Source organism: Populus nigra, chromosome 6 (genome assembly GCF_951802175.1).
Source record: "Populus nigra chromosome 6, ddPopNigr1.1, whole genome shotgun sequence".
NCBI lineage: Eukaryota > Viridiplantae > Streptophyta > Magnoliopsida > Malpighiales > Salicaceae > Populus > Populus nigra.
In genome coordinates, this window is record NC_084857.1 from 18924947 (window position 1) to 18990173 (window position 65227).

The following is a 65227-nucleotide window of genomic DNA, read 5'->3' on the forward strand; positions in this document are numbered from 1 at the left end:
CATCATGTTCCCAATTCCTACTTAAAAAAAACACTCGTTGGCTCGAGTTGGACAAATGAAAGGAGGAAAAACAGGTTTGAGAGTGCATGTCCTGTGATGCCTCTCTGCTATGTTTGGTAGTTGTTATTTGATGCTCTAATTCTGACAATTGCTTCCGTTTTGCCTGCTGCGTTTTGGTTAAAACATTTTCAAAAACTGTGTAAAAAAAACAGATCTTGGCCCCCTTTTGTTTCTAATAAAAAAAAATTATTATTTTCTTAGGGTTCTAGCGGGTGAAATTGGTTTGATAAACTTGGAATATGTTTGACCTTTTACTTTTCGTTAGCTTTTATTTATTTTTTTAATTAACACTGGTAAATGCTCAATGAGAAAGTGCCCAAACATGTTCTTGAAATTGGTTTGATAAACTTGGAATATGTTTGACCTCCACTATAGCTATTGTGTTGTGCTACGTTGCATTATAAGATTAAACACATTAAATTGTTTGGTAATGAATTATAAGTAGTTATTGGAAAAATTATTTAAAAAACATGATTCATCAGTATATTTAAAGCTAAATTAAAAATAAAATTCAGTTACTTTAGGGTTAAAACTTTCTTTAACATAATTAAAATAATTTGTGAATGAATAAGAAAGTTTTCTCAAATAACCTTCGTTTATATATTTTTGAGAAACTCAAAAGCTCTTTAAAACTTTATTCCAAATAAGAAAGAAACAAGTTTTTTTTTTAAGTTATTTAATGGGAATGTGAATAGTTAAAATTGATTACAAGAAGTACCTAAACTATTAAATAAGAAAAATACCTAAGCAAAGTGAGTTTATGGTCTTGAATCACACATGCTTGCTGCCTAGCTAGAGTCTAAGTTTATATTTGAGTTTAGTGTAAAATGATTTGTTTGGGCTACAAAAGACTTTTTTTGTTTCTAAACTTTTTTTAGATTTGGACTTGGATTTATAATTCTTTAATCCATAAAAAATTATATTTTTATTAGTTTATTAGTATATCCAGATCATGAACAAAGTCACACATGCATTGCTCAAGCTTAGTTTGGGCTTGAGTTTATTGTAGCATAATATTTTGGGTTATAAAATATTTTTTTTTCTTGTCATCTCTTTCTCTAGGCTTAGGTTTGGGTTTATAATTTTTTGGCCCATGAAGAGCTATTTTTTGCCAACCCATTAGTATGTCTAATTTATGATCAAAATCTCATCATTTTTTTAATAACCCGACTAGTTTTTTTATTTTTAAAAAATCTTGATTTAAAGTAAAAAATGTCATGTTTAATTCTTGTTTTATGAAGAGTACTCAAAGTATATAATGGAATAAATTTAGGTTTCATCCATTGTAAAAAGAGGTTGAAGGAAGAGCTTTTTGCACCATTTTTGTATATTATTCAAACTCTTCTCCATCATTACATTGTTGTAGAAAGACACTTGAGTCAAATTTTGTTTGATATGTGGATCTTGTTTAGAAGTGTATATAAACAAGGTATTATTGTTAAAATCTTAAGAGACTTATTGCATACATTCTATTTATATCAAGTGAGGAGCAATAAAACTTTAAAAATAAAAGATTAATCCTCGACAACAATATAACTTAATTATATTTTAAGTATTTCAATAAGTAAGTACCCTATATAATTTTAATTTTAATTTAATATATTATATGTTTAGTATACATGCTAGAATGGTGTTTGGGGTGATAATTTGTGGCTCGGTTTGGTTTTTACCTATAAAAACAACCAAACTGAAATTTTATAAAATATATAAAAAAATCGAAACCGAACTGAAACCGGTCAGTTTTGGTTCGATTTGGTTATTTTATATTAAAAACTGAAAATTATATTGTTTTTGGGGGTTTTTTTTGGACTTTCTAATGGGTTTTTTCCGGTTTGGTTTATTTCTTAACTGAACCAGTTCGGTTGAATTCAGTTTTTTTATTTTAGACTTATGAAACCGAAACCGAACCGAACTGAATTTTTTTAAAATATTATAATCGATTTTCTTTCATGGTTTTGTTTTTTTGGTTTTTTTTCTGGTTTTCTTGATTTAATTGATTTGTTGATTTTTTTGCTCACCCCTAGGAGTTTTAATTTTTTTTATATAAGTTTGGATATATGCTTAGTTTCTATAGAATGTTTATATGATATTTAATTTGATTTCAACTTCCACTTTTCTCGCTTTTACCACTTTGTTTTTAAGCAAAGTAATTAAAAATGTCAAAAAGTATTTAATAAAGATTTTAAAAATAGTTTTTTAACTTTTAAAAATGAAAGGTGATTTTTTATAAAAGTAGGCTAAAAGTGTATTAGATTCTACTTCAAAAGATGTTTTCTATGATGAAAGACTGCATATTATATTTTATTCAAACATAAAATAATCTGAACTATTATAAAATTATAAAAACATTTATAGTGCATTTTATCCTAATATATATATATATATATATATATCATCATCATCATCATCATCATATTAGAAAATATATCAAGAAAACTTATAAACAAGACTTGATTAGCCATCAAGATTTTTAGGGCTAATGATGTCAATAAAATTATATTGATATCAAGATAATCTTATGAAAAGAAAGAAAGATATGTTAAGTAAAAACTAGATTAGCTTACCGGGACTTGGAGGGTAATAATATCAACATGGATGATGTTGATATCAACATTACTTAGTGTGTTGTGTTTTCTTCTAAATCATGAAAGTTAATGATATTAATAAGGTTATATTGATATTGGTATTAATGAGAACTTGACTAGCCTACCGGAATTTAGAGGCTAATGATAACAACATGGATTATGTTGATATCGACATTACTTGGTGTTTGTGTTTTCTTACAGATCATGGAAGTTAATGATATCAACAAAGATTCTATTGATATTGGTACTAATGGGAACTTGATTAGCCTTCTAGAACTTGTAGGCTAATGATATCAACATGGATTCTATTGATATTGACATTACTTAGTGTTTGTGTTTTATTCTAGATCATAGAAGTTAATGGTATCAACGTGGTTATGTTGATATCGATATTAATGAAAACTTTATTAGCCTACTGGAACTTGGAGGCTAATGATATCAATATGGATTATGTTGATATCAACATTACTTGATGTTTATGTTTTCTTTCAAAAAAATAAAAAATGAAAGTTAATGGTATCAACAGGGTTGTGTTGATATTGGTATTAATGATAATTTGTTTAGCCTACCGAAACTTGAAGGCTAATGATATCAAAATGGATTATGTTGATATAAGCATTACTTGATGTTTATGTTTTCTTCTGGATTATGGAAGTTAATAGTATCAACATGGTTATATTGATATCAATCATAATGAGAACTTGATTATCCCACTATAACTTGAAAGCTAATAATATCAACATGAATTATCAACATGAATTATGTTGATATCGACAATAATAATGTTGATATCAACATTACTTGATGATTGTTTTTACTTCTGGATCATGGAAGTTAGTGATATCAATATGGTTATGTAGATAACAATATTATTAAGAACTTGATTAGCTTGCTAGAACTTTTAAGCTAATGATATTAATATGGATTATATTGATATCGACAGTACGTGGTGTCATGTTTTTTTTCTCGACTTATAGATGCTAAAAATATCAATAGGGTTATTTTGATATTAATATTTTCAACTTTATATTTTTAAGAAATTAAATGTATGTCAGTGAGATTCGCCTAAAAAAGATAAAATAATGAAATGAAAAGGTAAAGTATTGTATTTTAATTATTTAGATTAAGAATCATCATTTGAGATGTAATTTTAATTTATATGTTTGATTTACAGGTATATCTTAATCATGACAAGAACCAAACATTTTAGCTTGAGATATATTTATTTTGTTATAAATATTTTAATATCTCAACTCAATATTTCATTGAAATTAATAAATTTATTATTATTTATAAATTCATTTACAAACTTTTTAGTTTATAGCTAATTTTTTTTGTATGATAAAAAAACATTAAAAATAACATCCATACTTTTTTAAGTGTGGAGAAAAAAAAGAAGCTCCATTCCGCAGACCAGGGGAATCAAACTAGTGTTATATTACATGGTTGAAGTCACAGTCAAACCCCATGTGTGAACTTGTAACCAGAACCAATAGTTTGTACTGCAAATTGAAATAATTTATTTATTTATTTATTTTTAAAGGAATACCACAAGAAGTAAAGCTAGAATGATGAAGAAGATGGAATAAGGTTGGGGTTGCTTTACAAGACGGTACAACATGAGCTAATTATATTGGTGCAAAAAAGACTCAAAATAGAACACAAGCATTATTAGCACAAATCCAGAGAGGAAGGGATTAAAAACGTTTACTCACCTGATAGCCAAAAAGCAAACAAAAATCTTTCCATTTCTACTTTAGAATTCACTAAATCCCTTTCAAGCTTTCCGTTTCCATACCATTTATACTATTTCTATTACCCACTTTTATTGTGCAATAACTCCCACAAGATCTGTAAATTTAAGCCACAAAGCTGTGTTGAGTTGTCGTAGCTTAAGAAAGCACTGTGTTTTTCTTTCTTTCTTTTTGTCCGAGAGTTTTAGAGGATGGAGGTTGTTCAGATGCAGAGAGCATGGGTTGAATATACCAAATCCTTGTTTAGAGAGGTAGTGCAAAAAAAAAATAAAAAAATAAAATTGTGGACTTTCTATAGTTCTTATCTCTGTTGTTTTGTATTCTGTGTTTTTTGTTTTGCTTTTCAGTTTTCTTATTCTTTTTTTGGGTGGATGAAGGGGTTTCTGGATGCCCAGTTTCAACAGCTTCAGCTTCTGCAAGACGAGAGCAACCCAGATTTTGTTGCTGAAGTGGTATCTCTCTTCTTTGAAGATTCTGAGAGGCTTCTGAGTGATCTCACCTTTGCCTTGTAAGGAGACTCTCTCTCAAACATCTGAACTGCTTGATGTTGATTAAAAGTTCTGAGCTTTCCTTTTTGGTTATGGTTGATTCTTGCTAGCTGACTGTATTTTTATATTGCTACCATTTTTTTTTCGAAATGGGTTTTGTTTTACCTCTTCTTTTATAGAGAACAGCAAAGTGTAGACTTCAAAAAGGTTGATGCTCATGTTCACCAGTTGAAGGGTAGCAGCTCCAGGTATACGTTTGCTTCCTATAGAACTAAAACAAGCAATCGTTGATTTAAGTATCATGTCCTCTTTAAAACCATATGAAGAGCATTGAACCTCACAGAAAACAGTTCAGATCTAAGACACGACCTGGAAAATTAGACGCAGAATGCTAACAATTATTTTCCCCCCCTTCTTCTTAGCTCATTTTTGTTTGATTGAGAAAAGAGGGATTCTTTAGCTCACTTTGGGTGAAAAAAATGGATCTTGTGTTATACAGCATAGGTGCACAGAGAGTTAAAAATGACTGCATCGCTTTCCGCAGCTTCTGTGAGGAACAGAACATTGAAGGGTGAGTTATTTCCCTCTAACTCATTCTCCAGATTGTTTTATTTTTTAGCATCAATGTATTTTCCAATTCTTTTTTTCTCAGTTAGCTATTGAATCCCAGGATTTGTATTTTAAGTGATGCGATATTTAATGCTTCAATTATATGTATGTGGTTACTTGGATTGCAGGTGCCAGAGATGCCTGCAGCAAGTGAAACAGGATTACTGTCTCGTGAAGAGCAAGCTTGAAGCTCTAATCAGGGTGCGTACAGTCACTGTACTCTTGCTCAATGAAATGTTCATTTATTTAAAGAAATATAGTTGCTGAACTTCTTTTATAATCGTGTTCTTGTTTTTCAAATGCAATGTTGTGTCTGTTGCAGCTGGAGCAACAGATTGTGGCAGCTGGTGGGTCAATTCCTATGGAAGAATTGAGTTCTTAAGCCTGTCAATGCAATGCAATGCAAGACGAGGAAAGCTGCTAGTAAAAATGGGAGGATTACTGTATGTTAATTCCTATGGGAGGTTCTGTTTAACTAATCATGTTGTGCTTGTATGGATTCTTATGAAGATACAGTCCCATCAACTTCCACTTATCATTATGTGCTCTTCATGCCCTTCATGCATTTCCTTTATATTTTATTCTTCTTCAAGCCAGACAATCTACCAGTGAATAGTTTTGTCTGCTCATTAATGTAATTCAAGAGCCACATCCGATGTGATTTCATGGCATGGATTCTTGCCCATACAAATTTCCAGATGTTAATATCGACGTTGTAACTATCGCAAGATCATTTGCTTGACAAGATACTAAACATTTTGTAATCTTTTTATCCAAGTATCTTGATTTTTTTTTATTCCTTGAATATCTCAAAATTACAAGTTTTTTTCAAACAAATTATTTTTTATTCCTATAACATTTGAACAATTTCAATGACAGATCATTATAAGATTTTTGAAAATATTAGTTTTTTATTTTTTTTTTAAAAAAATTAATGTCTTCTATATCTTAAGCATTCCCAAAATTCTAATTAGTTGTAATTTTACAATTTAATCTAAATGGGTTACATAGACTAAAGCATGGGGTAAATTTGAACCAATTTTTTTTTTTTATTAAGTATTCATTTTTCAAATTGGTTGAGAAAATAATTTTTACTCTAGCACAAAAACAATGATTGTGCAAGTAGCATAAGTGCATGAGGTCGTGTTTGAACTGCTGCTGCAACTCTCTAACCCTCGCATATTAAGTGAAGAACGACATGATGAGAACAAAGTATTGAAAAAGTACTGAAAGCGTCACGCACAACATTATTGATAGCATCATGAACTGCGGCTGTAGCTCTTTGACCCTCGTGTATTAGAAAATTCACCCATTAGAAAATTCACCTAATATATTAGAAAGTATTATCACGTATAAGATATAAATAAGAATTTTATTACATGTTAAAAAAACTAATCCATGCATACTAATCTATTGTATCTTGGTGCACGAGGATCATAATTATTCGGATTATGTGCCGACTAATGCATAGTGTCACGTAATCGTAACACGTTTCATGGTGATATTATGAATCATCTTGTTATATTCATATACTAAGTCATGCAGAGATCTAACTCAATAAAAAGATACTACTCTGTAAATAAGCTATCTCTCCTCATATGCCACAAATTGACATATTATAAATGATCTACCGACCAATCATCTTTCTCTGTACCTCAACGATTAGAAAGTATGAAAGTCATCAAGTGTGTCAACATCATTAGGTATGTGATGATGTAATCCAAATTAACTCATTACCTAATTAGGGCAATGCACCTCAACTATGACAAAATAGTGCACAAAGACCACTAACAATAAATCACTTCCCTTTAAGGTATAATGAAGATGCTCTTCCACGAATTGACATCAAATAGAGGGATACTACTATGTAAATAAGAGATCTTTCCTTGCATGCCACAAATTGACATATTATATATGAATCACTGATCAATCATCTTCCTATTTACCTCAACTATTAACAACATGAAAGTCATCAAGTGTGTCAACATCATCAGGTATGTGTGATGCAATCCAAACTGATGCATTCCCAATCAGGGCAATGCACCTCAAAATGCATATGAACTACTAACCATAAATCACTTCCCTTCATGTATAAAGAAGATGCTCTTCCAATCAAATCATCGTTGTATGATGTCTTTATCACCTATGAAACCATAAAACATATATATTAAAAACACTTACACCAAAAAATAAAGTTAAATAAAAAAAAATGAATAATTGAGTTCATAGATATATAGTGAGGCTCATGTGAATCCAACTTGTACTGATAGAACTTGTGAACATGAGTGAGATTTTGTGTAAAATGCCTAGACCTTTGTAACAGCCCGGCTGTACGACTTGATCAATGTTAAAAGATCCCAACATATTCTTTTAATTTGAGGGTAATTTTTTTTCAAATCTACCAAAAAATCATCAAAGTTTCATTTGTATTTAGGACATCCCAAGTTATCGACTACTATCAATTTACTCAATCAACCCATTATCATAACGCCTCATAATTCCAGACCTTATATCAATCATCATAATTCAATACCTCATACAATCCACACACAACATATATATATATATATATATATATATATATATATATATATATATATATATATATATATATCCTACAAGTAAGTTCAATATCAACATAGCCTATAGCCCACATATCATATCATAAAATTTAAAAGAAAAAGGAATACTAACATGAAAAAAAAGCATTACAACATAATAAGTGTTCTTAAACATTTCAAAAAGGTTAATTACAAGATAACTAAAGTACTACATGCTAAGCTGAACTTTAAAAATACATTAATGTTTACACAAAAGCATACTTCATAAACGCGTTAATTCCCTTTTGTTTAAGTTAAATCTTTGTAGCACCTTTTGGTGGTGTCTTAAAACTCTCATTCAACCATCTCAACCTAATATAATCCCCTTTATATCTCTCATGAGATGGCATTTTTCCTAATAGACAAAGACATAAATAATCTTTGTTGAAAGCTGTGAGGCTTATAACAGGAGTTCCATCTATTAGAAGGTTGGCTGGTATGACAACATCTTGTAATATTGGTGTCAATGTTGTCAAAATTGAGAGTTGACTCGTAAAATCATACGATAATCATACATCGTATGATTTTACTAGTCAACATATATATAATGTGTAAAATTGGGTTAAAAACTCGAAAACGGTCAAACTCGACCAAACTTTGTCAACTTGGTAAAAACAAACCGAGTTAACGAGTTTGACAAAGAGTGAAAAAAATAATTAACCGTCTCTGTCTCCCCTCCCCATCACACTGTCACTCTCCCCTTTCCCTTTTCTCAAATATCAAGGGTTCTTCAAGCATGCTCTACTGCTCTCCCTTCATAACTCACTGAGTCTTGTTTCTGCATAGGCAAAACTCAAACAACAATAGATTTGTGTACAATAATAAGTTGTTGAAATAGGTTGTTCAATAAGATCGGTTGAATCAAGGAAGACAGTCCCACATAATAGATAGGAAAGAGCTTCTAGCCATATCGAGAAGAACCAACAAATCATAGAACTAGCCGTTGGCTGCACCATCTGATAGGGAAAGAGCAGAGACTCATACTAGAAAGCAGTCGGGCTTCCTTTCCAACTCAATGATATGCTCTTGCAAAGATGAGTGGGCGGTCTTCAGATCCTTGCGTACATTGTGACATCTCTTATTTCAACCGTAGTTCATGCCAAGCAAGCTTCATGCTGAAACTATCTTCCTAAGAATGTCCTGCTTCTTCCCCTCTACTGTGCGGGTGCTAAGACTAGTTTTTTTCATTTTGAGCCTGGTCATAGGTTTCCAGTTTTTGGAGCTCACTTTGCAGGTCAGAACTATCATTTTTTAACATATTTGAAAAAATGATGGGTTCTTTTCAAGTTTTGATTTTTGTTCTTTTTTTTTTCTTGTCCATTTGTTTGTGGAAGTCTGGAAGATAATGGTGAAACCGTGTAAGAATACTATCACTTTGTCCTCATGTATGTTAAGCTTAGCTTTAGCTTGCTTGCTGGAAAGCAAAAACCCTAAAGACAACACTGATTATAGATTGAAACCCCAAATCAGAAGAATATTTCAGCTGTTTGTTTATCTTTTATCAATTTCTTGAATATTCTCATAGCTGGAGGTCGGTCTATATAATTGGTTAGGCTGTTAGAATGTTTGAACTCTTGTTGAAGCAAATTGTAGTAGATTATTATTGCTAGGTTAGGTGTCATTATAGTAAAAGCAAAGTTTGGTAATCGAACTTGTGAAATAAGACCATTTTTTCTTATGATAATTTCTTTCACAAAATCAGTATATAGGCCGATTTGAGGTGAATTTAGATTTTCTTAATAAGTGTGGTTTGTGGGTTTTGATACGATTTTTTTCCTTTGCAGGTTTTTTTAACTATTTGGTGATTGAACATGATGAATTTTACAACGGTGTTGTGCAAACGTTTGAGTGTGAAGGAACTGGTCACCAATGTCCTTATCCATGAAAGCATTACTGGTAATGCCTGTTTCCTTCTAGAACATTGTTTTGTTTGTATTGACTTTCTTTGAATTTGTGTGGGATGGTGTTATGGTGTCTTTATGATTATGAAAGCATTACTAGTAATGTCTGTTCATTTCCATAACATGGTTTGTTTGTATCATCTTCTTGAATTTGGGACAATAGGCTTCTCTTGAAAAAATTCCTTACGATTTTACAATTTCACAATCCATTTTTACGATCCGAGTTTATTTTGTATTTTTCGTGTCATGTCAAAAATGCGTTTTTGACAACCTTGATTGATGTCATCTCTCCAACATGAAAATAAAATGTGTGGGTCTCTCGCCTCCACCTCTCTTCTAATGCTGAAATCAAATCGTGACATAAGAACAAACATGGTTATCTAGGTCTATTAGGGCATAATGATGAGGTTTAACCGACCACCCTGAGATTTTCATTAAAAAAATATAAACGTAAGTATTAACAACATTTACAATTTATCATATAACCATCTTATATAAAAAAATTAATTTACTCGTTGAGCCTAAATATCCTCGGATTGATGCTTGTACTGCAATTGCAAAATTGAAAAATCATCAAGACCAGTACATAATGAGAACTTGTCCTCTCGTATGGCGCCATGACATCTTGAAATAAATCCACCTCTCCTAATTCGCACCATAATATATAGTTGTGTAAAAACGTTAAAGGATATAAATAAAAGAAAAAAAAAACAACTTAATATAGAGATATGAAATGAAAATCTCAATTAAAACAAAAATTTTCTTTTACGATGTCTATTTTGAATTGTTTTTCTATTATGACTAGTATAATTAGGTAGACGAGTAGATCTATGTTGACCCTTTTCAACTCTTCATTTAGTTGGACACCCTTCAACTCGTGACCTAGTATAATCAAACCATAATAAAATATAAGGTAACGATTTCAAATAAAAATCATATGAATTTTTGTAATTGTTGATAGAAAATAAAGTGTCAATAAATTTTTCAAAGTCAACATGTTACACTGTACAACATACAATAAAGTGTGAATATGGTCGATAATACAACTACCATTTACCACACGTACATATTCTTTGATTAAACTGAACTTTTCATTGAGCCTCTCTTCGACTACCAACTACTAGAGGATCTTAACTTGAAAAACACCATTTGAGATATTAAATATACTCGCAACATGTTATCTTGATTTTGATGCATCAACAATAAGTTCAGCAAGCACTTGCGAGGGCCACAGTACACCATGACTAATGCAATTATCAATTGCAGCTATTCGATCAACAAAATATTTATTAGTCCTAAAAAAGGTAATTTGCACTAGTCATTATAGACAAACCATGAAGAGTTTTAAAGACATTGTTGAAAATCTTTGACAAATTAGTGATCATATTTTCATAACGATGATCACCATCATATGAGAGTGCCTGTATTTCTTTTGGTTCAATCTCAAGCTATTCTTTGATTTGATCATTCCTGTCAACCATATCATTATACATAGTATCAAATTTATGTCTTGAAGGCTTTTAACACATTTTATCTAATAATTTTTTCAATGCCACATCTTTTAATCTTTTGTTGAAGTTACTAACAGAGTGGCAGGAGCAATAACGATGATACCTATCTAGCTAGGTCCACATCTATGACATAACATTCTTAATTGCCGCATGTTTATCTGAAATTATACACAATCTAGTACGTCTACCCGTGACATGTTAGCGAATCAAATCTAAAAATCATGTCTAGTTACTGTTCATTCTCAGCCAAAGTATTACCAATCAAGATTTTTGCCTCGTACTTTCCATATAAGTGAGTGTCATCAATATTTATCAATATCGTAAGAACTCTTTATGTGATCAAAATAACTTCTCCAATAATTTTTGTTTAGCTAACCAAGAATTTTTATATGATGTATCATTCAAATAATCTCACAACAGTACAATCACACACTTTCTTTCTCCTTCAGCTTTTACTACTGTGTTTCCACATTTTCCTTCCTATAAAATAAGGGTGTAGCTCAACCAGTCAGGTTCTAAATTTATTTTCTAGAAATTACTAGTTCGAGTCTCACAAACCTTAAAATCACTAGAGGCTTACATGATCGCTAACTTCAAGGCCCGTGAGATTAGTCGAGATGCACAAAAGCTGACCTGGACACTCACATTAACTAAAAAAAAAAGACCAGGGTGGATTTTCAGAATTGATTCAGGAAAAGATTTACAAGGATAAATCCAAATTTATGATTGTGATAATTTTTGTGATTGCGATTTAAAAAAATAGTTATAAGAATTTTTTTTTAATCAAGCTCTTAATTAAGAAAGAATTTTCATTAGGGTTAATGCAAAATTATAATATATTGCTTAATCAAACAATTCAATTAATTCCTCCATTTGAACATGACAAAATATTTTTTCTTTCTGAAAATGAGAGAATCCGATTTGGAGAAAATGTGCAACGCAGGAACTTGAATTGCACGCATTCTTGGCTCTCTAATTATGTCCGGCAGCTCCTTCTTGGGAATCAAAACAAAAGTTGATCTATAGAAAGAGGAAGCAAAGTTAAAGATAGGGAAAATAGTGTCAAGATATTCAATCATGCAAAAACATGAATAGTTAATTAGCAGTGATCACCTCACGTGGTAACCAAAGATAACATAATTCAACCCCATGATGTCTCTAGCTAGCTACTTGTATTGGATTTTTTACTCTCAGGCCTTCAATATATGGATACTCATAGTCTGATACTCTTTCTTTTTTCTCCCTTGTGATTTCAAAGAATCGATTCTAGTACTGGTAGTGAGACATAATTGAATCCTCCTTGTCTCTTCTTTTGCTGCTGCTCACAGATATTAGTCTTGTCACATGTGAATATTGTTACCTTTAAAACCATTTTATACACCAGTTAGCTATTACTTCAAGTCCTTGTCTATCTTCTGTATCTCCTCACTTCTTTCTTTTACTACCTTCATTATATTAAAGTAAGAGAACCATGGTTTTTGTTGTCCTGTTCTTATGTTTTTCTTCTTCTTGTTTTGTTTAAAGCATCAGATGGATGTAACAGTTTGTACTTTCTGATGTTTTTGCAGTTTTTGGAGAGAATAAACTTGAGGATTGTGATTGGAACAGTAGAAAATGTTGCAGATAAATCTTTGGGTAGTTGTAGTATTGATTCTAGGACTTGTTAGAGGTAATTGCACACTGTGGAGGGAAAGCCACGCCGGATTCTTTTGGATACAGATGTCGATACTGGTGATTTCTTTGCTCTTTTGTACCTCGAAGCTTAACAGATCAGAATTTGAATTCGAGGTGAGTCCTTTTGCTTTTGTTATATACGTATACATTCATTTTCCAGCTTTTGGAACCGTTGCATAGAAGTTACAGCTGCATATGATCAATGACAAAAAGTTGTTAGGTCAGAGTTCAGTTTTGCCATAATTCTAGAGTCATTAAGTAGTTGGATCAGAGAAATCTTTTCATTTTCTGAAATGGCATAGTCAGAGTAGATTATAATCCTTAATCTCAGAGAACCTAATCAACTAAGCTAGCTCACTTGGATGCTTAAGATATGACTTTAGGGCTTAGTTTCCTTGAATCACTGTCCCAACGGAATTTAACATAGCTAGTATTATGTAGCTTTTGGTTACATTGTAGTTTCTGATATTTCTCAACGAAAATGATGAGCCTTCGGATGACCCGATTTTTCCTTTTGTTTTAGGTTTCACTATCAACACAAATGCATGGACTGATGCGGGGCATGCCGTGAGCCAAATCTATGACATGCTTTACATGATGCGTCGCGACAATGGGAAACGGTTTAGTGGAAAGGAAAATGCAAGGTAGATCACTTTCTTTAGTGGAAACACACCAGCCAGCTTCTGTATTTAAAAGAACTACCTCTCATTTCTTTTCAGCTCACCCACCAAACGGTTTGCTTGTTTTCTTCAATCCAATTGGCTTTGGCATAGGGAAAATCATTTCCAGCTATGTTCTTAAACTTTCAGACAAGCTCAAGTCCTTTGGTTTTCATGAGATCAGTAAGGCTGGCTCGTCTATATTTGTTTTTAAAACAAAAACAACTGTTGTATACATTCTCTTAAACGTTGATGATATCTTAATAACGGGTTCAAGTTCAGATGCAATCCATACTGTAATTCATTCTTTACAGAACAAAATAGCTGTCAACAATTTGGGTACTCTAAATTACTCCATTGACGTAGAGAGGCACTTCGATGCCCAGAGGGCATTTATTTAACTCAAGGAAAGTATATTATTGATTTACTTAAACGAAGTAATATGGACACAGCCAAACCTTGCAACAGTCCCATGACTTCGAATAATTGTCATCTTAATTCTACAGATGGAAGTCCTTTCGAGGATATCAGCCTCTACCAAAATATTGTCGGAAGCATGCAATATCTTGCCTTTACACGACCTGATTTGGCCTATAATGTACACAAAGTCAACAAATTTATACATAAACCTCATGATTCCCATTGGCTTGCAGGCAAGCGCATATTGCGCTTCCTCAAACATTCAGTTTCAACAGGTTTGTTCATCACAAAAACTGGTGATTTCAGGCAACGAGCATATTCAGATTCAGACTGGGCAACTAATAGAGATGATTGGCGTTCAGTTGGTGCATATATACTACATCCGCATAAGTGCCAACTTGATCTCTTGGAGTTGCAAACAACAACCTGCAGTCGCTAGAAATAGAATACAAAGCAACCATAGCAAATGCGGCTGCTGAACTTACTTGGATCAAATCAATACTATCTGAACTCGGTCTACCTCTAACACAAACTCCGACTCTGTGGTGTGATAATATTGGAGTAACCTATCTCATCTCCAATCCTTTATTTCATGCAAGAACAAAACACATCAAAATAGATTTTCACTTTGTTTGAGATCAAGTTTGCAACAAATAACTAGTGGTTCAATTCATTTCAAACAAAAACCAGTTAGCAGATGCACTTACCAAGTCATTACCGCCAATCAGATTTAAACAAGTCCAACGCAATTTGAATGTCCATGATCTACCCTCCAGATTGAGGGGGGGTGTGGAGAGTCAAGTTGATGTTACTGAAATCCATGGAGATCATACCCAGAAGACAAGAGAAATCTTAGCAGTAAATCAAGAGTCTAATAATAAGGAAGACAAGATCTTTAGCTGTAACAAGTTCTTAAAATTGTATCCTTTAAAATAGGAATCAATTGTATTTATAGGGATACACACAAAGACACACAAGTGTACAAGTTGAAAGCATTGAGATTACTCTCAAATACCCTTTATCTAAAGCTTTTCTTATATCATTGAACCAATAATTCATGCAAAAATAACTCATCATCTTTTGTACTTAACACACATAGATAGAAAACAAAAGGTAGCATATATAGGGAACCAATGGAAATACTTTAACAAATTAAGTGCTTTTTTATGTTTGTAAACCGGTACTTTTTATTTTATCAAGATGGGATCAAAATTGGAATTTTTTCTCATATTAGCATAGTGGACGAACTTATTTTCCAAACTAGCATAGTTGGAAAAATGATCCTCACTCTAGCATAAAAACAATGGCCGTGCATATAGTATATATATATAACTTATAAGTCGTGCATTTACTATATGCGTAACAACTAGTCATGTATGTAGTAAATATATCACCTAAAGGTCACGAATGTAGTATATGCATGACCACCTGGTTAATTATTTTGAAGATAGTTTCCCATTTCTTTTCTTCTCCCCTTGCTTCTTTCTTCTCTGCTTCTCCCTCCTCTATATGACACTCTCAACTCATGCCAGATGATCTCTCTTCACCATAAAAGACTATATTTTGTTGGTAATTAAGTTGCTGAGCTGGATTTACAAATAAGCAAATGCAGAAGATTGAAGGGAAAAGTTGACAGTAAAGAAGGAGGAAAAGAAGAAGCTGAAGAAAGTTGTTATGTAATGATTAGTTAGTTGCATTTCAGTTATTTGTAACTAACTAAGAAAAGAAAAAGTAATTAAATGTTTTTCTGTAGGCCTAGCTGTTAAAGGCTGTAAAAGATCACACAATACGTGTGTTCTCCCCAAATCAGTTTATAAGGGGCAATTTGTCAAGCATGTTGTGTGTGGAAAATATATACAAGAATTACCTTTTTCTGCAACTCTCTCCATTCTTCAACCTTCTGTGCAAACCTTTTTCTCCTACTACCCAAATAAACAATCAACCTACAAATCATCAAATAAACACAATCAAACACAAGATTAAAAACTTCAACATATTTCTCCCTTTTTCCATGACAGACCTCACATTTCTCTATCTTTCAACTGTTTGTTCTTTCTCTAGCCATCCACCCGGGCAACATTGTCACTGCCACCGCCACCTACAAGCTCCCCATTTAACTAATTTAAGGTGTATTCACCTTCCCATTTATTATCTTGTTATTTTACTTACTTGGCTAATTTGTGAATTTTTTAGGATAAGGGTTTTAGGATTTAGGTTAGGGTTTTTGTTGATTTTTCCTAATTGAATTATAATTTGAGATTAATTTGATATAAAATTAGTTAAGTATATACATTTTCTTATTTAGTAAGAAAAATCGATGAATTATGTTGTGTTAATTATGTTAGTGTTAAGGTTTTAGGGTTTAATTTATGATTTTTGTTAATTTTGAATTTTTTAATGTAACTTGAATAGTTTGCTATATTGACAAATTAACATTGTATTTAGTTGTGATTTTCACATAACATATCTTATATAGTGGGAGTTTTATGTTATTATGGTGGTAAAATCATCGATAGCGATAATAGTATCTTTAGCATAGAGAAAATACCGAGTTATGTAGCTTGAGATTAGACAATTCATTTGATGGATTTAGAAATTTAGTGTTGAGGAATTAGGTGGAATCTAGTCGAATTTAATGTTTGTATTACTTGGAGGATATTGGGTGGAGGCCATCTGAATTATTATGTTGGTGTGCCAATTACAAGTGATATGAGTTTTAATGCAATGGTTGGGTTGATCATCAGAAATGAATTGCAAATATTAGAGCTCTTCTTGAGTAGAAAACCTAAAGTAAAAAATTCTTCAAATTTAGAGTTGACCTTTGAGTTATCAAAGAATTATCACATGCAATAGGTCCATGTAAGACAATTAGTGATGTATCAATTCAAGAAATGGTGCATATAGAACCTTGGTTAGGTATGGTAATGACTCCGTATTGTTATGATGAATTTGAATGGAGTGATGAGAAAGATGATTTTCATGTCAATGATATATTTGAGGATGATGAGCAAGGTGAGCCAATAAACCAAACAATAAGACCCCTTCTTCCTAAATTTAAATATGTTAGTGGGTCTACTCATATGATGATTTTTGATTGGGCTTTGAGTTATAGGAATTCATGCTTAAATACTAAGTTGAGGGTTAGACAAATATTCTGAACCAAGATTGATTTAATTAATGTAGTTAAATGGTGACATGTAAAAAATTCACTTTAATATAAAGTACAACGTTTAATCATAACTTATAAGTAGTTATAGCGTAAGCATGAACCATCATGTCAATGATATTTAAATGGGGAATATCACAAAAATTCTAATTCATTTGAGATTTTAAAATTAAAAGATTCTCACACATGACACAATCTAATGGTTATGAAAGCCTACCATCATATTGACTCTTATTTTGTTGCTACTTTGATGTTGACCTTTTTCAAATCTAAAATAAGTATTAAAATTGTCGGTTCCTTCCCAATTTTATAATTTCCTTTGATCCTCCTGGAAAATCCAGTTGCGAGTGCTCCATCTTGTCGGCCTTGAATGTGGACATGTTATGGCTTGGTGAATTGGTCAAGATTGGATCTTGTTTAACCATTCACGCTTTAAGGGAACATGTATATATATATATATATATATATATATATATATATATATATATATATATATAATCACAATTGTTTAAACTATTCAACGACTTGTAACATATGGAATGGAAAATGTGAAATATCTCAACAGTACTAGTGATCAACCCCACAAAGAGATCTTCTTGATAAAATAAAAAATACCCACAAAAATCAGACAAAGAATAGGATTAAATGATTGTTAGAGATATAAACTTACTTTTATTTGAACAAGATTCTGGAAAAAATAGGATTTGTCAAACAAGCTACAAACACTACTTTGCTTGTAGGTATTTCAAGTATCAATGGTAAATAAAAAATCAAAGAAGCTCCTAAATTAGCATTCTATACTGATTCTCAAGGTCTTGAAGCATTAAAAGAAAATGAGGGTCTTTCAGGTTAGACAATCCTGAAAAGAAAAGATTAGAATATATAGCAAAATCAAATACCATCAATTGTAAGTACATTACTCTCCATGAAAACAGATGGTGAGACTAAAATCATAATTCAAAACATTGACAAGTACATGCAAGAAGAAGAAATATTGGCTGACCCACATAATTCTAATTGATCAAAGACAATTGATGATACTTGCTTATATAAGGAACAAACCAATGAGTTGGAGAGTCTGAAACAAATCTTGAAGAACAAATATGTGGGGCTAGAGTCTAGTGGTGATCCAATTGGAAACTCAAAGGTGAAACAAATTGAAAAAGATGTTGATGATGCAAAAAGAGAACTTTCGGAGTGTTTTTCAATATGCATTTGACTAGAAATCAAAATTGTTAAGAACTTGGAATCAGAGAGTTTATTCCCCTGTGATATCAGGTTCAAGTCATATGGTTACTAATATTGATGGTCACTGGAGGCTTACATGGTCGTTAACTTTAGGGCTCGTGGGATTAGTCGAGGTGCACGCAAACTGGTCCAAATATCCATGTTAATTTTAAAAAAATTGTTATGGTTAGATTATCTATTCCTTAAAAAAAAAGAGTTTAATTTCTAACCATAAAGTTAAGGATGAGTTTTCAGTTGAGGAAAAATGAAGCTCAAGAAAAAGTTTGGATGCATCAACAAGGTTTTCTAATAGAATCAACCGCATTTGATAATAATTGACCATGATCAATCAATTGTGATCGAACATTAACTAGAATCAAGCATGATGATCATCTAGTAGAAGTTGTTTGAATTTTTTCCTAGTTATATTAGAATTTATTTTCTAGTTAAGGTACATAATCTTGTTTTGATTTTCCTAGTTAATTAGCTAGGAGTCAGAATTAACATAAAGAAATTAACAGTTTAGATTTTTCCAGATTAGAAAGGTTTGGTTTAAGTTCTTATATAAGCAGCTTCATGCATAATTTCCAACAGTAGAAATTAAAAGACTTTGTGCGCTCCTACGTATGTACATTGTTTTTTTATGCGTTTCCCACGTGGTTTATCCGTTTTGTTTTTTCAATTTCAGCTTTTGGAGTTGAGACTTGCATATCCAAACTTGTCGAATCTGATTCTCGGATTAAATCACAAAAGAGTCTAGATTATTGGTGTATTGTGCAATAGGTTATTAAAATAATCTATATCAATTATTTTTATTAAAAATACATTGTTTTTAATTGCTTGATTTTGACTATTTTAAATTTAAATAAAGTCAATTGAATTATTAAAAACTCCTTCGATTAATTTGGTTTCATTAAATCAATAATATTTTTAGTTCAACTTAAAATCCAATCTGAATTAACTCTAAATTATAATTGTTTTAGATTAGATCATGACGGATTTAATAATGTATATCAACATGCTAAGTTGTTTTCCAACAATTGAATGAATTAATGGACTTTATTGGATAAATAGAGTGTTTAAAAGGGGATAAAGAGAGAGCAAAAAGGGAGAATAGAAGATCACAGAATCATTACTAATTGTGTTTTGCAATGGTGTGTGCACTAAAAGAAGCTTTGCTTTCTACCACTTGTACTCTATCTTGGTCAAACCACACTTTATTACCTTTAAAAGTATGTTTCTTTTAAAAGTATATTTATTTTTGAGGTAGATTTTGTGATTGTGGTTTTTAAAAAATAAATTTTAAAAAAGTATAATTAGGTGTGGTTAGTTGGATTTAGATATGTGTTTGGTAGATTTATGTACAGCAAAAAACATATATTGAAATGTTTGGTAGTTATATGATTGCGGTTGCTTTTTAAAGTGTCTTTTACTTGAAAATGCATTAAAATAATGTATTTTTATTTTTTAAAAATTATTTTTGATATCAGCGCATTAAAATGATCTAAAAATACCAAAAAAATATTAATTTGAAGCAAATAAAAAAATAAAAAATATCAAATTTTTCAAAAGCACTTTTGAAATGCAAAAACAAACAGTATTTTATGAAATTCAGTTAAAAAACATATAAAATTTACATCATAAAAACTGTATTTCAAACTTAATTTTTTAGTGCACCCCATAATATAAAACACAATTTTTACAGTTACTAAACACATTGCTGTGTTTTTTACACCGCAAACATAAAAACAAGTGCAAAACAAATGCACCTTAAATGTTTCCAACACGTTTGATGAAAAATATAGTTAGAGATCATTTGTTGGTATACCAAAAAAAATAATATTTAAGCTTTGCTCTTACGATGATTTATGCTTTTTTTCTTGATCTTAGTTAGCAATGTGTTCAATTCCAGATATTAATTTGTTGACGATCGATCCAAAATCTGTGTGAGAGCAACTTTTACGTTTTTTGAGCTTCTAAATATAACAAAATCCAATGCTTCAAGGTTTGGATTTGTAAGAGATGGCCGCCCTTTCGAAGAGTAAAAGCAAGACTAATTTTCTTTTGTTGCACACACCATTGAGATTTTACGTAGAAGCAACATTCTCTCATGCTCAGCTCTGATCTAATATTCTAATCTATACAAATCCCATACGATAGATATCCCAGAACTGTCTAGCTATATATACTTGCAAAGTGTGTTTCAAGAATCACCAGCAAAAAGATTGAGCACAAAACAGCAAGCACATAGCTAGATAGACAAATGGCCACTAAAACCAAGGAAAGCTCCATCCAGGACAAGACATTTTCAGGAGTTGGAAACCTCATAAAGCTCCTCCCAACAGGAACAGTTTTTATGTTCCAATTCCTTAACCCTGTCTTGACCAACAACGGCCAATGCCACACCGTTAACAAGTACCTGAGTGGCATTCTCATGGGCCTCTGTGGCTTCTCTTGCTGTTTCTCTTGCTTCACCGACAGTTACAGGGGCAGTGATGGCTGGACTCACTATGGAATTGCAACCATGAAAGGGCTTTGGCCATCTTCAGATTCTGCTGGGTCGTCCGTGGACTTGTCAAGCTACAAGCTTCGAGTTGGTGACTTTGCTCATGCTTTTTTCTCCCTGATCGTGTTTGCTGTGTTGTCCCTGTTGGATAGCAACACAGTCAAGTGCTTTTATCCTTCTTTCGAGTCCACTGAGAAGGTGTTGCTCATGGTGTTGCCTCCTGCCATTGGTGCAGTCTCGGGTACCGTGTTCATGTTGTTCCCTAACAAGCGCCATGGAATTGGATACCCTTCAAGTGATTCTTCACAGGATTCTTAGCGATGATGAATACATCTATACTATAAACAAATAGGTTGCAAAAGTCTTGAGGAAATTGGTTCCTGATTTGCAGCTCTATACCCTGAGAATGCTTCGTCTTTGAATTTGTATGATTGTTTAAGAATATAGAAGAGGGAGGAATGGATATATCATTAATTTCCCTTCAATATGTATAATAAGTTTGTATTTTGTCACAGTAAGAGGTAATGTGAATTGTCTTAATTCCATTTGTAAATTTGAAGCTGAAGACTAGTTCAGCTCAACTTCTTCACCTATGCAGGACTAATCAATCAATCCTTCCATGTATGATTGTTTAAGATTAAGTTCGTGTTTGGTAATGAAATGTAAAGTAAAATATGTTAAAATAATATTTGTTTTTTAGTTTTATTTTTATTTTTAATATTAACATATTAAAACCATTGACGTAAAACATCTAAAAATATTAATTTAATGTTTTTTCAATTAAAAAATAATTTAAAAACCATATTTTACCACACAATAAGTAAATGAAAAGCAACTTATTATCTAGATATCACATGTTGTGTTTGCCTTGTATTCTCTTATCATGCACTAGTAATAGGGTCGCTTCATTCTCCTCTTTTATCACTAGATTTGCATTTTCCTTAACCTTCTTGGTTAGACTCCAGCAATCCCTAGTATAATGATCTCTCTTTGGAAAATTATAGCATTTAACTTTTGATTTGTCAGACCCGAATTTTAAATTGTCATTGTCAGTGTAATCGATCGATCGGTTTCCTTCATGTGGTCAATTGGTTGACTTGTTGAGGCTGTCATGACCTCATCTTCCAAATCTATCTCTTCCTTCTCTTTTGCTTTGTCCAAATCCTCTACCCCTTTAAAAATATCTAGAACCATCTTACTTTGAAAAAAAGTGTTTGTGCACCCATATCCTTTTGAATCTCACTAACTCTTTCCTTATGGATCTGTAATTTTCTTATGAGACCTTGGATTGAAAGAACATACATATTTTGCGACTTCTTTATCGCAACTACCACATAATGGAACTTCTTTTACAGCGAGTGTAGTATCTTCTCTACCACACGTGTCTCTTTCATCTTCTCCTCATATCTCTTCATTTGATTGTATATAACAAATACTCTTGCAAAGTATTCTAAAATATTCTCTTATTCAAGCATATGTAACTTTTTAAGACATCACATAGCTTTTGTAAATGTATTTTTCTCACATTATCAGTTCATTGGTTTGATTCTTACAAAACTTTCCATGCTTGTTTGGTTGTGGTTGCATTAGCCACTATCTTAAAAGTGGCATCATCGAGACATTGATAGATAATTTTTAGAGCTTATTGATCCTTTCTTTGTGCCTTTTTCACAGCTTTTTTGTTAGACTGAAGTCAACATTTCTCCATCTATAAGCTCTTCAAAGCCTTTTCAACCGTCTCTTATACATCTTGAAAACCTAGCTAAAATTTTAGTCAAATACACCAAGTTTCATAGTTGTCCTTTATCAACTTAAGACATTGAAGTGTAAAGTTTGGACTGACCATGTTAACTAAACAAACCTAAGGTTTGATACCACTTGTTAGAAGAAAGATAGGTCTGGTATAAGATCAAAAACAATAATGCAATGTCAAGAATAAGAAGAAGATTGAGAGGAAGATATACTTTTATTAAGTGTTTCTCTTAGATATTTTGTGTCCTTTTGTACTACTTAATAATGCTGAATTACAAGCTATTTTTGGGCATAAAGTCCTAAATAATCAAGGAATTAAACTAATACAATAAAATTCTAATATGAATAGAATTTACCTATGCAGGACTAATCAATCAATCCTTCATGTATGATTGTTTAAGATTAAGTTCATGTTTGGTAATGAAATGTAGAGTAAAATATATTAAAATAATATTTGTTTTTTACACTACACCATTAAACAGTTTTACCGACGGACTACTTCCGTTTGTGCCAGGAATTAACTTCGTCGGTGAAATAATTACCGACAACTTCATCGACGAAACACGTCCGTCGGTATACTAGTCATCGGTAACTCCCATTTTCATCACTAATTCTGTTGCAAATAAAAAAAACACCCACCGATGGAACACCGACATGCTTACAGACGGATATGCGCGCGCCAAAAAAAAATTTTCTTGCGGGAACATTACTGACAGAATAAATCCGTCTGTAATTTCAACGATAATTACCGACGACCTGTCCGTCGGTAATTATGGCATTGGTGGTAATTGTGTGGCAACTCTCTATGAAATACCGATGGATATTATCCGTCGGTAAAGCCGTCTGTATGTAATCACCGACGGAGTATATCCGTCGGTAATTATGGCATGGTTGGTAATTATTTGGCAACTCTCTGTGAAATACCGACGGATTTAGTCCGTCGTATATCCGTCGGTATGTATTTAAAATATATATATACAAATAATTTATTAATAGTAAAATAGCTTAATAAACAAATAAAATTGCACTAAACATTAAAAATATAAAAGTAATGTTAAATAATATTCAGTACAAATTTAATGTGTTTAAAAAACAAAATTAAACTAGAATAGGGGCGGAGCTGGAGGAGGAGGAGGAGGAGGAGGCTGGTTGTTCCCGGGACCATACGGCCAAAAAGGAGCTGCACAAGTATCGTCACCTATCTTTGATCTCATCTCCATGACTATTTGACGGAGCTCATCATAATTTGTTGAGAGTTGTTGATATTGTTGTTTCAAGGCAATGAACTCCTCAGATTGGGTGTTCGATATTGATGGAGAGCTTCCAACATTTGAGACACTACGAGCCGAACGCAAGTTTTCAGCCGTAGTGTTGGAGAGCCCGTAGACCTGATTTTTATCCGGTCCACCAGACAATCCCACCTCCATCCACAAATCTGGATCGAAATCTGAATAGGTCGAAGGATTGTCCCCATATCTCTCTCTCAACCGCTATTACAGGTCTCCTGAAAATTCCGTCGGTAAAAAAATCATCAAATGCAATTCAAGAAAATAATAACTTACAAAATAAAATGAATGAACGAGCATACCACGAAGTGCTGAATACGGTTGTCCACGAACTGCTGCACCCTCTTTTGGCGGTCTTGACTCCGCACATGCGTCTCTACAAACAGCTCCATTGGACTTGACTGACGTCCAAGAGACGCAACCTGTAAGGAAAAAATAGGTTGAAAGTTAAATATATTATAAGGAACGAAAAATTAATTAACGATATATTTCATTAAAATTAATCTTACCATCCGCTTTGCATGTATTTCATTAAAATTAATATATTATAAGGATCCGCCAGTATGCGTGTTCACCGAACCATGAATTTACTGGTTCCAGTTGTCGGCGCCGGACTGTGAGCGTTGTGAGAACCGCTCTGAGGTCACATGCTCAATATATGTCGTCCATATTTCCCCTGAGATGAATGGTGGTTTGAATTCCTGCCAAACCGCCACCTCATTCCATCCTTCAAGACCGTTATCCCTCGCATGTCTTTTTAATTTTTTTTTGGGTGTCATACCAAAAATCACGCAACCTACTTCCATAGTAACAAATTAGAATTTAAAACATAAAATTATAAAACAAAAATAAATATTATTTTTGATGTTACCTAGTTGTCGCGTGATTCTCCCATACCCTCCTCACAACATTGTTGTTCGCCCTATCCCACTCAAATTTGTTCTCTGTATATAAATAATTCATATAAAATAAAAATAATACAAGATATAAAATTATAAAAATCATTTATTAAAAATAAGCTGGAAATTAAAAATTAACACCGACCTGAAATCGTTTAAACCATGCATCGATATTAGGTTTCCACTCAGGATGTTTGGAAACCTGGCTCCATTGAAACAATGGAATCTCCATCGACGATTTAAACGCCAATGTTATAATCCTTGCAGACTCAATGTTTGTGAACCTGAAATTAAATAAAAGTAGTAATATTAATTAGTTATTCATAAATTATGTTATAAGTATATAAAAAAAACTAAAACCTAAACAAACTTACATTGAGAGGTCATCCTTCCATATTGCCTGGTACTTGCGGGTGAATTGACCCCGCTGTGAAGGCACACCGTTTCTACGCTTTGAAACAGCGCTAGAAGAGGCAGCATCACAAGTTGGTGTAGATTCCTCGCCGTGATCAGCACCTAAGGATACGTCCTCCTCGCTGCTAGAAGAACTAGCTGTAACCGTCTTCTGACGACGTGCTGTAGATTTCATTCTACGCATCTACACAAATTTATACGAATAATTACATAATTAATTTTGATTATTTTAAAAAAAATCAACAGAGTCTCCCCTATACTGGGGGGTGCCAAGTTATCGACAAAAACATATTACACTTCCAATTTTATTTCACATCCCGATCCAATCATCCTGGATCTCAACCCAACTCATCATCATCAACACAAAACATTTTATTCAATAACATCATATAATGATATTCAAGTAAAAGAATCAATTTCAACTATGAACATTCATTGTTAAATTGGTACTTAGAGTTACAAACATTAGATTAAAGTCATACATTCAAATTTACATATTAATATTACATTTCAAGTTTTAGGAGACAAGACTCTTAATTTATAAATAATTATATGGTCAAAAGCAAAAGGTAACTAAATCAATATCATTCCTAACACGATCGACCCTAATAGACCTCAAAATAGAAATTAACGTGTACACATAAATATAAAAATGTAATAACAAGCAATAACAATGAAATGTCAACAATAATATTCTAAAATTAAGATAAACTAATTAAATTTAATTGTATATTTCAATTAACATTTAAGACATAAATTCAACAATAACAATTATAGCAATACAAACAATAATATCCTAAATTAAGATAACTAATTAAATGTAATTCTATATATATAAATTAACATTTTTAACATAAATTCAACAATAACAATTATAGAAATACAAACAATAATATCATAAAATTAATAAATAAAATGAAAAAACTAAAAAACAATATACAAAACAACATAAACACAAAACAAACAATACACAAAACTAAAAAACACTATATCAATTCAAAATAAATTTGGGAATAAAAAATGCTTATCTTAATAGTGTGTTGAATTTAAGATTTTATCTACAAACAATACACAAAACAAAGAACACCAAAAAAAATAATCATAATTAAAATAAAAAAAATACAAAGATAAAGAAAAAAGAATACATACCTTTTAAAACTACCACTAAAGCAATAAAATCCCTTCAAAAAGCCAAATATAAATCAAGAGGAGAAAAGAAATGGAGAAGAAGAGAAACTCCCTTCCAAAAGCCAAATATAAACAGAGAGGATAAGAGAAATGGAGAAGAAGAGAAACGGAGCTAGAGAAAAAAATGAACCAAATGGGGGGAGGGGGGTTTTATATAGCATTTTTTCCGACGGTATTACCGATGGACATTAATTGTTGTCGGTGGCATTAAATTCCGTCGGTAATACCGTCGGAAATTAATTGAAATGCACACCAAAAAAGTTCGAAAATCCCGCCAAACTTTTTGATCCGTCGGTATTTGTGCAGACGGACATGTGTTTGACATGCGTGCGCTTTGGGATGAGAGTAAATCCGTCGGTGATTTCGTCGGTATTTTACGTCGGTAAAGTCGTCGGTGTACCCATCGGTGATTGTGGCACAATCCCATAATTTTTTTACAACTCTCTATGAAATACCGACGGGTATGGTCCGTCGATGTCGTTGTTGGTGAAAGTGGCACTATCCCGTAAATGTTTTTGCAATTATCTATGAAATACCGACGGGTATGGTCCGTCGGTGTCGTCGTCGGTCAAAGTGGCACAATCCCGAAATGTTTTTCAACTCTCTGTGAAATACCGATGGGTTACAGTCCGTCGATGTACCTATCAGTGAAACCGTAAAGTTTTCTTATTTTTTTTATGTAACCCTGTCACAAAATCTTGAATTGCAATCTTACAATACACACAACACAATAACAAGGGCTGACCATTAAAGAAGAATAAATATTTCATGTTTCAAATTATTACATTATAAAATAAGGCTTTAGAACATGTTTAGTTAGTCGGAATTTATCTTCGTCCTCTATTGAATTGTTATCATCAGCTTCATCGCACTCTTCAATTTCGTTATCATCTTCTTCAACAACATTCTTTTTTCCACTAGTAGAGCTCAGAACAACATTCAACTCCTCTGCGTCAACATCAACAAGACAATCGTTGAAAACATGAAAATTCAAACTTTCTTCTAAGTCAATCGATGGAGCAACTCGGTACGGTTCAACCAACTCACTAACTTGAAAGACTTCATCTATCACACTTGTGTCTTCGTTCTCATCCTGAACAACCTCGACACGACCCTTGGGTTTTGTTTTTAAAATGGATAACCAATCAACTCTTGATCGGTCCTTTCTAAAGGAAAGGGTGTATGTGTAATAAACTTGTTGGCATTGCTTTGCGAAAACAAAGACGTCGTTTACGTTGCGGTGTCTAGCTTTTGAGTTGATTTCAACGAGACCATAGTGAGGATTTACTCTGATTCCTCTGTCAGTTGTGTCATACCACTAGCATTTGAATAAAAATACTCTATTTTGCTCGCTATGATATTGCAGTTCAATGACCTCTTCCAATCTACCATAGTATTCAACTTCAAACTCACTAGAAGTCGATCCCTTAATACAAACACCACTGTTATATGTCTTTCTTCCATGCCCGTACTCTTCAGTATGAAAGACATATCCATTGATAAAATACCCATTATAGCACTTGACTTTTCTTTCAGGGCTCAGGCATAGTAAAGACAATGAAATAGCAACACTACCTCCTATTTGATAAACCTAGCTTGTAAATTAAATACAACAATAATCAATAAACGGATATTATGTAACATTGACTACAATTAATTACATTGCAAGAGATAATGAGTTTGTGATAGGATTTACATGTGCTCTAAATCATGTGGCAAATTGTTCATCTTGTAATTGAAAGATCTGGGATTCGGTCAGCCGTGAGTTATTGGACAGTAAGTATCGTCGATGTTGCCTGCAAGGTTGTTCCAAATTATATGAGTGTATGGTATCACAAAACATAAATATTACACTCTTGACAAAGTTTAAGTCGAACATCTACTTACTTAATAAAAGGTCTTAGCTCATCACAGTTAAATAGGACATAATTATGTGCTTGTCTAAACTCTATTTCAGACAAATATCTTCCCCTCACGGCATTTTTAGGTATGGATCGTCCAGGATTGGAGAATATTGACAATTTCCTACTTGAAGGCACTTCACCACCATCATCATGCCGTGGAACACGGTTTATCCTCGTTCTCAATTGAGGTTCAAAATAGTATGAGATAAATGTTGAGATCTCCTCAACAATATAGGCCTCACATATTGACGCCTCAACATGCGTCTTGTTCTTAACCCTTTTTTAAGATTGAATAAGTAATATATATATATATATATAAATAAAAAATTATCAATTAAAAACATTAAAAATAAAAATAAAAATCTTTAATTATAAATTACATAGCTCATGTAATATCTAACATCTCGAATGGATACATCCATCTGTACTAGACCGGTCCTCCAACTTTTACCTCAAACGGTAAATGTATGGGTAGATGCTCCATTGAGTCAAAAAATGATGGAGGAAATATCATCTCAAGTTTGCATAATGTCTCGACGATATTCTTTTCAAGCTTTTCAATGTGATCAACATTCAACTTGTTGGAGCATATATCTCTGAAAAAATGATTGATCTCCATTAGTGCATCCCATATCCTCTTTGGCAACAAATCACGAAAAGCTAATGGGATGAGTGTTTGCATAAACATATGGCAGTTATGACTCTTCATTCCATATAATCTGCATTCCTCCATATTAACTAGCCTTGATATGTTCGAGGCATGTCCATTAGGGAAACATAGACTCTTAAGCCATTTATATACTAGTAGTTGTGCGTTTTTCTCTAGCACGAAGCTTGCTCTTGGTTTTGTGACTCGTGACCCATCACAAACCAACTCCATATTTTTACGGTTACAGAACAGCGCTACATCTAATCTAGCCTTGATGTTGTCCTTTGTCTTCCCCTTCACATCCATGACGGTGTTGAAAATGTTCTCAAACACGTTCTTTTCAATGTGCATGACATCAAGGTTATGGTGGAGAAGATTGGTCTTTTAATAAGGAAGCTCCCAAAACATACTTCGCTTCACCCAATTATAGGTCAAACCAAAACCACGAAACTTCTGCTTACCTGATTGGAGACCAAACACAATGTCACCATACTCTGACATAACATCAAACAATTCTTCACCGGAAAGACGCGGGGGTGCAATATCCTTTTGAACTCTGCCAACAAAGAAATCCTTTCTGTTCTTTCTATACCTGTGGTTATGTGGCAAGAAATAACAATGACAGTCAAAAAAAGAAGCTTTACCTCCGTTTGTTAGCGTGAATGCCTTGTTGTTCTCCATATAGTATGGACATGCTAGCTTTCCATGTGTGCTCCAACCAGAAACCATTCCATAAGCTGGGAAATCATTGATAGTCCACATCAAAGCCGCTCTTATAACAAAATTATGTTTCCTGAAGATGTCATAAGTCAAAGCTCTAGAGGACCACAACTGCGTCAACTCATCAATCAATGGACGAAGACAAACATCTATATTCTGCCCCGGACTGCTCGGACCTGGTATGAACATAGATAAAAACATGAACTCCGGCCTCATACACATCCCCGGTGGCAAGTTATAAATTGTCGGTATGACAGGCCAACAAGAATAAGGAGCAGCAAATGACCCGAATGGGTTGAATCCATCTGTACACAACCCAAGATGCACGTTCCTTGATTCAGCTGAAAAGTGAGGATGCATACTGTTAAAGTGTTTCCAGGCTTCACCGTCAGAAGGATGAACCATCACTCCATCAACCGCATGGTGTGATTGGTGCCATGTCATGTGCTCAGCAGTCCTTGGTGACATGAATAACCTCTGCAGTCTAGGTGTGATTGGGAAGTATCTAAGTTTTTTATATGCCACAAGAGTCTTCCCTCTACCAGTTCTGGGTTTGTAACGGGAATGCCCGCATGTCATGCACTCGGTCATCTCTGTATTTTCAAGGTAGTATAACATGCAGAAGTTAAGGCATATATCAATTTTCTGGTATCTTAAATTAAGGGGTTTCATCATGGACTTGACAGCATAGAAGTTCTCTTTCAGCCTGTTCCCTTCAGGTAAAATGCTTCTCGCCCATTCAATAATCTTGTCATAACTAGCCTCACTCAACCCGTGATTTGACTTGATGGTGAACACTTGTGCTACGGCTGATAATTTACTATGGTTTGTGCAGCCATCCTATAATGGTTCGTCAGAATCTCTCAACAGATCAAAAAACCTTGCTGCATCTGCATTAGGTTCTTCTTCTATGATTAGACATTCCCTGACATTACCTTCACTCATTCTCATTGCATCCATAACCATATTTCTGTAAGGATTACTGTTCTCATTTCTAACTTCATGCATGTTGCTAGCATTAGAAGTTGACACAACCACCTGTTCTTCCATGCTCTCATCAGGAACAAATAGTTCTCCGTGAGCATACCAACACAGGTAATCCTCCATGAACCTTTTAGTTAGAAGATGCATCGTTAGAACATCTTGATGTAGAAACTTTAAATCTTTACACTTCCTGCATGGACACCTAATACTGCCGTCAGTAAAATTCCTCGGAATAGATGTTGCAAAATTAATAGAACCCTGGACACCATTACAATAATTCATCCTCCGCAATCCTTGGGGCGAGTCCCGATACATCCATGAATGATCATCCATGACTTCTTTTGAACCTCTATAAAACATAACAAAAATATTGGTTTTCCCCGACATTATCCAACAAACTAAAACAACACTTATGTTAAATATTCATTATAAATTATCAACTATCAACGTTCATACATACAAATTTATACATATATAAATTTACAGAAATCACAACTTCGAAATAGAATTGATAACAATTAAACAAGACTCATTAAACAAGCTATTACTTATTTATTTCATCATAACACATTTAATTCGGTGTAATTCAAACAAAATTTCAACAATTTACAAACAAATATAATTTGACAGATTTTGAGCACAAACTATAATAACTACAAAATTATACATTCATACTACAAGTTTCTTCGACAAATAACAATTAAACAAGTACAAACGTTAACAAAATACATATACTAAAACAATAAAATTCACATTTAAATATTAAAACTAAAAAGGATAGATTTACTTAGAAAAAAATGATAAAATCTACAAGAAACGGATATTGTGACCACATACAAGATATAAGAAACTTGAGTGCTCGTGTTGAGAATAGTGGAGAGTTGGGATGGGTGGTTAGCTGCAGTTTGGGAGGGGAGAGATGGGATGGGAAAGAAGAAGAAGGAGAAAGAGAGGAGGAGAGTGTCGGCAGATGGGTGGGTATATAATGGTTGATTCCGTCGGTGACAGTGCCACGTCACTGTAAGGCTATCTCAGTTTGAATCCATCGGTCATTCTGTCGGTAAAATCATCTGACGTCACTATGCCTTGTATATTTCCAGACAAACTGTATACCCCGTCGGCGAAACGGTCGGTATATACCGTTGGTTTTCTCCAGTTTTCTGGTAGTGTTAGTTTTATTTTTATTTTTGATATTATCATACTTACTTCCGTCGGTATATACCGACCATTTTGCCGACGGATATATGCCATCGGTATATATCGACAGATTTTTAGACGGAATTAGTTCCGTCAGTAATTCCGTTGGTTTTCTCTGGTTTTCTGGTAGTGTTAGTTTTATTTTTATTTTTGATATTATCATATTAAAATCATTGAAAAACATCTAAAAATATTAATTTAATGTTTTTTCAATTAAAAAACAATTTAAAAACCATATTTAACCACACAATAAGTAAATGAAAAGCAACTTATCAAGGCTAAGACTGGGCAAATCTTTAGATTTTGCCATTATAGGCCTAGTCATATTAGAAATGGACCCTTATCTATCATGTGTCCATCTTTCTAGTGGGTAGCTGAGCTCTAGGTACACATATTCTCCTAGGTGCATCCTGTTGGAAGAAAGATAAGTGTGGTATAAAATAAAAAAAACAGTAATGCAAAGTCAAAAATTTAAGAAGACAATTGAGAGGAATATATAATTTTATTAAGTGTTTATCTCTAAACTCTCTTACTTAATCTATCTTTCTGTACTACTTAATAATGTTGAATTACAAGCCTATTTATAGGTATAAAGTTCTAAAAAATTAAGAAATTAAACTAATACAAGGAAATCCTAATCTAAACAGAAATGCTATTATGTTAACTGAACTGGTCAACCAATTTATTTAATCCAACTAGTTAATCAATCTCAACCGATCAACTTGTTCCCAACCGATCGACCGACTCAACTAATTTCCAGAAATCATCATACTTTCAGCATCCCTCCTTAAACTTGATTTCTTCATAACTCTCAACATATTTCTCATCTTTATAAAAAGATCATTTTTCAGTGGCTTTATGAAGATATTCGCGACTTGGTCTTGTGTCTTCACATACTTGACTTTAACATCCTTGTCTATAATGCAATCTCATAGGTAATGAAATCTTGTGTCAATATACTTACTTCTATCATAAAATACTAGATTTTTTTTACTAATACAAATGTTGATGAGTAATCCATATAAATTTCAATAGGCTTCTCTTATGGCACTCACAATTATTTCAATAATATCATTAGCCATCTGGAATGAAAAACACATGTGTGATAGCTATATATTCAACTTTACATGTTGACAAATTGACTATAGATTATTTCTTTGAACTATATGTAAATGTTGTGTCTCCCATGTAGAAAACAAAACTCGTAGTGCTTTTCTATCATCCATATTTTCAACTCAATCATTATCACTATAACCCACAAGTTCAAAGCTATTAGAATAATCATAGAACAAGTCAAAATCAATAGTAACTTTGATATACCGAAGAATTCACTTTAATGCTTTGAAGGTGTCATGATTGGTATCTCTATAAATTTACTCACAAGTTCTATTTAAAAAAAAAAACATCTGGACGAGTGTATATCAAATATCTCAAACTCCCGACTAAGTTTGTGAATGTTGTAGAGTTTATCTTCTCTCATTCATTATTTTTGACATCTTTACTCCACACTCAATTGGAGTATTTACTCTTGCACAATCCTCCATTTTAAACTTCTTGAGAACCTCCCTTACAAAATTCTCTGGATTCACAAACATTTCATCTTCTACTTATTTGATCTTAATCACTAAGTACTGCAACATAAGATCAATATCTATCATCTCAAACTCCTTAATCATTGCTTGCTTGAAGTCTCCAAATATCTGTAGATTATTTCCTGTAAAAATCAAGTCATCCACATACAAACATATAATAAGAGTATCACCACTCTTTTAGATAATTACATAGATAGCATATTCATGAGGGTATTTAACAAATCCATTCTTTAAGAAATAGCTATCAATATAACTATACCAAACTCTCGAGGCTTGCTTCAATCCATACAAGGATTTGTTCTACTTTAGTAACTTGTCTTTATGTCGCTTCACTTCATATCTTATAAGTTTCTCAATATAGACCTCCACTTCAAGAAAACCATAAAGAAAAGCTGATTTGACATCTATTTGATATATTCTCTATCTATGTTGGGAAACAGTGGTAATGATTAATTGAATGGTCTCCAATCTAGCAATTGCAGCAAATACTTCATCATAGTTAATCACATACTTTTGACTATAGCCTTCTGTCATTAACCTTGCCTTGTACATTTATACTTCTCTTTTGATATTTTTTTCTTCTTTGAAGATCCGCTTGACACCTATTGACTTTTTTCTTCTTGGTCTAAGAATCAATTTTCATATGCAATTTCCATATGTCATTCTTCTCAATTGATGCAATCTTTTCATCCCTATCAATTCTTTATTTTTCATCTTTTATTGCCTTTCAAACAATATATGATCACATGTAACAAGGTGATAATATAGTGTTATATCATCATCAATAGAATTAACTACCTCATATAAATCATCAAGACTTCTCATCTTTCTTGGTAGAGTTGGTAGAGTACCACTACTTGAGCTTCCACTAGAAAAAAAAAAAAAAAAGTTGATCTCATTGTTGTTTCTCTTGTTTCACCGACAATTACAGGGGCAGTGATGGCTGGACTCACTATGGAATTGCAACCATGAAAGGGCTTTGGCCATCTTCAGATTCTGCTGGGTCGTCCGTGGACTTGTCAAGCTACAAGCTTCGAGTTGGTGACTTTGCTCATGCTTTTTTCTCCCTGATCGTGTTTGCTGTGTTGTCCCTGTTGGATAGCAACACAGTCAAGTGCTTTTATCCTTCTTTCGAGTCCACTGAGAAGGTGTTGCTCATGGTGTTGCCTCCTGCCATTGGTGCAGTCTCGGGTACCGTGTTCATGTTGTTCCCTAACAAGCGCCATGGAATTGGATACCCTTCAAGTGATTCTTCACAGGATTCTTAGCGATGATGAATACATCTATACTATAAACAAATAGGTTGCAAAAGTCTTGAGGAAATTGGTTCCTGATTTGCAGCTCTATACCCTGAGAATGCTTCGTCTTTGAATTTGTATGATTGTTTAAGAATATAGAAGAGGGAGGAATGGATATATCATTTCAATATGTATAATAATAAGTTTGTATTTTGTCACAGTAAGAGGTCATTCGAATTGTCTTAATTCCATGTATGATTGTTTAAGATTTAATTCGTGTTTGGTAATGAAATGTAAAGTAAAATATGCTAAAATAATATTTGTTTTTTAGTTTTATTTTTATTTTTGATATTAACATATTAAAACCACTGAAAAACATCTAAAAATATTAATTTAATATTTTTTTCAATTAAAAAACAACTTAAAAATCATATTTAACCACACAACAAGTAAATGAAAAGTAACTTATTATCTAAATATTACATGTTCTCTTTGCTTTGTATTCTCTTATCATGCACTAGTAATATGATTCCTTCATTCTCCTCTTTTATCACTAGATTTGCATTTTCCTTAACCTTCTTGGTTTGACTCCAGCAATCCCTAGTATAATGATCTCTCTTTGGAAAATTATAGCATTTAACTTTTGATTTGTCAAACCTGGATTTTAGATTGTGATTGTCAGTGTAATCGATCGACCAGTTTGCTTCATACGATCGATTGGTTGACCTATTGAGGCTGTCACGACCTCCTCTTTCAAATCTATCTCTTCCTCCTCTTTTGCTTTGTCTACATCCTCTACCCTTTTGAGAATATCCAGAACCATTTTACTTTGAAAAAAGTGTTTATGTACCCATATCCTTTTGAATTTCACTGACTCTTTTCTTATGGACTTGTAATTTTCCTATGATACCTTCGATTGAAAGAACAAACATATTTTGCGACTCCTCTATTGCGACTACAACATAATGGAACTTCTTTTACAGCGAGTGTAGGATCTTCTCTACCCCACGTGTCTCTTTCATCTTCTCCTCATATCTCTTCATTTGATTGTATATAACCACCACTCTTGCAAAGTATTCTAAAATATTCTCTGATTCAAGCATATGTAACTTTTCAAGACATCACATAGCTTTTGCAGACGTACTTTTCTCACATTATTAGCTCCTTGGTTTGATTCTTACAAAACTTTCCATGCTTGTTTGGTTGTAATTGCATTAGCCACTATCTCAAAAGTGACATCATCAAGACATTTGTGGATAATTGTTAGTGCTTATTGATCCTTCCTTTGTGCTTTTTTCACAGCTTTTTTGTTGGACTGAAGTCAACGTTTCTCCATCTATAAGCTCTTCAAAGCCTTTTCAACCGTCATACATCTTGAAAACCTAGCTAAAATTTTACTCGAATACACCAAGTTTCATAGTTGTCTTTTTTCAACTTAAGACATTGGAGTGTGAAGTTTGGACTGACCATGTTAACTAAACAAACATAAGGTTTGATACCACTTATTAGAAAAAAGATAGGTGTGGTATAAGATCAAAAACAATAATGCTATGTCAAAAACTCAAGAACAAGAAGAAGATTGAGAGGAAGATATACTTTTATTAAGTGTTTCTCTTCAAGTTCTCTTAGATATTCTATCTCTTTGTGTACTACTTAATAATGCTGAATTATAAGCTATTTTTGGGCATAAAGTCCTAAATAATCAAGGAATTAAAGTAATACAAGAAAATTTTAATCTGAATAGGAACTATTTTCTTCCAACTGAATCAGTCCATCGTTTCTCAACCGGTCGACCAATTTATTTAATCCAACTGGTTGACCTGTTTTCATAAATCAATTTACTTTTAGCACATCCCATGTCATACACATCCCTCTTATTCAGTAAGTATCATTCTTCTCTAAAAAAGTTTGAGATTGACTTTATAATTAGAGAGATCGACCGAATTCTCACCCTCTATTTGAACTTGTGAGTGCAGTTTACCCATCAGGATCAACCATACCAGCCCAGTTCAGCCTGTGTAAAGGGAGAATGCTAGAAAATGGAAAATAGTCATTATTTTGGATAGTCAATGGAGGAAGTTACGCTCGAGCACCATTGGGAGTCCATAATGGAAAATAAAAAAATGATGGGATACCATTATTCATTATTGACCTTTTTGCTTTTTGTGCTATGAATTGTCATTATAATTGACCAATCCTTGGCTCCCAAAAAAAAAAAGAAAAAAAAAAGACATTATTCATTAAGGGTTTCGTGCAAGCTGCTGCACATGAAGGGTCGTTTGTCTAGTGATGCTCGCGGGGTTGGAGTTGAACACTTCTTTCTCACTAGTTTGGGAATTTGGAAATGGTGAATCATTTGATGAGTATTCAAGCTCTTTAGGGTTTTGTAATTAAAAAAAAAAACCTTTTAGATGCTGTCTAGGAGCAATGAATTAATGAAATGTGTACTTGTAAGAGTTTAAAATAATTAAATAGTATTTGATTAAATTTTATTCTCATGGTCTTAAGATATAAAATGACCAATATACATCATAACATATTAAGAATATTTTAATAAAATATGTATTATTTTATATTAAATAATGTATATTTTTAAAATCTTATATGTTACGTGTGTGGGTGGATGTTTACATGCATATTTTTTATTAGATAATTCTTAAGTTAAAAAAGTTAGGGGGGCAAAATAGGGTGATAGTATATATACATTTTATGTCAATAAAAAAATTATCAATAAAACGAATATGAAAGAAGTTTTATCAAACAGAGCTAAATAAATAAATAAAATATCTTGATCGAGAAGATGCTTTCATTTTTTTTTTGTCTTTTATGTATAATTAATTAATTATCCGAGTTAGATACAATTTTTTTTATAATCATAATCGTAGATGTTCGGATCAGCTCATGCGCATCTCAATTAATCCTCTAATACCCTAAAGTTAATATTCTAAAGTTAACAACTAGATAAGCCTCTAGTAATCTTAAGGTTTGTGACATTCGAACTAATGACTCTGGAAAGCAAATTTAAAATCTGACCAAATGAATTACATCCTTCTAATTAAATACATGTTATTTAATATTTCACGTCTTGCGAGAATCGTGAGCGATATTCAAAGAATTAATTTGAATTTAAGGGGAGAAAAGACATTTGAAGTATGATTAGTTTTTAGACGAACAATGAGGGGTTTTTGACATTTGGGGTATAGAGTTGATCCTTCAATTCAATTTAATAATTATATTTTTTTTCAAGATTTTGATACACCGAGAGACTCGTCGCCAAGAATTCATCCATATTAGGCGATAGTCAAGCAAGATGGTGTGTCCATATAGCCCGGTATTTTCCCAAAACTTGAAAAGGTCAAGGAGAGATTGAATCTAAACACAGAATTAATACACTTTCATTTGGGGATTCCACAAAAATATATTTTTTTTCCCTTGTAAATAGGAGAGAACGAGTAACATCTGATGTATTAAATGATTTTCCAAAAGATTAAAATAAAAAAAAAAAAAAAAGTTGTCATTTATAGCATCTGGAATTACTGAAGTCTCAAATGAAACAATCAGCTTCTCCAGGTAAATGAGTAGTTTGCATGCCCGCACAAATGTAAAAAAAAAATTATATAAATCTCACGAAACTCTTTTTCATTCACTGTCATTGATCTTGAAAATACTATCATTTTAAATTTTTTTATAAGTCTTGGAAAATTCTTTGGTATAGACATTAACCCTGAAAATATAGTTGTTTTGAAAATTTTTTTGAGAATAAATTTTTCTATTACTGTATTTCCTGTTTATCGTAATCAATATAATGTTTTTAACTGCAATCATTATTTATGTTGAAAAAACAAATTTATGATTGTTAAATCTAAGTCAAAACAAAATAATATGTCCATATTTTATGTAATCAAAAGATAAAAAATTAATAAAATTATGTTCAAAATATATTTAAATTTCTTAATAATAAAAACATTGATTTCAATCGAATTTTCATAAACAATTTTAGATACATAATAATTGAAAAAAGATTATTAAAATTCAAATAAAAATTTATAATAATATCTAAGAACCATGTAAAAAATAGAGTAAATGAATCTGGTAGTTTTTTTTAAGGGTAAAAAAAAGAAAAAACTGGAAAAAAAGAGAGAGAGAGCTAAGGGTCAACCCAACACGGCCCACATGTAGCAGGTCTCTAAACCCTTACAACTAACCCTAATTTATTTATTTTTTTAATTAAAGGGATAGATGCATGTTGTCATCTCCTTCATTTCTTTTAAAAAGACTTATGGACGACTTACCTATAAAAATTCAAGGGCGCCATTTTCAATAGTTTATAAAAAATAATACCCAACACAAAAATAAAGGGAAAATGTTAATGCAAATAATGAGGCATTGGCTAAGATCAATAAGATCCTAGACGAGCTTTTAGTAGGATGATATTCTAGTGTGGAGAAAAGAGCTTATAAAAAGTAGGTCGTAGTTGTTTCAACGAACCAATTATGTTGACTTTAAAAGATGAGGAAGGGGTGGTTTTCATCCATGAAGATGCATCATGATGATCAATACCAACCTCTTTAAGCTCCAAGTGCATTGAATTTTGATGGGTGCTAAAAGCAAGATTGTCAATTTTATTCTGTTTCATTTGAAATTACTGAAACATTTCTTATTAATTCAAAAAACAAAACAAAACAGAACAATTTTCATCTCATTTCAAATCTCGATCCATTCAAGGTTTTTCGGCTAAATTTAGACCAGAATGTTCCGGCTTCATTTCATATATTCCATTTCGGCCTTGAAAAGCCATTAAATCAAATTAAACCTAGTTCAATTTAATTAATTAAACTACCCAAGTATAAAAGCTTTTTTTCATTACTATTTTCAATAACAATGATATTAATAATAATATTGAAAATTATTATTACTATTTTCATTAATAATGATATTAACTTTTTAAAATTAGATTTATCACTAATATATATATAATTTGTATTTATGTTTTTTTCATGTTTATATTTTATAGGAATTTAAGCAAAACAATGGATGCTTTAGATCTCATTAGTCATGATAGCATTGATCTAACTTTATATTTAAAATATTCTTGTTAAAACATTTTACTTTCATAATATCTTGATATTTTATTTAAGTTGAATTACTTTAAGTTAAAGATCTATTTAATCTTGACCATTTAGAAATATTTTAAAATTATATTTGTTTGACATTGAGTTTGTATTGCATAATTTATAATTAATTTATCTTCAATTTGAATTTTGTTTGTTGAATTTATATATATATATATATATATATATATATATATAAAACAGTATAACCCTGAAATGACACACCGAAACATTCCAAAACTAAAACATTCCATTTTAATTGAAAAAACAAAACACCTATCGAAACAGAATTGACAACCTTGACTAAAAATGCAATGAACAATCTCTCTTAAAAGGTAATGAGTAAAATAGAGACAGACAACTATATATATATATATATATATATATATATATATATATATATATATATATAAACAGTACAATCCCGAAATGACACATCGAAACATTTCGAAACTGAAACATTCCATTTCAATTGAAAAAACAAAACACCTATCGAAACAGAATTGACAACCTTGACTAAAAATGCAATGAACAATCTCTCTTAAAAGGTAATGAGTAAAATAATTATAGACAACATTAGGTTGACCTTAGTCAAGAAGCTATTGATTGGAATAGAAAAAAAATGCATGGGTGTCATTGAGATACTTGTCACCATTAATACATTTTATAAGTACATAACTCTCCAATAGACTTTTATGATGATGAAGATATATTTGGTCTATAATGTCATCACTGAAAAACCATTCCTCCATGAAAGCAGCATTGTCATCAACATGTTGTACTTAACCATGTGATTTTTTATAAAGAAATGGAAGAAATCAAATAACATTAAGTAGGTGCATATCTATTTGTCTTCAAGGAAAATAGGCCTTAATGGTGGACATGAAAAGGGTTAATGAAAAAAAGAAAGGAAACATGTATCAAAGTGATATAAAAATTACAAAAAGTCAACCTCTAAGAGAATGATATGATCCCAAGTAGGAAAAAAAAAAACCTGACAAAGCTCCTAAAAATCCAAAGAGATAATTTCTCATTCGAGCCCCTATATATGTCAAATGTCAACCTAGCGTGGTCATTCATAAGTTGAATGTGAACCTTTTTTCTTCATATTCACTAGAATAAATTAGTAAAAAAGATTATTTAAGAAGATGGATAAACTCATAGGAATAGGTTTCATTTGGGAGGTGATATACTTTAAATGGCTTATCAATATAATCGTGGTGAAGAAGGTAAATAGAGAATGGATAAGTGATTTCATCAACCTCAACAATGCTTTTCAAAAGGATAATTTTCTCTTATCAAAAGTTGACAAAGTAGACTCCACGACGAGCTCTTCAGATGCTAGCTTAGGATACCATCAAATTTCTATGTACCTTAAAGACAATAAAAAAGATGTCTTTCATGATGATATGGGAAAACTTTGTTATAAGGTCATGTCTTTTAAGCATAAGAATACAAAAGCCACTTCTTAAAGGATGGTGAATCAATAATTCAAAGACAAATTGGTTAAGGACATGAAAGTTTATATGAATGATATACTAATAAAGAGCATGACTTTTGAACACCACTTCCAAATCTATAAGAGGTCTTTTATATTCTTCGCCAATATTGGATGAAAATTGAATTGAACCAAATGTACCTTTGTTATTAAGGGGGGAAAGTTTTTGAGATTTATGGTCAATAACAAAAGGATAACACCTAATCTCGAGAAGGTTTAAGCCATCTTAGACATGAAACCTCCATAATATGTGAAAGATGTATAGAGACTCATCAGAAAATTGGTTGCTTTCAACAAATTTATTTCCCACCTAAGAGAAAATTATATGCCACTTTTCAAAACATTAAAAAACACTAACCACTCCCAATGCCAATGGACTCCAAAATGACAAAAGACTTTTAAATATTTCAAGGTACACTTGTCTTCAAAAGTTATATCTCAGCTCAAAGTAGGTGAGAATTGATTTTTTCTATTTTGGGGGTGGCAGACTCGACCATTAACATCGTCCTAGTTAGGGAGGAGGATGAGATATAAAAGTCAATTTATTACACTAGAAAAACTCTTTATTATGTTAATACTAGATGCCTAAAGGTAAAGAAGAAGGCCTTAGCATTGGCAAGCATAACAATAAAGTTGAAGCTTTATTTCTAAACACACCAAGCGATTGTCTTGACCGACCAACCCCTTAGATAAATTATCTATAAACCAAATATATCAAGATAAATGGTCAAATGAGTCATTGAGTAAGGAAAGAATAGTCTCTAGTACTAGCCAAGACTGGCCATAAAAGGAGATCATGTCTAGGTTTGAAGCCTCACTGGAATGAGTTTAAGCCCTTAATCTAAGCTAAAAAAAGAGAGGGGCTTGGTCAAGAATTTTGAATTTCGTATATAGAGACAAAATGTTGCAAACATCCTATGTTGTTAATTGGTAAAGTTTACCAATCAACTTTTTCTCTATACTATCATTTTTCACTACTCAATAAGCAAAGGGGTCTCTTTCTTTCTCTTAAGACAGAGGTTGTTCTTTGTAATTTACAAAAGTAATGTTGGCCTGTGAATTCACTCCCAGGCTCAAAAGGGCAAGCATAATCATCATTGTTGTCATCAGATTAGTGTTGGTGCTGCGATCTTAATCGAATATTCAAAGATTTTATAAATTTTTCTACAAGTACTTGATAAGAGGTGGATTTATAGAGAATCAAAAAGATTATATAGAGATTTTCCCAGAAAATATTTGAATTTTCTCGGAAAATGAGTATTAATATGTTTTGCTTGGAATCAAGTTCCTTTCACCAATAATTGAAAAATATTAAAAAAATTAGGGTTCTTTCTAAGCTTTAATTTGAAATTTTTTTTTTTTTGAGCTTTTGAAAAAATATAACTAATTGTTTTTCAAGAAAAGAGAGATTCCAACAACGTGAGAGGTTTTTGTTTATGGACTTTTGTTGAAAAAACTATAACTAATTGTTTTTCAAGAAGAAGAGAGAGATTCAATAACCTGAGAAGAGAAAAATCATTAAGAATATTAGATTTTAGTTTGAGAGGTTATATTATCCACTCTCTACTTCTAAGAATTTTTTTAAAAAAAATACCTTGGGTTTCCAATCCCAAGTGCATTTGGTTTTTTTAATAAATACTAAGCATGTGAACCTAACTTGTCAAGTCCATTAGCACATAACCACTTTTTGTGTATTTTTTCTTTGCATTGACTTTTTGTAATTAAATATTGATTAATGCCTTACCTTTTATTTTTAAAATTGTTTGGTTTAGCTTTATTTCTTTAAAAAGTGATTGATTTTTTTGGAAAAAAAAATTAGTTTCATAATTCTTTTGAAGAGGTTATTTTAATTTGTCTCCAATTTTTCTTTTATATTTTATATAAATTAATTATATAACACATGATATATTTATAAAAATAAAAAATCTTTTGTTATTAGCAACAACAATTAGCCTTTAAAATAAAATAAATAAAACATATAAAATAAAAATAATAACTAGTATAAGATTTGCTTTCTCTATTTTAATATTTAATTAGTATTCACAACTCTTTTTTAATATATCAATTCTTATATCTTTTTAATTTATTTTATTAAACATAAACATCTTTTCATCCCACAACTAGAAGAAATCATAATACATAAAAACACATCAACTTATTTCTTATAAATTGATTTAAAATCTCACTCATAACATAGCATATACAGTTAAGAGGACTAGTATTTTCCCAAGCCGTATTAACAAGCACTCATAACATAGCATATACAGTCAGATTGAGATTTGAGACAACTTTAACACGTTGTCTCCATAATTTTCTTAAAATAATTGACACAGTAAGCATGAATACAAGACTCCAATTGATGAGGTGCCAAAATGTTGGTGATGGCCTTGACATACTTGCAATTAGTAAAGAGCTATCAAGAAGAGAGAAGAGTGCTCCAATATTGAGATTTTAATTTTTAAAAGGTTTTAATTTTTAAAATGTTTTTTTATTTAAAGATATATTAAAATAATATTTTTATATTTATTTTTTATATTAGAATATTAAAACAATATAAAAATACTAAAAAATTAATTTAAAATTAAAAAACTTTTAAAATTTTTTAAAAATATTTTTGAAACAAGGCTTTAATGGAGGACGGATATGAAGAGTTGATAGAGTTCTGGCTATTATTAGCACTAAAGCATGCTTTTGAACAATTGATCAATGTAATAAATCTTAATAATAATAATAATAATAATAATAATAATAATAATATAAAAAAGAACAATATTAATTTTACTGATGTATTTTTTTTTCCTTACCGATAAAATTCAGGACAACAAAATAGAAAATAAATAAATAAATTGGGGTACATGTTTGGCTATCATTTTAATAAAATCCTTGGATTACAGTTACTGATACTACAACAAGAGCAAACAAAGAAGCGGATCCACTCAAACCAAGCAATTTATTTTAAAAAGCTTTCAGATGATAATAATAACCTAAAAAGCTTAAATTAAAAGAGTGACCTCGCTCTCCTGTTCTCGCGGGCTCCAGAATCGGACTCGTCGTGAAACCAGCCAACCGATTTCTGCGCTTCGTAAACAAACTGAGAAATGCCTGTAACGTAACACAGATGTCTCAATTAACAGATTCATTCAATCAAATTAATTTAATGAAAGAGCTGCTTGGTGGCTGGCTGACCTTGTTTGACGGTGCGCTTGTTCTCGCGGATCTCTTGAACAGTGGCGGAGATTTTCCAGTAGAGAGGGCGGCCGGCGTAGAAGAGGACGAGCGTTACTACTAGAATCGCCACCACTAGCCGAAATGTCACTCTTGTTGTCGGTGATGCCATTTCTTAAGTATTCTTAGAGGGAGAGAAGAGAGGTTTTGTCGGGTGGTTTTGGTTTCTGAGCGCTAAATAGAACGACTGGAGCAGTGTCAGCGTGTGTGAGTGTGAAAGCTGAAGTTGTAGATGATCCGCGCGTGTACTGTATTTTTTAAAAGAAGAAACTCCGTGATAACAGTTTTTATTATTATTATTATTAAGAGTATTTAAATTAGTTTGTATGTATAAATAATTTCACGAGTTTTAAAATTAATAATTATATAAATTTTTAATAAATTTAAAAATAATTAAATACATAACTATTAAAAAGTAAGTTCAAAATCTAATTAATTTAGTTACCTTTCAGGGGTTATGTAATAACAGTGTTTGCTCCTTATCTATTGGGATTTGTATGACCAATTTGTTTAATTATATCCCTTCTTCAGCCAACTGGATATAAAACAATAATAATAAATCTATCCTAAAATAACTTTATTTATTTTTAAAACAGAAATTATAGACAAGTCTTCTTTATTCAACTGTTACTAGAATAATAATCAAACACTATTTAATAAATTCATTTTCTTATAAAAACAATTTCATTTTTTTTTCAGATTGAGGTTATTATTATTATTACTATTATTATTATTGTTATTTTATTTTAACACTAAAATAAGTTATAATGTGGTTCTCAAAATATTTCCAACTACAAACCCAGAGATTTCAACAAAGCAGCATGTAACTCATTCACTTTATTCTCCCACGCATGGGAGCAGCTTCTTTTCCGAAGACGAGTGTCAGTATGATTACAGAAAGTGAAGGCTACAGGATTATAATGCAGTTTGTAACCAGGAACAATGTGATGAAGCACAGCTTGTTGTCACAAGGCCTACATATATACAGGCCGTATTAATGGCACAGAACAGGAAACATCCTGTTGTTTTTACCTTCACCAACTGCGTTTTATTTCGTTTTGAAGCAGTGACCTCGTGAGTGACCTTGACTAACACAAAGCCATGCATCACAAAAAGTAGCAAAAATCATGCATGGAACAATCAACTGCGAGTGGTCTTCCTAGAGATCCCGCCTCAGACTTGACCTTCGTCTCACCGGAGTAGGGGCTTCACCACTGCCAGGAGTAGGGGCTTCACCACTGCCAGGAAATTCCCATCTGGCAATGACACCATCCCAAGAAGAGCTGATTATCATAGGGTACAAAGGATGCCAGCTACAATCTCTTACAAGACCTTCATGATGATCGAGTGTTGCAACTAGGGCTCCACTTACCTACAAACAATAACAAACTTCCCTCATTTCTCTGCATCAACTACTAATTGAAGCATTGCCAGAGAAATAAGATGTTGATTTTGAAGTAGAGAGCTAATATCACAAACATACCAGATCGTAAATATAAACAGAACAGTCACTAGATCCAGTGTAAATGTACTTCTGGCCAGTGCTGCAACAAGAGAATAATCAAATTGGTGAAGCCCTTGCAATCATCAATACCACAAACAAAATATAATCATGACAAAGCAAAGCCCTAAACCAGACAAGCTGTTGAGCAGGCAGTGTGCGTGGTAGGTCCAGTCCAATTCTACCTAGAAGCCAATTTCATCAGACAAATTTTATCTAACTTAACTGAATACTGACACAGTAAAATCTGTTACAGATGGAAAACTTTCAACTGCCACAACTAGGTAGTAAAACATCAAGTTATTTTGTGTTTCTGAGAAACTAAATTTAGGGTAGTCTGGACAGTAAAACCAGATAACCAGAAAGAATAACACCCTGGGTCAATCCTTTGACCAACATGAAGCCTGGCTTTACAGGAAATTCAAGACAAAAAATGCATTTCAACAACTGACTAGTACCTATATTCTGGAGAGAAGTAACAGCGAATGAGAGTGCGCAAGATTGAATGACCTCTGTAAGTGGTCACAGACTGGTCACGAGGATGCTTCAAGATTTTGGCATGGGGTGGGTACTCCATCCATCTATAATCCCAGTCAGAATCTCTAAGCCTTGGAGTGCTGTTTGAAAAGAGGCAAGTCAGTAGCAAAATTGATTTCAGGAGAGCATCAATCAGTTCTGGTACAAGTAAATCAGATCCTTTCCAAAATTTGGTGGGTTAAGCACGTAATTCTGTCTTTTCACACTGTAAACTCAAACCAGCTTTGAAAATACACAGGTGCGGGAAGAAATTTTTAAATTAGAAATGTGTATGCCCACCCCCTACCCCAGATCTACAATACACAGGTGCATGAAGCAATTTAAATTAGAAATGTGTATCCCCAACCCCCCACCCCAAACCTTTAACATGTTAATTCATCATCAAAAAGTCCATTTGCCTTTATCTGCAAATCCAAACTTTTGAAAAAGTTTATTCATTCTGCAAACAATTTATAAAAAGATGTGGAGCGAGGCCTCCAAAGCCAAGTTGGAGGATGCTACACCCTTGAGATGACATATTGTAAGAGTAAATGTCTTCCGTCCTATCTCCAAACCCAGATTTGACAGTTTCAGGTATACGCTAAGCAGAATAAGCAAAATAGAAAATCGTTGTCTGTTAAAGACACAATACAAGCCATGTACAATAAATTGAACAAGGCATACAACTTGAAAACTGTTAGCATCAATCTGAGTCCACTTGGCTCCACCCAAGCTTCATCCACCAACAGAAAGTACTAACTACAAGTTCGTCACATGGAATAAGAAATTAAAATGATCAACTCCTAACAAGAATGATTCAAACTTATAGCATGGTAATATAAACTTAGAGGAAAGCAATTAAAAACCATGTAAGTAAACATCTAGGGAATGAGTGTGTGCAAGTTTGCATGGGGTGAAAGGGGGAGGAAGCAGTAACATTACTACTCTTTAGCATTAGAGGACATCTTTCGAATATCCCATAGTTTGGTAGTCTGATCCTTTCCATTAGAAATAAAATAACGCCCATCTCCACGGCTGTCTATGAATGTAATGCCTTCTAGATGTCCCATCAAGACCCCTGCTGCTTTTCCTTTTGAGATAAAGCAACGCCTATCCCACACCTGCAGAAATTAAAGTAAAAGACAAATGAAAGTTCCTTCATTAAAGCAACCAATTAAGAGATGCAAAGTCAGTGCCATGTTAAATTTCAGCAAGCGTGAAAAGGCATCATTATTTATTTAAACTGGCCTGGTTCATGTTAGCTTTATATAGCTTGTAACAAACTGACAATACTAGCACAAAGTAACTGTCAAGGCACCAGTAATAAAAATTCTGTTCAACCTACAGTGAGGCATCTGCAAACTGTTTAAACCAGAATGAATATTGGGTAGCACTATGGAACAAGATGACCTAAATCTTTAAAGGCTAAAGAATAGCTTTCACCTTACAGAGGTTATCATCACTTCCAGAATACAAGAGATGGCCAGCTTCATCCGCAAAACATACTGTGTTGACATCAGACTGCAAGAGCAACACAAATCAGATCATGATATATCCAAAATACCAAAACCTGCTTGAGAGGGAGCCCAAAAAATTTAAGAATATACTGTGTTAACATCTTCATTTTAATCACTCTTGCCAAGAAAAAAGTTCACAGATGTTCGCTGTATTTCACTGAAATTCAGAGAAGGGAAATGGTAAAGAAGGGGATAAAGAGAGCAAGTATGAACAAGAATACAAAGCATCGACTTTTGAGCAGGAAAGAAAAATAATTATACACTTGATGATTTAGTTCTGTATTTCACTCAAATATAGACCCACCCTGCATTCAGGGAAGGGAAATGATAAAGAAGGGGAGAAAGACAACAATTAAGAAAAAGAATACAAAGCATCAACTTTTGAGCAGGAAAGAAAAACAATTTCACTTGTATGATTTAGTTTAAACTTCTTTAGAACCCATGTGTGAAAAGTAACAGTCTTGGCCTGCTGCCTTCTTACTCTAAAATATGGACTGATGAATATGCCATACAACTAATTTCTCTAACAATTAAAATTGAGAATGAAACAAGATATTGTCTTTTACAAAGCAAATAAATTTACTGGTCAATAGGCAGGCAAGGGTCTGCAATTTCAGTTTCAAAGGAATCAGATAGACAATTTAGCAGCATTTATGTATACAAACTAAAACTACCGAGTAGTAATACAAGAGGAAAGTTGCTTACAGATTGTCTAGCTGTAACTTGCACCTCATCAACCAATTCCAAACAAGCAACAGATTCTAACTTTCAATGACCCCACTAAATTTCAAAATCCTATAATGTACAAATATGATACCTTATGTGCAGGAACTCGGAGACTGCAGGTATTTGCTTCAAGATCATAAATATATATTGAATTATCACTACTTGCAGCTACAAGCTCTCGCCCATCAGTTGAAAACTTCACAGAGAAGATCCCAAATTCATCATAATCATCGTAATCAACAGAAAAATCCAAACCATTATGAATTTCCTGCACGTAGAAATTTTGATGTGAATGAAACCAATGGCCATTTGCTTTGTAAGATTTATGAAAATATTAATTGATCACCTTGTGGCACTAAAAATGATGAAGAAACAAAAGTAGGACCGAGTTATAATCATTGAATTTCCAAAGAAAAAAACTGGCTGTCTATAAGAGGACAACTGAGTAAGCCATAGCTCAAGGTGCAGGATTGCCTCTCTGTAGCGCAAAGTGGTTTAGTCCAATGAACATCTTACTTACCGAATTGGATGATCACAAGCATTATGACCATAACCTGATTTTTAATAGTCATGATAACAGGGCCCCTCACCAAGAACAAGGACTAACTCACAATGATAAATATCATCTAGCCAGACAATGGTGCCCTATAACACACAGAACAATGCACATCATACAGAACCACAATCCATGGGGAGAGCATGCAATACAATCAATGGGTAAATTAAATAGACATCCTAGCAGGGAATAAAAAAATTCCCATCTATCACCATTGATAACAGCTAGACAACACAGTAATTCCAAGATGACAGTTTAAAGGCATGGTTCCGCAAAAATAAAGCTACTATGACAGAAGCTGAAAAGATATTAGCCTTTGATCAAACACCCGCATATTATAGGAACTATGGAGAAAATCCACAAACAAGTATGACTTGTGGCAGACATACCGTTACATTTGCTAGTGACTCTGTTGCAGCAGATCCAATATCCACAATATGGACAACAGGTGACAAACTAGCATACACCTGCACGATTAACATTAAAGGTTAATGAAATCAACAATGAAAAAGCACTTCATCCATGTTATAAAATTAAATTGTATTGCATGTCAAGTCTACAGATCAGTTTATCTCCAGTGAAAAGTGGCATAGTTACACTCGGGAACAAGGATGAGCTCTACACACTTGATAAAATTATGCTGGCCCACAATGAGCCCGGATCCAAAGATGGACTAAGTTGCAGTATGACATTAGACAAATTGACTCATCATAGAAAACCAAAAAGATATAAGACCTAAAACAACCAAGTAAACCTTGTTTAAGGCTGCAACTATAAAAAATTACAAGGGAGCACTTGAGCCGTGTCCATAATGATCCAAAAAAGGCATCCACACAATCCAGCACACAGAGATTGAATAAGAAAATGCATAGAGAGATGACCACACATTCTCACACACACACACACGCACACGCACACAAGCACAACGGCAGCACATGAGAGCAATCAAGAAATGGGCAGGCGGATAATCCACCAACCTGTATGTTGAACAAGATGAGAGCTACAAAATTAAGACAGGAAACAAAGACAGACCCTGAAGAAAATTTATGTTTGGTATTAAAAAGACGTGATCCACCAAAGAAGAAGTCCTCCACTAAGCCCAGAGAACTTGCATTAATGCACTGAACTATACTATAATAATTGACCTTCTATCTCAGTAATATATCCACTTTTTTTTCAACTAGAGTCATCAGAAACTTACAAGGTAGCGCTGATTGGGCGAAAGACATGTATCGGTAATTGTCCATCTTAAACTCTTGGCTAAAATGTCCTTCTGAATTTTCCATCCCTTATCCACATTATATATCCTAATGTGGCTTCCCTGTGGCAAAAGAAACGTATATACTGACTTAAAAAACAACAATACAGACACTCCCGTTAATTTAAGAATCACCAAATCTTTATGAAGCGTCATGCTTGCTCAAGAGTAATTACTTTATTGATAGCCCCCCCCCCCCCCCCCCCCTCATGTTACCTGGCATCCAGCAACAAAAAGAGTTCCATCATATGAAAACTGAGAAACATAAGTCCGACTATTCAATTGGTCCACCGTGCAAGGACCATGTACAGGCAAATATCGACTTAAAACATGACGACTATCTGCAGATGAGAATCTCCCTCTTCCGGAATAATTACCCTCTCGACCAACCAGCATTCTCATAGTTGAGACGGGCAGCCTCGACCTGCCAGGCACGTCCCTGCTCAAAAGTTCATGAGGCCGTGACCTGAGCTTTGTGAGTTGAGCAATCTCATGATCAAGATAATCAGAAACCTCATTGGGTCCTTGACTTGTAGAGGATCCCTTGCCAGCAATTTTATCATCACATAAATTACTACTCTTGCGTGTCCTACTCATGTTATCCTTATTTTTCAATTCCTTTAATAACCCACTTCTAATTTACAGCCATGGATACTGAAACTCAATGAAGCTAATTGTTATCGGCATAAACAGCATCAAATCCTGCGAAACAGAACAATAAAAGCAAGAGAAATGAAAAAAGGTTTCTCCATTATTCGAAGAATCCAATGAGTATCTAGCCATCAAACTATGTAAATTCGATAACCAGAGGCTAGAAAAGACTCTAATTTTCAAATTCTCTCCATTTCAAAGCAAACAGATTAAGATAATTTAGAATCAGAGCATTCATAAAATACAAACTTGATTGAAAGAAAAAGAAGAGAAACTGAAAGAAATCGAGGTAATGAACTGATCCTAACATTCTCACTTCATATTGGCAATCAATCAAACAATATGTTAAAGAAAATAAAAATAAAATCAAGAAAAATAAAATAAAATCAAGAAGAAGAAGAAAAGTACACTTCTTTGAGATAGAGTGAAAGAACTATTAAACAAGTAAGTAGGAAGTGTGAATTTAGATATATGTTGTTGGCTCTGTAAGTGCTGAGCAGTACTGTTGCCAGGCAGCATGGAAATTGAAGCACAAGGGCACCTAGTTACCAGTTAAACTGGTAGATGAAGGAACACGTCAACGTTGCTTTATATGCAAGGATACATTGTTTATGTCACCCCATACGCATAAACGACATGCCAGTTTTAGGTCAGGTTAATTAGAGGTTGTGGTCCCTGTACTTTATCAATTTGGTTGAATTTAGCCCTTCTCCTACTAATTTGATGGATTGAGTCCCTCTCCTATCAAAGAATCATTTTACTATGAATTGTTACAATATAATAACAATTTTACCCTCCAATGGGCAAGCCAAGAATTGCAAAATAGGGGGAAAATGATCTTTTAACTTATTTCATTTAATATTAATAGTACATTTCATCGTTATTTTTTTTATTCTTTTATTTTTTTTTCAATTATATCTTTTATTTTATTTTTTTCATTTAATTTTTGTATTATATTTGATCCTTATTTTTTTTTTATTTTTTAATTCTTTTTTTAATTTATTTTATTTTTCAATTTCGCCTCTAATACTTTTATTTCATTTAATTTTATATTAGACTTGATCTTCATTCTTGTAATTATTATTTGATTTGTTTTTTAATTTTTGATGATTACAAGTTTTGTTTCATGATTTTTTCGGGTTTTTTTTTTATTAGGTAATCCAGTCTCATAAATCGAGTCACAGATTTTAAAGATTAGTTTGGTTTGAATTTGGTCTATTTTTTAGGTTCATTTTTAAAAACTGATTTTTTTTTTTACAATTTCAACTTTCAATGTTTTATTATTGGATCTTCAACTTCTTGAGTTTTGTTACTTTCCTTTTCTAAAAGATTATCTTGATTTTATATCTCGGGTCACAAATTAGTCGAGTTAATATAGGTTTACTTGACTTTTTTTTCAATGTTGTTTTTATTGATTTTTCTTTTTAATTTCACCTTTCATTATTTTATTTTCGTGCAACACCTCCATTATTTTATTGAGTTTTTTTTGTATGGGGTTATCCTATCTCTGTAAGCAAGTTGTGACTTTCGCATGCTGACTACAATTATATTTTTTATTCTTTTTTAAAATTGATTTTTTTTTCAATTTTTCCTTTTGCGTTTAATTTACTAGTGATTAAGCTTTATTTTTTATCTTTATAAGATTATTTTATTTTCATTTAATTTTTATTTTATTATCAAATAAAATCTTTGAAACGTTACGTATATTTTATAATATTAGCAAGCATTTATTTTTTTTTATTAGTTATTGTTGTTTTTTATTATCACTAGTTTTTTTATAAAATAGAATTATTAATTTAGTTAAGCTTATTAAACTCATTTAATTAATAACTTGAGTTTTAAATTTTTATTTTTTTTTTTAAAACACTATTATTTTTTATATTAAAAAAAATTAATGTGACCCATGGCATGATACAGAACGACTAATCTAGTTCTTTCCAATTATAATACCTTTCCACTGTTGGTGTTACTGTTTTCTTTACTTTTTCTTCTGTCTACATTTCTGAGTCATTAGCATGTAAAGTACTTATAAAACACTTTTTGACCCAATGACCCCTTATTAAAACTCTCTCCCATGTCTAAACAAAAGAAAATTCAACTTAAAAAAACAATTAAATCAATTTTTCAGAAAACAAAAATCTGGTAGGAAATGATATTATTTGGTAACGGTGGGAAAAAACATGACAAGATGTAGTTTAATTTTGGTTTTAAAAGTTTTAAAACAATTGAATCAGACAGTTCAACCAACACTTTAGGATTAAAAAAAGTATAAATAATTATGCGGATATAATTCAACTATTAAGATTTTAAATTTACTTTTTAGAAATTAGTAGTTCGAATCTCACAATTCTTAGAATTACTAGAGTCTGAAGACTTACATGATCATTAATTTCAGAACTCATAAAATTAGTCGAAGTACACGCAAGTTGATCCGTACACTAATATTAATAAAAAAAAAGTATATAAATGTTATTGAAAATGTGATAATGTTTCTATTTATAAGCGTAGTAAAGGCATCTAGTAGGAAAATGCAGAAGAGATTTCAACATTCAGATGAAACTGTTAGTAAATATATAAAAGAAGTCCTTAAGTTATTATGTTTCTTTACTGTAGAAGTCATAAAACTAGTAGATCCACAATTTACCAGCACCCCAAGTGAAATTGCAATTATTCCAAGATATATGTCACATTTCAAGGTAAGAAAAACAATTTTTTTATATGTTTTTTGAATGAATATCAATTATTTTATTAATGTTTCTAAATACTTACATTATTTATTTTCTGTAGAATTGTGTCAGTGCAATTAATAGCACACATATTCGTGTCTGCATATCATCTGATAAACAAATTCCATTTATTGAAAAAAAAGATGTACCGACACAATATCATGGTTGCTTATAGTTTCAACATGTAGTTCATGTTTGTGTGACCAAGATGAAAAGGCACTACACACAATACGTGTATTTTTTTTCTTGAGGCTATTAACAGTAGTAGTATAAAATTTCCAAAACCACTGGAAGTTTGTGATTTCATATAAATTGAAAAGCTGGTAATTGAAGTTAGATAATATTATTTTTTAGTTATTGAAAAAAATTAGCATGTTGTTCTTATTTGTAGGCAAATATTATTTGGTTGATGCCGGATATCCCAATAATGAATATGGGTATTTAGTTCTCTATAAAGGTGAGAGGTATCATTTACAAGATTTTAGCCGTCGTGAACAGCCAAGTGATCAGGAAGACGTGTTTAATCGTGCACACTCATCACTATTTAACGTGATAGAGCATTCTTTTAGGGTATGGAAACAAAGGTGGAGAATTTTGCAAAACATGTTTGTTTATCTATATAAAATGCAAGTTGATATTGTAGTTGCATCAATGGCATTACATAGCTATATTAAAAAGAGATCGCAAGATGATGAGGTTTTTGCCGAATATGATTGTAATCCTAATTTTATTTCGAATGACTTTTTACCAGATATTGTAGCTCACTCAAATAGTTAAGAATCGCAGAGACCTTCACGTATGGATTTTATACGCGATGGAATTTCAAATAATTTGATGAGACAATAAAAGAAAAACATAATGTACAAGGATTATTTATTTTGTTATGTAATCATAATTATAAATCAACAATATTTTGCAATAATACACACACACACACACACACACATATGTATACATGGATGCATGTTCTTTTAAGTAATTTCACAATCAAACCTCAATATAAAAACCATATTAACCAAACATACAAAACTGTTTTTTGTTCAATCTCAATTTTAATTACAGTTTTAACTAAACACTTCAATTTTAAAAACAAATCTCAACAAAAGTGATTTTTATTAAACTGTTTTTTTAAAACCACAATCACAGAAGCAACCATGGTACCAAACACACTCTTAACATGTAGAACATGTTTGGGAATGCGGTGCAAACCGTGTTCCAAAAAAATTTATTTATTTATTACTAAAATTTAATATGGTTTGTACGTTTTGGATCGTTTTGATTTGCTGATGTCAAAAATGATTTTTTAAAAATAAAAAACATCATTGGTATGTATTTTGGCATAAAAAGTTATTTAAAAAGCAATCGTTACCACACTGCCAAACACCCTCGTAGTGTCTGTCAAATTTCATCATGATTGTCGATACACGATGTCAGGCGACGACTCCTACTCTTTTTTTATTTAACAAAAAGGGTTTTTTTTCTCAATTGAGGGAAATAAAGATTTTATTGGAGTCGTCATCTAGTAATTTGAGGGAACTAGAAATCCCAAATTAGACACTGGTCCGAGAGATTCGAGTACGGGGTTAGTTATGATTAAGGGAAGGTAGACACCACCCTTAAAACATCCTTTCAAGAGAAAGGTTACCCTTACTTGTGTGTTTTTTATTTGATTCAAATGCTATTATATTTTGGGCTTATTTGCAATTTGTTTTTCTTTAAAAATGGTTAACGTTGGTCCCTAAAAATAAGAGACACGTTAAAAATTAGGAGACTTGTCTAAAATATTGACGTTTGTCCCTAAAAAGGAGAGTTACGTCTGAGTTACCAAAAGAAATAATAATAGACATAATCCATATTTGGTATTTTAAATTTTTGACATTGGTCCTTTTCTAATTTTCTAAAAAAGAGACGTGTCGACAAACAATATTTATTTAGAAAACAAAATTATTTTGATATTGTTGAGAAATAGGTATAACCATACTTGAGAATCGGGCTTTGGACCCACAAACAATGACATGATAAGATGGGTGTTGGACTCGTGTCGTTATTCCGTTTATATTTATTTTTTGGTTTTGTTTTGTTGTTGTTTTTTAGCATACGAGAAAATTTACAAGCATTTATCTATACAAAAATATCAAAAATACCATCAGGAACCCAAAAAAATTACCTGAGTGCCACTATATAGGCAAAATACTGAAATACCCTTGAATTTCTCCGAAATTTATGAAAATGCCACTGGCGGCGCGTGTGGCCCACGCGCAGTTACTGTTGAAGCGGTGAAATTTTCTGGCAAGATTTATGGCCAAAAAATGGTTGGTTCTGGTAGATCTGCGGGCGAGGATTCTGATGAAGGTGGTCTCGATGGTCGTTGATGGCTGAAGAGGGAGAATCGTCGGTTTGAAGCTTCGGTGGCCGACGAAAATCGCGCCCTTTTTCCAGCCAGATGGGGAGGTGAAAACGCTCAGCACGACCGGGGTTTTGCTTTATAGGAGGCTAGAAACCTTTCTGTGGTGGTTCTGAAGCTTCAAACGGCCGGAAATGGGAAATCAAATGAGAGAGAGAGAATCGCCAGTGAGAGGAGAGAGAGACTCTGAGATTTACTACGGTGTGAACGAGCGCATGGTGTACCGGTGCAACTGAAGGCTATGAACCATTGGATCGCGGTTGAACTGATCCTACGGCTGTGATTGGCTGGATCTGCAAGTTGATCGGACGATCCGGATGGGCTGAGGTTTGATCGAGTGTGGCGTGGTGTACCGAGAGCTGGGTACACCGGGTGACGTGGCGCAACAGGATCTAAAGGAAAATTGTTTTAAGGGCTGAAATGGATTTGAGTTTTAATCTAGTGTGGTAAGCCCTATTGTATCATATTAAATCAAAGGTCCAAAACTAAATACTATTAGATCCAACGGTTAGGATATTTTTGATATTTTTCAATTTATTTTTAATAAAAATCAATAACTTACTCTCATGAAGAAAAACTAAAAAAACCTGAATAGGCTTTAAATTTAAATTTAAATTTATAGTATAACACAAACACCACTTAGATAACATATCAGTTAAACAAAATTTCTGAAAATATTAAAGTTTTTTAGATCCATAAATTAGCTTCTTTTGTCTCTCTAGAAAACAAATTCTTATCTCTCCCGATTAAAACAAATTAGAGCCTTTTCAAATCCATAAATTTTGCTAGCAGTAACCATGGCTTTCGATTCCATCAATGCTTCAATTCTTTTTGTCCCGAAAAATTTCAGCAAGAAAAAGAGGGTATGAAGACGACTCCTTTCTTTTACTTACTTTTTTTTTCCCTCTCCCTCTCTGGAATTTAATTTCTTTCTAAAAAAATCAATTATTGTAGAAAATGCTTGAAAATCAGGCATTGAAGCGTTTTCATGGCATAAAAAAAAAAACAAGTATGGTGGAAAGCGAAAGGTCATTGATTAAAGAAAGAACTCTCCAGATCACCAAAGCCATATAAGAGAGAATTGTTCCCATTTCAAAGCCCTAGTAGCTGGTTCATGCCAAGATACAAATGTTTACGAGCTACAGATGCATCTACACTTGCTATGTGGACAGAATTATAGATCATATGGATTGCTGAAGTAACAATTCTCGTGAATGAGCTTACCTCTTGACCTAGAGGATCAAAGAGGTTCCCGTTTGAGCATGAATTTAGGCATTTAACAAAGACATGATTTAACAGAAAAAGAAGACCCCTCACCAGCTCAATTATCACCTGCATTGTCTAGGTTGCTTGATGTTCTTGTTAATCTATCATATGGCGGCTAGGTTTGGTACTGAGGGAAGAAGATTATTAAATAATAATATAAATAATATCTTGGAATCTCATCTAATAGTTTAAACTATTGGGTTAAAATAATTATTTAATATGATATCAGAATATTGATAACCAAACGGTCACGAGTTCAAATCTTACCATCTCTATTTATTTGATAAAAAATAAGTACAAGGTAATATGAGTCTGTGGAAGTTTCAAGCTCAAAGAGCTTTCATTTAAGGGGGTGTGTTAGAGAATAATATAAATCATATCTTGAAACCTTCTCTAACAACTTAAACTATTGAGTTGAAATGATATTTTGACAAAAATAGCTAGGATTTTTTTTTTCATTCAATGACAAAACTGAAATATTTAACATAAGAATCATTAAATAGAAAATAATTGCAAATATGTAAATAATAAGATTTTTGTGTTGATTTTTTTAGGAATGATGTTAAGTGTTAGCGCACATATAAAACTCAAGATGCAAAATATAATTTTTCAAACTATAACTAGTAATCGTAATTTGGACCAAAACAAAGGATGTTATGAGTAATTTTTCTTTTTTTGTAATGGAACTTGTTATTCATGTTAGAATTTTATTTAAAAAAAAAACATGATTAATTAGTATATTTGAAGTCAAATTAAAAGTATGGTCCCCTCATATTTATTCTCCAACAAAAATACTTTCATAAATCAAAATTTGTAAATATATATTACACTGTTAAGCAATGGTGTTTGGTTTATTATAACAAGGTTTGCCAAATATAAGAATGTTTTCAAGAAAAGCCTAGAGTTTATACAAATTTAAATCTATAAGTATGTAAAATAACAACTTGTGGTAAGCATGTTTTTAACATAAATATAATAATAGAATACTATCATGCATATTAAGTATTTATCCAAATTTATAATTGTTATTAATTCAAAGTCTTAGCATCCTAAAAATAAAAATATATATACTTAAATTAAAACAAAGGAGGGTACTTATTTGTTAAAGCATTTTAAAGTAATAAAATTTTTTTTGTTGTCAATGATGAGTTTTTTGTCCATAAGACTTTATTGCTCTTTATTTGTGCAATTAAGATGTTTGCAATATGCCTCCCAAGACTCCAACACTACCACCTTAGTTTATATGCACTTCTAAACAAGATATTTGAACCAAAGAATATGAAATTTAATTATCTCTTAATAAGATGAACCTAAACTCTAGATTTGGATGGAAAACCTAAACTTAAAATGAGAAGAAACCACTAAAATATGAGGTGAGGAAGAGTATGTAAAAACTTTTAAAAAATTAAGTTTGAAACTCTTTCTTCACCCCTTTTTTATTTTAAATTTTGAAATCTAAAATGTTGAAGAATTAATTCTCACAATTATTAACCTTTGATTAGCCACCATAAACCAAGAATTAAATCTAAGAAAACCAAGGATTCTTTAATATTAATTTCTCATTCACCCATAATTTGTTTTAATCATGTTAATTAAACAAGTTTCCAACAATCCCTCGTATGATTGAAAATTATCTTGCCAGTTTGAAAATAACTCAAAGATTTATTAAGAGATATTAATTTGGTAGATTAGTGCATTAGGATAGGTAATTTTTATCCTTGAACCTTCCTTACTGAAATACTATCAGATTTACTTGACTAAATAGTAAATCAAGACAGTAGTACTCACATAGTTCTCTACCTATAGATTTATTTTGATTCTTACCGTTGTGTTCATTTAGTCCCTGAACAACTCTTGGATTCATCATGAATCCTTTAAAGAATTCAGCTTTTCTTAAAATTCTAAAAAAAACAACCATATTTTTCACTCATATAGGTGATTTTTCATTAAAAGTATTATGTTATACTCTACTTGATGTACCAAGATATGAAAATCATTAAGAGTTCATCTTACTATTTATCACGTTGTAACTAACACTTATTTCATCATAGGAATAAGCAGGAAATAATAATTTCCTAGTACTAAAAATGTTATATGACTTAGTTTTTCATTTCAACTTGGATCTTGGGATCTCCAATCAACTAGGTTTGGTTACTATCATTACACTATTTTATCTTTTAAAGGTTTTACGCCTATTCCTCTCGATGAATTATATATAAACTCTCTCAACAAACTTTTAACAAGTCCACAATATTTTCCTTTAACTTTACATAGTCAATGAAAATAATTTCATTCGAGAGCAAGTATTTAATAATATTATATCTATAACATATATTTCTAGATTTATCATTATACATACTACTTTGTACCATTTCAATTGCTGATTGACTATCATAATGGACATAAATAGTTAGCATTGATTTTGGCTAACATGGAATATCCTCTAAGAAATTTTAAATTCATTTGGCTTTCTCTCTAACTTTATCAAGATCAATAAACTTTAATTTCATCATGAATTTAGCAATATATGTTTGTTTGGAGTATTTTTATGACACAGTTATTTCACCAAATGTGAAGACATATCCATTTGTGGATTTTAAATCTTTAATGTTGGATATCCAATTAATATCATTATATCTTTCTAAAATTATTGGGTAACCAGTATATTGTAACCCATAGTCCACAGTATATCTTAGATCTTTGAGAACCTTTTTTTTATTATCTTCCAATGATTCATACTTGAATTACTTATAAATCTATTCAATTTACTAACTAAGTAAGTAATATCAGGCCTTATGCAATTCATAACATACATTAGGCTTCCAATTATTCAAGAATATTCTAATTGGTTTATTTCCTCACCTTAGTTCTTGAACAAATGTACACTTATATCAATTGATGTTTTAATAATGCTATTTTCACCTTTGAAAAATTTATTAAGAGTTTTCTCAATATAATAAAATTGGAACAATACCAATCCATTAGATTTCCTAAAAAAATTTATACTTAGTATGGCATTTGCAATACCTAAGTTTTTCATGTCAAACATGTTAGTTAATATTTTTTTAGTAGACTTGATTATGTAATCATTACTGTCTAAAATTAGTATATCATCTATATATAGACATACAATGACATAACATTTATCTATATTTTTAACATAAGCGTATCTATCAACTTCGTTGATTTTGAACTTAGTTGACACCATAACATTGTCAAACTTTTCATGTCATTATTTAGGTGTTTGTTTCAAATCATATAATAATTTAACAAGCTTGCAGACTTTCTTTTCTTATTTATTGACAACAAACCTTTTGGGTTGTTCCATGTAAGCTTTTTCTTCAAAATCACCATTTAAAAAAGTTATTTTTACATATATTGTTAATGTTCGTATAGAAGTTATTCTTGATACAAATAAATATATGTCAAAATAGTCAACACCTTCTTATTATTTAAAACTTTTAACAATAAGTCTAGCTTTATAATTATCAATAGTGTCATCAGCTATTATTTTTCTTTAAAAGATCTACTTATGGCCTAATGATTTACTTACAGGAGAAAGATGCACTAGTTTTCATATTTTATTATTCATAATGAATTTAATTTCATTATTAACTGTTTTTTTCCAATAAGAAGCTTTCGAATAAAACATTGCCTCCGAGTAGGTTTAATGTTCATTTTCTAAAAGTATATTAAAAAATCAAGACCAAATATTTTGGTCATTTTTGTCTTTTTACTCTTTTTAAGCTCAATTTTATCATCTTTTGATTGATAATGATTACTTGAGCTATCATCAATCATTTTTTTAACTAAACGATTTTCTCATGCTTCCTTTCACGGAAACATTTCCTTAAAGAATGTAGCATCTCCTGTTTCCATAATAGTATTATGATGAATATCCTCAATACTTGACTTGTGTACAAAAAATCATTATAGTGAATAAGGAGCAGTAGTTTGGTGGATAATACCATTTTAGAAACATAATTCACCAAATAGTGGTTCGTATTCTTCATTTCTATCACTTTTTATTACCTTTATCTTTTTAGTAAGTTAATTTTCAACTTCATTCTTGTAATGTTTAAACATTTCAAGAGCTTCATATGTGCTCTTAAATAAATAGGTATAACAATATCTTATGCAATCATCTATAAAAATAACAAAATATTTTTTTCTACCTTTAGTTTGCACAAATTAAATCATCAATATCTGCGTTAATTAAGTTTAGAGGTTCACTAGTTCTTTTAATTATTTGAAAATAAGGTTTTGTAAATTTTAATTCTCAATAAATTTCACACTTATGATTTTTTTCAAAAATAATTCTTGGTAATAATTCATGGTTTGTTAACCTTTGCATAGAATTATAATTTAAATGATCTAACCTACCATGACACACATCACAAGACTCAAATAAGAACTCTTTTTGGATAACTTGGTGTCCTCTTCTATCCTTAACCTAAAAATAAGGTCTTTAATTCCTATATTTTTGTGCTTATAGATAGTTCTTGAAGTCTTTTCAAGATATAAAAATTTCTCAATGATTGCAACCACTTGGAAGGACTCTCTTATACATACCTTCAGCGTGTATATCATGAAATATGAATTAAAATTCTTGAACTTAGCTCGTTACGGTCCTTGAATCAATCATCTTTAAATCTAAAAGTTTAATGACTATGAATTTCTTCAAACCAACATCTTCATCTTTGTATTTTTGTTTTATCTAAAGCTTCTCAAGGTGCTTTTGTACTCTTAATTGAACTATATACATTATATATTGTATTGTCTAATCCATTCAAGATATAGTTCTTGCACACGAAATCAGTATAATTTCATGCATTTAAAGCCACCATAGTAATAGGGTTAGATTTATTTTCTGATGATTTTAGCGCTTTCTCAGTCAAGAACTTTACCAAGTTCAAGGTGCCCAAATAGAATAACATCTTTTGTTGCCACCTCTTATTGAACTTTTTAGATTTGTCACCATGCACCACACAAGATGATGGTAGAATCCTCACTACTAAAGTTGTATTTATCGAAGCAACATTGGTTGGCACAACCAAATCTTGAGTAGTAACAGTAGAAAATATGATATAATCTATATATAGAAAAACAAATACAATAGCCAATAATATTTATAAATAAATATTTTGGCTCTATAATAAGCAAAAAATAAAAACTTGTAATAAAGCAAATTAATAAATAAAAATAATTAAACTATGCAATATAAAATCAACATATTCCCTTTCTAAAGTTACTTTGCTGAGTCTTATTTTGTTCGTTGTAATTTGTTCAATTATCATCATTTCACTTACAAATTTTACCTTATACAAAAAATAGTATCGTGTGAATAATACTTTCATTAAGTTTCAGGAAAGATTATAAGGGTCATAAATGATCCTATTTAAAATTCAATCTTCTTAGACAGAACTTCATAAATTATTATGATGAAATCCTCACTACTGAAATAGTACTTATCGAAGCACTATTAGTTGGCACAACCAAATCTTGAGTAGAAAACATGATATAATCTATAAAAAAAACACAATAGCCAATAATATTTATAAACAAAAATATTAAGGTGCAAAACATCATAAATGTGCACGATGGATCACGATTGATTCTCAACTAAAATAGTATTAGAAAATAATATAAATTATATCTTAAAGTTTCACCTAACAACTTAAACTTTTAGATTAAAATAGTTCTTGGACATGATATTAGATTCTTCTTAACAAATGATCACGAGTTCAAATCTCACTACCCATATTCTATTTAATAAATATATCTTAAGATCTCGTCTAACAGTTTAAATTTTTTAGTTGAGATAGTTTTTTAATAATTAGAGTGTTGGATCTTTTGTGGGACTACTAATTTGCATGGGGATCTTAGTTTTTCTAGTTTGGAAGAAAGGAAATGATGTTGAGGCCGAGGAGGATTATTTTGATCAAGTTTCAGGAATGACCACCCAATTCTCTTACAAAGATTTAAAAGCCATGACAAAAAAAGTTCAGTAAGATGCTTAGCATGAGAGGATTTGGCTTAGTTTTTTAAGGGACATTAGCTAATGGAACCATTGCAGTAAAGCGGCTTCATGATTTAGGCCAAGTTCAAAAATTGTTCCTTGCTGAAACTAAGGTAATTAGCAGCATTCACCATGAGAGCTTGGCAAAACTTCTTGGTTTTTTGAGCTAATAAGAATTCATCGGTTTCTAGTTTATGAATATATGTCTAAAGGATCTTTGGATAAATGGATATTCAACAAAACCTATGAGTTTTGCTCAATTGAAAGAAGACAAAGAAAATCATTATTGATATAGACAAGGAACTGACCTATCTTCATGAAGATAGCAGGCAGAAGACAATTCATTTGATATCAAACCCCAAAACATCATGTTAGATGATGATTTTAATGCAAAAACCTCTGATTTTGAATTGTCAAAACTAATTGACCAAGACCATAGCAAAGCTGTGACAATCATGAGAGGCACTCTTGCCTATCTTGCTCCTAGTTGAGTTCAGTAATCATGGAAAAAATGGACATCCATAGCTTTAAAGTTGTTATCTTAGAAATAATACGTGGAATGAAAAATTCTAATCACTCTCAGCCTGAGGAACGAAAGCATATGATGAGTTTTCTTGAGAAAGTTTTATGAAAAAATAACATTAAAAATTAAAATATAATCCTAGCATGTATACTAATCATACATGGAATTATATATAAAAGAATGAAACTAACTCCTATCATATATTATAAGCATATATTGAAAATATAATTAAACAAAACCAATAAAAAAAATACTTACTTGTTGAAGTTCTTAGCATATAATCAATCTAAAATTTATTCTTGAAGCTTTATTGCTCCTCATTTGATGCAAAAAAACTAACTTCAATAAGCCTTTTAGTACTTCAGCAACTCCTTGTTTAGGTATATTCCTAAACAATATACAATATCCAACGAACTCAAAGGAATATATAATCAAATATATCTCTATAAGAATTAATCCTAAACTCTAGATTAAAAAGAAAATAAAGATGAAAATCAGAGCTCAAAATATAGTAAAACTAAAAATTTAGTTGAAGAGAAGTGTTAAAAATTACAGTATTTGTGTAGAAAAACCAACTAGAAACACTCCTCTTCAACTCACTTTTATAGAGAATTTCAGGAACCAAAGCTAATAGACTTCCCTCTACTATCAGATTTTGATTACCTTCCATAAAACATGAATAAAACCTGAACATTTTGGCTTTAAATCATATGTTTTTTTAGTTGAAAAACTATTCATGTTTAGAGA

General features: G+C 31.9%; 5 protein-coding genes and 1 long non-coding RNA gene across 7 annotated transcripts; 3 read left to right on the plus strand and 3 right to left on the minus strand.

Moving 5' to 3' along the window:
- The first annotated feature begins 4140 nt into the window (after nucleotides 1-4140).
- On the plus strand, nucleotides 4141-6031 carry LOC133696002 (histidine-containing phosphotransfer protein 1). The gene is made up of 6 exons (XM_062117998.1): nucleotides 4141-4650; nucleotides 4777-4907; nucleotides 5067-5135; nucleotides 5387-5458; nucleotides 5625-5697; nucleotides 5819-6031. The coding sequence occupies exons 1-6, from the start codon at nucleotides 4591-4593 to the stop codon at nucleotides 5876-5878; spliced, it is 465 nt and encodes a 154-aa protein (XP_061973982.1). The 5' UTR covers nucleotides 4141-4590; the 3' UTR covers nucleotides 5879-6031.
- Nucleotides 6032-20842: 14811 nt separating this feature from the next.
- Nucleotides 20843-21784, plus strand: LOC133696895 (protein DMP2-like). The gene has a single exon (XM_062119189.1). It carries the CDS (start codon nucleotides 20918-20920, stop codon nucleotides 21476-21478), a length of 561 nt encoding a protein of 186 aa, XP_061975173.1. The 5' UTR covers nucleotides 20843-20917; the 3' UTR covers nucleotides 21479-21784.
- A 2246-nt stretch (nucleotides 21785-24030) lies between these two features.
- On the minus strand, nucleotides 24031-24960 carry LOC133696143 (uncharacterized). Its single transcript, XR_009842627.1, has 3 exons — nucleotides 24708-24960; nucleotides 24501-24620; nucleotides 24031-24416 (listed from the first exon to the last, which is right to left on the minus strand). It is a non-coding gene; the product is annotated as an uncharacterized LOC133696143 (long non-coding RNA).
- Nucleotides 24961-34647: 9687 nt separating this feature from the next.
- On the plus strand, nucleotides 34648-35165 carry LOC133697316 (protein DMP2-like; the record flags this gene model as incomplete). The annotated part of the gene is made up of 1 exon (XM_062119791.1): nucleotides 34648-35165. A coding segment is annotated over one exon (366 nt), but the record flags the coding sequence as incomplete, so codon positions are not given.
- Nucleotides 35166-44349: 9184 nt separating this feature from the next.
- Nucleotides 44350-45060, minus strand: LOC133696970 (uncharacterized). Its single transcript, XM_062119279.1, has 2 exons — nucleotides 44779-45060; nucleotides 44350-44694 (listed from the first exon to the last, which is right to left on the minus strand). Exons 1-2 carry the CDS (start codon nucleotides 44927-44929, stop codon nucleotides 44591-44593), a joined length of 255 nt encoding a protein of 84 aa, XP_061975263.1. The 5' UTR covers nucleotides 44930-45060; the 3' UTR covers nucleotides 44350-44590.
- A 563-nt stretch (nucleotides 45061-45623) lies between these two features.
- On the minus strand, nucleotides 45624-52144 carry LOC133697469 (LEC14B homolog). 2 transcript variants are annotated; one of them, XM_062120033.1, is made up of 10 exons: nucleotides 52046-52144; nucleotides 51108-51593; nucleotides 50835-50954; nucleotides 50023-50100; nucleotides 49169-49345; nucleotides 48278-48355; nucleotides 47777-47955; nucleotides 46777-46935; nucleotides 46301-46361; nucleotides 45624-46189 (listed from the first exon to the last, which is right to left on the minus strand). In XM_062120033.1, exons 2-10 carry the CDS (start codon nucleotides 51486-51488, stop codon nucleotides 45977-45979), a joined length of 1446 nt encoding a protein of 481 aa, XP_061976017.1. In that variant the 5' UTR covers nucleotides 51489-51593; nucleotides 52046-52144; the 3' UTR covers nucleotides 45624-45976. The 2 variants fall into 2 exon arrangements, with proteins under 2 accessions (XP_061976017.1, XP_061976016.1); XM_062120032.1 differs by having other exon boundaries at nucleotides 51951-52142.
- Nucleotides 52145-65227: the final 13083 nt, after the last annotated feature.

What these genes read in the sequence shown, in the direction of transcription:
- LOC133696002 (XM_062117998.1), top strand. Translation starts at nt 4,591, where the DNA reads ATGGAGGTTGTTCAGATGCAGAGAGCATGGGTTGAATATACCAAATCC. An exon ending in CCAAATCCTTGTTTAGAGAG is followed by an intron (nt 4,651 to 4,776) that starts GTAGTGCAAAAA and finishes GGGTGGATGAAG; the next exon opens with GGGTTTCTGGATGCCCAGTT. An exon ending in TTGAAGGGTAGCAGCTCCAG is followed by an intron (nt 5,136 to 5,386) that starts GTATACGTTTGC and finishes TGTGTTATACAG; the next exon opens with CATAGGTGCACAGAGAGTTA.
- LOC133696895 (XM_062119189.1), top strand. Translation starts at nt 20,918, where the DNA reads ATGGCCACTAAAACCAAGGAAAGCTCCATCCAGGACAAGACATTTTCA.
- LOC133696970 (XM_062119279.1), bottom strand. Translation starts at nt 44,929, where the DNA reads ATGGCATCACCGACAACAAGAGTGACATTTCGGCTAGTGGTGGCGATT. An exon ending in CAAGCGCACCGTCAAACAAG is followed by an intron (nt 44,695 to 44,778) that starts GTCAGCCAGCCA and finishes GTTACGTTACAG; the next exon opens with GCATTTCTCAGTTTGTTTAC.
- LOC133697469 (XM_062120033.1), bottom strand. Translation starts at nt 51,488, where the DNA reads ATGAGTAGGACACGCAAGAGTAGTAATTTATGTGATGATAAAATTGCT. An exon ending in TCCGAGTTCCTGCACATAAG is followed by an intron (nt 48,356 to 49,168) that starts GTATCATATTTG and finishes TTGCTCTTGCAG; the next exon opens with TCTGATGTCAACACAGTATG. An exon ending in TACTTCTCTCCAGAATATAG is followed by an intron (nt 46,362 to 46,776) that starts GTACTAGTCAGT and finishes CTCTTGTTGCAG; the next exon opens with CACTGGCCAGAAGTACATTT.